The sequence below is a fragment of the Pteronotus mesoamericanus genome, unplaced genomic scaffold, assembly GCF_021234165.1.
Source record: "Pteronotus mesoamericanus isolate MK-2021 breed Mesoamerican mustached bat unplaced genomic scaffold, CSHL_Meso_final scaffold_1135, whole genome shotgun sequence".
Lineage (NCBI taxonomy): Eukaryota > Metazoa > Chordata > Mammalia > Chiroptera > Mormoopidae > Pteronotus > Pteronotus mesoamericanus.
The window spans coordinates 1,055,672-1,116,460 of record NW_026555300.1 but is presented as its reverse complement, the minus strand read 5'-3'; the positions used below and the strand labels follow the sequence as shown (position 1 = coordinate 1,116,460).

General features: G+C 40.8%; 2 protein-coding genes across 2 annotated transcripts; both read left to right on the top strand.

Moving 5' to 3' along the window:
* Positions 1-4,942: 4,942 nt before the first annotated feature.
* LOC129081615 (zinc finger protein 530-like) lies at positions 4,943-43,697 on the top strand. Its single transcript, XM_054587279.1, is given in 8 exon segments — positions 4,943-4,993; positions 5,394-5,543; positions 21,037-21,330; positions 21,968-22,093; positions 30,700-30,924; positions 31,832-31,958; positions 39,810-41,732; positions 41,795-43,697. Coding segments are annotated over 8 exon segments (3,171 nt in total). The 3' UTR covers positions 42,070-43,697.
* A 6,958-nt stretch (positions 43,698-50,655) lies between these two features.
* Positions 50,656-60,676, top strand: LOC129081546 (zinc finger protein 883-like). The gene is made up of 3 exons (XM_054587217.1): positions 50,656-50,948; positions 51,803-51,929; positions 57,406-60,676. Exons 1-3 carry the CDS (start codon positions 50,751-50,753, stop codon positions 59,043-59,045), a joined length of 1,965 nt encoding a protein of 654 aa, XP_054443192.1. The 5' UTR covers positions 50,656-50,750; the 3' UTR covers positions 59,046-60,676.
* The last annotated feature ends 113 nt before the right edge of the window (positions 60,677-60,789 follow it).

Genomic DNA, 60,789 nt, shown 5'->3' with positions numbered 1-60,789 from the left:
TCCCTGACCAGTATGTATTCTCTGCTTAGGGATGAGAGAGAGAAACCATTTGCTCTTGAGTGTCCTTGGTTAGAGGAGATGAAGTTATGTTATTCACCAGGTGGCTGTGAGTTGCTCAAACTCTGGCCTTGTTTAATTTTGTTGTCTCAGTTTTTCCAATCCACTTGCCCAGGAATTTTCTTAAATTCTTGCTTTCCTTCCACAAAGTAATCTTTTTCTCTTGTCTGGACTTTAGTTTTCTCTGTACAGTGGGTATAAGGTGTATTTTTTCCTCTCAGCTATTGGACAAGGCCAATGCTAAGGTACCCATTCTCAATGCAGCAGGTGTGCGTGGACCCTCCTGGACTTAGGCAACCCCCACCTGTACTTGCAGAGTCATTTCCAGGCCAGGCACCCATCACACCCACAGAGCCCACAAGCACGTTTGTTTTGGGATGCTCTGATTGGGCTTTTACGACCTTCCTGACCCACCTGCAGGGAGGCAGGTGCTGTGGGCACTGACCCCTCAGTGTGGGGTCCCAACCTATGAATCTCCAGGTGACTCCCTAGAGCTCCCTGAATCTCAGTTGGCTGACTGACATGTGGGTGATGCTGTCACTTACTGTGGCCTTTGAAGATCAATACAGTTAAACTGAGTACTTGTCAATAGCAGAATTCCAACGTTTGCTTTTTGAGAACTTTTCATTGTAATTCTCAAGACAATGTGAGAAATAGAATTGCTGGGAACACCCAGGATTAGAGAAATGAACTAGGTCCTCCAAGTTCACTCACCAGGCAAGTGTCAGGTTTAAGTGGCTGGATTTTAACCCAGGATTCTGGCTCCGGAGCAGAAACAACCTCAGCCATAGCTCTGAAGCCCTCACTGGGTTATGTACAGTATGAGAACCAGGGAGACTCAGCTGAAGCTGCTTTTTCTATTGGTACAATTACTATGATTCTCCCCTTATTTCTTTAAAATGTCAAAGCACTTGACCTCAACCACTCAGTCATCCAGGGAAACATCCTATTTTATTATTTTTAAAGATTTTATTCATTTTTTGAGAGAAGGGAAAGAAGGAAGAAGCATCAATGTGAGAGACACTCACACATCAATCAGGTGCTTCTGAACACTCAAGGATGTGGACCAAACCCAAACCCTCACCCCAGACGTGTCCTTACCAGGAATGCAACTGGGAAACTTTCACTTCACGTGATAACGCACAACCAAATGAGCCCAGCGCCCAGGGGAACCTCCTATTAAACTGAGCTACACTTTGTCTGCCTTTCCTTTGATTCCCAACATGCAGCCTGACCCCTAGGAGACCTTGGTAATTTTGGCCGGGAGCCTGCAACTTCACACACATTTTGGGTCTCAGGCTATGATCCCATTTATTCTGGTGAATTTGATGCCTTAATTTAACTTTCGGAGTGTTGATTGTATGTGGCACTGACATTCACCTTGAAGTGGATGGGCCAGCTGGATGTGAATGCTGCAAGTTAGCCTTCGGAAGTAATGTTGGAGACCTAAAGGATCCCAGTCTCATTGTGAAGTGACGCCTCTTTTCCAAGAAAGGGACCCACTGCCCAGGTGATTACGTCTTGTATATCCCTGCTGGCTGTATGAGACATAAAAACTCACCTTGTCTTCCCAGCAACCCATACTGTGTTCTGGACCCACGTCCTTTGTAGTCCTATGTTTCTGCACACTGAACCTTTAGTTTGGAACATAATCCTTCTGAACACAAACCGCTATCATGCTCAGCACCATGGGCCACAAACAGACCCTAATTCCATATTCCACTTAGCAGAGATACAAGCAAATTTTTTAGGATGCAATCTGTATAAGAAAAATTAAAGTAGGTCATTTTTAAGAAAATAATACCCGTGGTCACAGCCATGGTCTTCTAAGACCAGACCATGTAGTAGGAAAGTTGAAGGCACCATTTAAACTCCACACATTGAAGTCTAACATCAGTGTTATTCTTAATTTTGAGATTCTTTACATGCCTGATTATCTGTTTATATTTTACAGTATTTTATTGGCATGTTTTTGAAGAGTGTTGCTTTCATTAAAGCCAGCAGGAAGATTTAACCTCCACCTTTATCAAAGACATGTTAGTAAAATATTCCTGCAGATTCCATTTGTAATTCATGCCCTGAAATGGTGAAAAATGTATGTCCAAAGGTTGTTATGAAAGCATTAATTTTCACTAATGTACTGAGAAAACACACAGTCTTCATTTTCTTCACAGGTAGCAAGTCTTTTAGCAGGAACATGATAAGGTCCAGTGTTGCTCGCACAGTGATCAGAGAAAGATTCTTCCAGACAGGTATAGAGGGAACACGGAGGGGAGATATTCAGCAACCCCAAAGCAAGTGGATGTAGACACACCACACCGTTTAGTTACTCAGAATATATTCCACCTGGCTCTTTCTCAGTATTTGTTTTACAACCCAAGACACTATTTGCTTTCCTACATAACATTCCTTAATATATTTTGGGGATATGGTTTAGTTATTCTAACACTAGAACATGTGTCTGGGAATACTGTTCTATAGCAAATTTACATTTGCTAACAAAATGTCTACAATGTGCCCTCGCTGGTGTGGCTCAGCGGATTTAGCTGCAATCGGAAGGGTGGTGGGGTTGATTCCTCGTCAGTGCACATGCTTGAGTTATGCAGGACAGGCCTCCAGCAGGGGCGTGTGAGAGGCAAACATTCCATGTATCTCTCATGCGTTGATGTTTCTCTCCTTCCTTTTCTCTCTAAAAAATAAAAATAAAATCTTTTTTAAAAATTAAAAAAGATGTTTACAATGTTGTCATCCATGACGGTGTTGAAAGTGGGCATAAGACCCTGAGAAGAGTTTTGGATTCAAATCTCTCTTTTTCAGGAAGTAATGATCATTTCACCTGTATTTGAATAGAACAGTTCTTAGTGACCAGTTCTTAGTGACATGGTCTGTTCCGAACATTATGGCATGGACCTGGGAATGATGACTACGTGCCACATTTACACTCAGTGCCAGGATCGCTGCAATGTTGGCATCTGTGCAGGTTGGGAGAAGTGGGCATCTGAACCTGAGAGAAGAGGTTTTAGTTTCAGAAGTTTACTGTCCTGCCAGGAAATAATGATCATTGCACCTGTAAATGCAGTGATAGTCCTGGCTTGGGACTGCAGATTATTTCTAGCATAAAATTATGGGGTGCGCAAACTGCTGGAAGGTATGAGTGTTGATTAGTGGAGTTATAAAGTGAGCACTTTTCAAATGGCTAGAAAACCAAAGGCTCTGAGCCTGAGAATAGGCAAGTCTCAATGGATGGTAATTGAAGGACAGTGAGTTCTAAGACGTAGGAAGGTTTACTTGAACTATCGTTATGCTGGCAACTTGGCTACCATGAAATTCATGTTTCTACAAAGTGCGAGTCCTTTTTATCTATTACAATTTGAGGGGGAAAAGTGAGGTGAGAAAGATACCCATAATTACATGTTACTTATAATAGTTCATGTGATTTATAAAAGTTTCTGAGCTATACGTTGGTCAACTTTCAATATAAATATATATACTTCTTTATCCCAAGTATAATTTATAAATACATTTGTAATCTGAGCATATCGAGAATGCCTGAAATATCATTTCACATCATGTCTTTCTTTCCCAAATGTGATTTCTTGAATATGTGTGGAAAGGACAATTTTTTTCACTGTGATAAATACAGTAGCATTTACACAGTAACAAAAACACAAATAACTCTCAGAATCCAGTTCTCCCACTTTAAAAAATATTACCTTATTTTATTGTTCTATTACAGTCGTCCCAATTTTCCTTTATTGCTTTCCCTGCCCTGCCCACCTCCCTCCAAATTTATCTTAATTGATGTTCAAATTATAACTAAATAGAATTCTACTGAATGGTGTTAGGCATCTTAGCTCTTTTTTCTTTCAAAGGCTTGTCCTACAGTTTTGTGTTACATTTTTCACGTATATGATGGTGTAAGTAGGTCATTGGTGTGATAAAATTTTCCAGATTCTAATGCAGGCATACCTCTTTTATTATGACTCGCTGTGTTGGACTGCCAGGTAATTTCTTTTAATTAACATTGACTCAAGCCCCTTTATCAGGAAAGATGACAACCTTCTTTAGCGACATTTAAGAAGTGTCTTTCGAACTTAGAGTCATTTCCCTGGACACCGAGCAGCGGATATTAGTGTTTTCTGCTGAAGTGACGTGGAAAACCGCGGTTCACCGCCTTGGGCTCTGACCCACGTTACCCAAAAGGCCCTGCGTGGACTACTGCCACGCCTAGCCCGTCAAGAGTCAGAAAAGGCATTTCGGCTGGGATCTACGGGGTTTCCGGAGTCCTCTGCAATGGGCGTTTTGCTTCAGCCAGAATCCGCTCAAGTACGTGCTCGGAAGCTCCAGATCGCTGGGTGCTGGTGGAGATGCGGGGGCAGGTAAAGCACCGCAGTCGTGGTCCAACAAAGCACGCAGGAGAGGGAAGAAGCTGGGCGACGCTGCCCCGGTGACCCGCGCCTGGGCCGCCATGCCCGGGGGCGGCCTCTTCTGCGTCAGCTTCTTCCGCGCCTCCAGCACGGAGTCCGTTGGCAGCATCGCTGAGACGCCCAGCTGAGGTAAGTTCACGTCCCCTCACACCTCCACCCCTCTCAGCGCCTCACCATGCTGACCCTGCGTCCCGCAGCCCAAGCTTCGCGTATAGTGCCGGGACCAAGGCTCAGGGGGAGAAGAGTGTTGTGGTGCCTGAGGAGCCAGCAAGCACAGTGAGGAGTGGACAGGGCGTGGTGTCTATTGAAGCAAAGATGAAAGGCAGGCAGGGAGGACTTGCTGGACTGCGGAATCCATCAGAGAACTGGGATTGTGCTGGATCCTGCTGGAACCTGTCAAGCACTCTTTGGATACCATATCCCTAGTTCTTAGCTGAGCCCCGAGAGAGGCCTGAGCTATGGAGCAAGAAGGTGGCAGAATTGAAGGAATGAACCTGGGCTCAGAAGGTGTGAGGGAGGCAGACATTCTATACTGGTGTGCTCAACGAGAGGAAGTGTGAGCTGATGGTCTTGGGCCCAGGTGTGAGGACTTAAGGGTGAATCGTAAGCTCATGTTTGGCTGTGCATTGGAGGCATGATCTGCGAGACTCTGGCAGGAAGAATGGGACCCTTCAGTCACCGTCCAATGCTTCTATGACGTTTATCTGCAGTTCCCCGCCTTGCTGTTGCTGAATGTGATAACAGTAATTAATAGGACTGTGATGAGAGAGTAGCCAGCACTGGTATTAGGGCCTGGTGTCCACACTGAACTGAGGCTCCCTGGAGGAAATTGATCATGGGAAGGATTGGTAAGAAGCAGTATTCTGGTTCTATAGACAGCTCTTGATTGATTTGTCTAAATTTTGACAGGCTGCTGTGACCTTTGCGGACATTGCCCCGTACTTCTCCAGGGAAGAATGGCGCCTCCTTGATGAAGCTCACAGACACCTGTACCTGGATGTGATGTTGGAGGACTTTGAACTTACATCCTCTTTGGGTAATGCCGTCACTGTGCCAGTGGTGTGGACTAGGTTTTGCATTTCCTTATGCCCCCTGTTCCATAGGGGGTGCTCTCTCCTCATATGTGGACCATAAGCAGTGCTTGATTTTCCAGGTTTCTGAGTAGTTGCTTTCCTCGGTAGCGCTGGTTGGGTTGCACCACTCTTTTCTCCCGCTGCAGTACCAACACCTGTTGTACTGAACTCCTAGGGAAGGGTTTGTGGTTTGTAATGTTGCGGGGAGACTAATAAATACCACCTTGATTAGTGAGAAAAAGCATTTTTTTTCTTTTCCTGTTGGTCATTTGGGTGTGTTTGTATTTTTTTATTTTTGGAAAACTGTCTCCACGTTTTTGACTAATGAGTCTTTTGAATCCCTTGTACATTTTATATATTAATTCTTTTTCACCTATGGTACATGGCTTTTTTCATTTGTTTAATTTTGCTTTGTAGATACTGCTTTTTTTTTTTACAATTTCAATTTGTGGCAACCCTGCATTCTGCCAATTTGTCAGCAGGCTCAAATGCTGGTTACCAGTGTTTAGGGATAAATTATGTTTAAGTTATATAGAGGTTTTTATTTTAGAGTAAGGTGTTGCTTTGTTAAAGCCTACATAAATTTACGTGACTTTTTCTGAACTGAACCCACAGCGTCTCCAAGCCATATTTTAATACGGTTTGCAAGTATTTTCTCCCATTCTGAGATTGCCTAATTTTTCTTTATTGTTATTATTTTTAAGTTTGTATTGATTTCTATTTTTAGATAGAGGGAAAGGGAGGGAGAAAAACAGTGATGTGAGAGAGAAACATTGATCCTTCACCTCTGTCTCCTGCCCCACCTGGAAACTGAGCTGCCAACCCAGTAATGTGTCCTGACAGGGAATCCAACAGGCCACCTTTAGCTTTGAGGGATGGTGCCCAACCTACTGAGCCACGCTGGTCAGGGCTGCCTTTTCATTTCATTATGTTAATTGCTGTTCTGTGAAGAATCTTTATCATTTGTTTTAGTCCAGATTGTTGTTTATATATGCTTTTTTGCTTGGTGTTTGTTGTCACATATAGAAGACAGCCCTGACTACTGTGGCTGAGTGGGTTGAGTGTCATCCTGCAAACCGAAAGGTCATCTGTTGGAATACAGGTCAGGGCACATTTCTGGGTTGCAGTCCAGGGCCCCAGTTCACATGTGAGAGGCAGCAGATCGATGTTGCTTTCTCGCATTGATGTTTCTCTCCCTCTCCTTTCTCTGTTCCCTTCTTTTGAGACAAATAAATAAATAAATAAATAAAATCTTATAAAAAAATAATTACATAGATTTTTTAGAAAAGCAAATTTCTAAAACTTCTGTAGGTTTTCTGAGGGAGTGTTAAGTTTTAGGACTGACATTTAATTTTTTCATGTTGTTTGACCTAATTTTTATCAGTGGTTTCCTGTGTTGTTGTTTTACATGTGAGTGTCCATTTTTCCCAGCACCATTTACTAAACAAACTACTTTTTCTTTCTTATGTGTCCTGCATTTTTTGTCAAGGGTTAGTTGGACACCAGTGCCTGTGTTTGTTTTTGTTTTCTATTCTGTTGATCTGTGTTCATTTTTAATAACATAAGGTGTGATTGCTGTGGCTTTGTCATAGATTGCAGTCAGGAAATGTGATGTCACCAAAATTTGCTTTTCAAAGTCTTTTGATGTTGTATATACTTCAAGGTTCTTTCTTTATATCTGTATAAAATACCATTGGAATTACCTCCAAAATTGCATTTAATCTGTACATTGATTTGGGTCGTATAGACATTTTAACGATATTAAATTTAAAATCCAAGAACACTGATTGTCTTTGCACTCATTTGTCTTTTCTTCCCTTCCTTTTATCACTGTCTTAGCACATCCAATGTATACACATTTCCTCTTTTTGGTTGAATTTATTCCTGTGTGTTTTGTTTTCGATGCTGTTGTGAATTTGACAGCCTTCTTTATTTCTTTATTTACTTTCTAATCTGGACCTGAGGATATGTATATTGATTTTAGAGAGAAAGGGAGAAAGGGGGAGAGAGTTTCCAGTGTTACAGTACCAACTTTAATAGTGAGAATTATGCTTACCTATGTATTTGAATTTCTATTTAGTTTTCTTTTATTTCATATTCAAGAACTTTTTTTGGCATTTCTAATAAGTCAGGTTGAATGACAATGAACTTCCTTAGCTTTTGTTTGTCTAGGAAAGTGTTTTTTGCTGAAGAAGGGTTTTCTGGATAAAATGTTAATGGTTTCCATTTAGTGTTTTGAAAATGTGATTTTATTTCCTCCTAGTCCTCAACTTTTTGAAAGGCATCTACCAATACTCTTATTCAGGAGTTCTTATTCAGGAGTTCCGCTGTGTGTGAGGAGTTTCTACTTTGGGCTTTCACAGCTCTCTTGCCTTTGATCTTCAAAACTTTCGTTTTACTGTGTTGGTGAAGTCCACTTTGCAGTGAATCTCTACAGGGACGTGTGAGAATGCCTGCCCTTGATTATTCACAGCTCTTTTTCAGATGTGGGGAGTCAGTCTTCAGCTTATTATTGTAAAATAAATGTTCTACCTGTCTTGCTCCTTTCCTCCCTTTTCTGTTCTCTGTCTCCACCTACCACCACCACCCTCAGTGTTTCCTGCTATTCCCATAATGCAAATATCAGATCGTTTGATGGTGTTACTTAATTTACCTAGGTATACTTTATTGTATTTTTTAAAGATTTTATTTATTTGTTTTTAAATTTATTTATTTATTTATTTTTAGAGAAGGGAAGGGAGGGAGAAAGAGAAGGAGAGAAACATCAATGTGTGGTTGCCTCTCATGTGCCCACCACTGGGGACCTGGCCTGCAACCCAGGCATGTGCCCTACCTGGGAATTGAACCAGCGACCATTTGGTTCATAGGCTGGCACTCAATCCACTGAGCCACACCAGCCAGGGCTAAGCTTGGTATATTTAAAAAAATTTATTTTCCTTTTTTTTCTCTCCATTTCGATGCCTTCCAATGACATGTCTTTGCTATGATATATTCTTTTCTGGCTTCTTTTAATACTGCTTATTGCATTTTTCAATTTCTTCAATGTAATTTGACAACTCCAGCATTTCCGTCTTAATATTTTTATATTTTGGGGGGGCAGACAAAGGTTTTATCTCTCTGGTATAAGACAAGTTCTGACACGTGAGGTTCTCTCTGGGTGGGAGGTGTGGACCGGGGAACCGTGACACAGAGCTCCTCAAGGGGGCTGCCCCTGCTCCACTTGGCCAGGCAGTGGGGTCCAGGCCCAATGAGTCCCTTCCCTGACGGGCGCTAGTCTTGAGGGTTCTTGTGCAAAACTGCTCACATTCTGAGGTGCTTGGGAGTCTCAGACTCTGCAGGCATCAATTCTGAAAGATTCCTGAATGTTCTCCAGTCTGAGAGACACTAAGACTCTACAGGCTCTGAGAGTGATGAACTGTATCAGGTCCCATTGTCCTTGTCCAGAATATGTGTAAATGCCGGGCCACTCTAGACACTTTTGTTTCTTCCACTTTGTTTGCTTTGTGGGTCCCCACCCCTGACTCGCTTGTCTGATGGCCTTGCTTCTGCTACAGATGGCCTTCAGGTCCCTGTGGACAGTGTTTTTCTGGTGACAGCAGCACACAGCTAATACAGTGTTGGAACCTGGCTCCAGCTTCCTTCTTTTTCCTGCGGCCGTGTGACACGAAGTAGTCAAACACTTCTCCAGCACTTGCATATTCCATCAACTAGGTACAGTGTCTTCTTTGTCTTGATCACTTTGAAGAGCTTCATGATGTTGGACTGGTTTAGACCCTTCATGGTACAAACTTCTCAGAACAGCTTCTGCAGGCGGCTGAGGTTCCGCTGAGTTTTGTCGATGATCTTGATGGCATTCTGCTGGCTGGTGAGGATGTGCCAGGCCAGCTTGACTTAGGCAAAATTGCCCTTTCTTTTGGTCCTCAGTGGGCAATATTTGCTCTCATGGGGCTGCTCCTCAGGACACAAGGCGGTGGAGTTCTGGCAGCAGGCACCCAGGGAGTGGCTGGACCAAGGATGATCCCTTGTCCGAGGACTGGCCACTACCCAAGGTGCCATGTGTGTCCGAGTTGAGATCGTTGTCCCGGACCAGTGGCCGCAAAGATATTTTCACCAGGCCCCGGGGTACTGGGTGGCCAGGTGGGGGGCACAGGGATGCCAGGGTCCCCTCTTCTTTTGCCCCCACGCCGGCCTGGGAATGCAAGCTCAAAAGCTGGGTGCTGGGAACACCTGGGTTCACACCGTGGGAGGTTGGGCAGTGAGGGGGAGGGAAGGGGACACTGAGGGTGCTAGTGGCCTTGCATGGTGGGGGCCCAGGGTGCCATAGGGGCGGAGGGCTGGGACTGGGGAATGGATATGGATCCAGCCCCTGTTTTATTGCTTTTAAATTTTTCTGTATATCTGATATTCTGTTGTTCCCATGTCAGTTTTTTCTTTAAGTTAGTTCCCTTTGTCTTCTCTGGTGGCTCGTGGATGTTTCTGAAAGTAAATAGTTTGACTATTTTATCAGGCTGTACATTGATATCCATTTGTTTGGTATTGATTATTGGAAAATTATTATGTTCTCTTGGTAGTGTCCTTGTTTTTAGTATTTCTTTTAATACTGTATTCATGTCTGTGTATTTGATGAAGCAGTAACTACTTTCAGTTTTATGGACCAATTCTGACTGGAGAGATAGATTCATCTACATGTGGATTTAAAGGTGGGCTGAGTCTGTGTGGTTTGTCAGTCTTGAGACAAGTCCCAGCAGCCTAGTCTCCTTGATGCTACATGAGCTGATGTCAGAATAACAAAAAAAGGTACAGGTCCATAGTTGCTTTTGCAGCATTTCTTTTCAATGACAGTTGAGGGTTTTGGAGTCTTTGGTGGCAAAAACTTCTGGGGACATACTGATTTTTTGGTTCTTCCTGGACTAGGTTGTAGACAAAGGATTTGTTTTGGATTTCATGCCGAGAAACTCTGTAGGGTCCTCTGATTTGTAGACTGTGGTGAGTTCACATGTGTTCCAGGGGCTTCTGTGTTTCTTAAAAACAATTTCCAGTGTTTTACACAGAACGGTCCACTAAGGTCAACCTGAGTGCAATCACAGGAGTTGATTGAGGTAACTCTGACCCTTGTTTTTGACCCTAGCCATCTTCAAACTTGTGTGGTAACCCATCTTCCCAGTCATCTTTTCTATGCTCTTTTATGTTTTTTTGCACTTTGCTGCTTATCTTTTTTGTTTATTTCTTTGTTTATTAATTGATTTTAGAGAGGCAAGCGAAAGGGAGAAAGAAAAACCATCACTCTGGTTTTCCACATGTTTATGCAGTCATCGTTTGCTTCTTGTGTGTGCATTGACTTGGGATCGAATCCACAACCTTGGCATATAGGGATAATGCTCTAACCCAGCAGCCCCCAAGCTCTTTTGCACCAGGGACTGGTTTCCTGGAAGACCTGGGGTGGGGGTGAGGACAGGGAGGATCAGAAGGCAGAGCTCAGGTGAACTTCCCTCCTGGCCCATTTCCTAACAGGACACAGACAGGTACCAGGTTTTGGAGACCCCTGCCTAACCACCTGGTTAAGGCTAGTTTTCTATTTTTCTCAATTAGATTTATATTCCCCTCCTCCATGGTGGATTTTGTTTGTGGATAGCTGTCTACTTGTTCTGGAAGAAGGGAGAATTCTATTTTTTTAAAGATTTTATTTATTTATTTTAGAGAGAGGGGAAGGGAAGGAGAAAGAGAAGAAGAGAAATATCAGTATGTGGTCGCCTCTCAAGCACCCCTCACTGGGGACCTGGCTTGCAACTCAGGCTTGTGTCCTGACTGGGAATCGAACCAGCAACCCTTTGGTTTGCAGGCCAGCACTCAGTCCACTGAGCCACACTAGCCATGGTGAGAATTCTATTTCTTATTCGTCCATCTTGCCGAAGTTGCTCATATAGACCTTTTTCCTGTGGTCCCTTGTACGTTGTTGTTCTACCATAGTGTTGGCCATCCATCTCTTCAGTTTTTCTCTTAGAATTTATATCGTCTTTATTCCATGTAATGGTTCCACTGGGATTTAAGGAGAAGTTTCATTTTGCATCCCAGCAGAAATACAACTCTATCCATGCCAGAGTGGAGGCAGAGGTGGTCTTGTTTTGGTAAAGGGCTGTTGGAGAAGGTTTGATGCATAGAATTGTTAAGGTCATAACTAAGAACCCATTTTGTTCCTCAGTATTTTGTTACCATTGCTAGTTCCTCAACTCAATTTTCTTATTTTTGTTTATTGTTGACAAAATGTCAGCTATTCAGTTCTGAGTTATCATCCCTACTCAGATTCCAAGCCTGCAGATAATTTTCACTTATGTAAACTTTGTGCCTCTACCATTTCTATTTCAGGTTTGGGCTTTGTTTTGTTTTGTTTTTTTACTACACTCTAAGTTTGGCCCATACTTGCAGACCCTTGGAGTACACATGTATCATTATATTGATTTTGAACAACATAAGCTCTAATGCATTCTATGTTGATGAGTTTGAGCTGGTTCCAATTATTCTACACAGCCTCCTCATGTCACCAGCGGGAAAGATCCTACAGGAAGCCATTTGTGGAAAGATAGTGGTAGACCCTGAATATCTACTTTGTATTTCATCCTATGCTTCTGTCTCTTTCTTGGTGAGGTCACCACCCACGTGGGAAAGGCCTTACGAGTGCACTGAATGTAGGAAGTCTTTAATTGAAAAGTGTGAACTTCATTTTTTATCTGAGAATTCATACTGGAGAAAGGCCTTATAAGTACAGTGAATGTACGAAATATTTTACAAGAATTAGCCATCTTCATTATTATCAGAGAATTCACATAGGAGGAAGGCCTTGTGAATGTAGTGAATATGTGAAGTTTTTCATTGAAAAGCATGACCTACATTTGATCTGAGAATTCATACTGGAGGAGGACCCTGTGAGTGCAGTGAATGTGAGAAATCTCTTTTGAGAATCAGTCATCTTCATCACCATCAGAGAATTCACACAGGAAAAAGGCCTTGTGAGTGCAGTGAGTGTGGGAAATCTTTCACTGAAAAGTGTGAATTTCATTTTATCTGAGAATTCATACTGGAGAAAGGCCCTATGAGTGCTGTGAGTGTGAGAAATCTTTTACCAGAATCAGTCATCTTCATTATCATCAGAGAATTCACACAGGAGAAATGCCTCATGAGTGCAGGGAATGTGGGAAATAATTTCACAGTAAACCTGGCCTTTGTTATCATCAGAGATTTCACACAGGAGAACAGCTTTGTAAGTATAGTTAATGTGGGAAATCTCTTAGCCAATATTCTGATCTTCCTCCACACATGAGAATTCTCATGGAGGGAAGGTCTTAGATGTTAGGAATTGTACAGGTTTATTTCTTTCATGTTAACAATAACATAGGGACTTCTTTGAACCCTTCTCTAAATCAAATTTCATACAGCCCAACATCAACACTAGAAAAGCTCCCCATAATATTTTTTCATATGTGAAACATGTGTGTCCATGCTGCACTTTATTTACCCAAGTTTCTCTCCAGATCCATGTCACTGCATGTTTCTGTTGCGAAGCTGTTTCCTCTATACCACCTATAAGGCTGCAAGAGATTCCATGAGTCATAAAGCTTCAGTGCTCAGAAAAAGCAACTGTTCTCTGATTTTTTTGGAGAAAAATAGGAGTAACCTAACTTTTTAGGTCTTTTTTCCTTGCACTCTCACTACTTGGCGCATTGACATGACTCAATTTCCACCCAGAAAATATCATGTGAGTTGAGATGTCAGCTTGCAAGAGAGCTGCCTTTTTCAGGGATGTGCTTTTTTATATCCCAGTGATAATTTTTGAGTGTCCAAGTCACCAGTGCAGGAACTGCCAAGTTAATCTCCCTTTTGTTTGTAAAATAATGGAGAACTTTTTCCTTAGTCTTCTTTAATCTTGGGTGCTCTATTATTGTGTGGGATAGTTTATGAACAGTTGTGGGCCCTACAAGCATAAAGACATGAACAACTTTCATGTATGTCTCAAAATCTCTCTGCCTCCATGGGGCAGTTTGGTGGAGAAATTAACTCAGCATTTTTTCCCCCAGACTTGCATTCCTGCTCATATCCACCCGTCGGCTCTCTAGTTCTCATGAGAAGCCTCAATGCTGTGAGTTTCAGGAGACACAGAGATCACTACAAAGAGAGGGTAGCTATGACAACCTCAGTACATCTGGGAGCAGTATGAATTTCTTTCTTGTAAAGGATACCAATATTTTGCAGGGAATCTATGGCCTAGGTCTTGCAAAGGGCTGTGTGCCATAATGTCCGCAATTCCATCAGGGATGGTTAAGTTTTAGCTCTGTAGAGGTTAGGGGAATCTATGTTTGCAAAGAAATGCTGGTCTCATGGTGCTAGGGGAGACTGTAGCCATCTAGATGGAGTGTGCATTTTCTCAGCATGCATCCAGAAACATTTCTGTGAAAAGAGACTGCAGGATTGGTATGTACACAAATCATAGGTACTGCAGGAATATTTATCTCTGTTGATTTAGGCATTGTCATTGAATATGATAAAAAGGTTAGACATGCCAAGATTTTGATTTCAGTTCTTGGTCAGGGCACATATAAGAAGCAACAAATGCATGCACACATAGGTGGAAGAAATCCAAATTTCTCTTTCTCTGTCCCTCCCTCTCGGTCCCCCCCGCTTTCTAAAAATCAATAAAATTTTTAAAAATGTTTGTGGATTTCTGTTTGCTCTCAGATGTTCATGTTAGAATAACTGGTGTCATGGTAGAAGTAAAAATAAAGAAAACATGACTCTGTAGTTGAAGGATGTCTATTTTGATCCAGCCAGCAATCCTGTTGCTTTCAGTGAGGTGTGTTTTTTTTAAAGATTTTATGTATTTATTTTTTGAGAGAAGAGAAGGGAAGGAGAAAGAGAGAGAGAAACATCAATGTGTAAGAGATACATTGACCGGTTGCCTCTCTCATGCCCCAAGCCAGGGACGTAGCCTGCAACCCAAGCATGTGCCCTGACTGGGAATTGAACTGATGACCCTTTGGTTCACAGGTCAGCACTCAATTCACTGAGCCACACCAGCCAAGGTGGAGTTTTTCATTTTTCACTTTATTTGTTGTTACTGAGGCAAAGCCTCACCCAGAGTGCATGAGAACGTGGATTAAATATAGAGTTGCTGAACCTAATTTTAAAATGAAGTGGACATACAAATTTTTAAAATTTTAAACCATTTTAAAAAGCTCTAATTAGTAAACCTCATATTTCAAGTATAATATTTGATCAGTCTTCACTTATACATGATACTGAAATCATCACCATTTTCATAATGCTATCTGTTACTGTCACTGCAGTGTACTTCATGGCCGTTTTAATCTCTCTCATCCCTTCACAGCTCTGTAAGTAAATATTGACTTATATTCCATTGTACTAAATAACTGAGAGTAACAGTATTTTTTCTGCTTTCATTTATGTTGCATATATATTTGGAGATTTATTAATGACATATTAGCAGCTCACCTGTTTTTGCTGAGAAATATTGTTTTCTTTGAAGTTAGCACTATGAATTTATTCAAAATGATTAATTCTTATGTTTTACTTTTAGGTTGGTATAAATATTTGTTTATAATTTTCATTTACCTTTGCCAATAACTCAGTGCACAGTGTGAGTTGTAGACTAGGTGAATGTTGAATTTACAGAGATTAGCAATTTGTGATCTAAACTGATTGTAGCTTTTTGCTTGCATTCTTCCAGCAGTGAGTGAAAGATTGAGTTCCTCCAAATCTTTTTAACATTTTTTAAAAACGTTGTAGTGCTACCTCACTGTTGTTTTATTCTATGTTTCTAAGAATTTATGGTGAGCCTCTTCTCAGATGTGTATTTGCTATGTCTGTATCTTTGCTAAATGTCTAATCCTATGTTCTGGATAATATGATATGTGTTTTGGCAGTTTTCTATAACAAGAAGAGAAACAACAATAATGCACCTTGGAATTTCACTCGTTTTTGGCCTTTCCTGCTTTATTAAATAAATTTTTTTTTGTTATTGGAGTGATATTTTAGTATTTTTGTACTCCTTTCATACGTTGCACAATGCAATGGACATTTTTTATTTTAAACTCTGGTAGTAATATTCTTCATCATTTCATAATATAATAAGCACTTGTTTGTATTTTCTTTCATTTTTCTGGTCTCCTCTCATGGGGTTCTTGGGTTGGAACAGATTTCTAAAGGAGACCAGGTGGCGTCAGGATGCGGAGGGTGGTTTCCACTCTGAGAGCTCAGTGTAGAGGGAAATAGGAGGGCAGTGATCAGACTTCCCATGCCCTGGGTCAGGCACCATGGGTCTGAATACCGGATTATAAAATATCATTGGGACTCATAATCAAATTGTTACAGAACAGAAACCAGCCTGGGGTGTGTTTATTAAGGGAGAGGACAGTGAAACAAAGGAAGGACTTAGGGTAGGGAAAGTAACAGGAGAGCCTAGGCGGTGCTCTCCTATGGCTCCCTAGAAATGTTATGGGAAAAGAGTGAGGCACGGCAGGACTGCTGTTAGCTCCCTGGGAAGTGGAGGTCAGAGGTAGAAAAGAAACAAAGCCAGGCTCCTTTTAGCTCACTGGGAGGTCAGAGAAAAAGGGGCCTTGAAGACGCGATCGGGGGTGATCCGGGTGGTACGTCTGCTGCCCACTGCTCCACTGGTTGCAAGTCTCCTGGGATCCCTTAAGAGTTTAGGAGGAAGTTAAACATTCATTCTGGGGAAAAGTGACATGGAAATATAGAGCACACCTGACCTGAGCCTTTGTCCTAAGGGGCTTATCTTTCTCCTGCAGTTGAGAATCTCAGCAGAGGGTTTCAGCAGAATATTTGTTAGCTTTCAGGTGCATTTTAAAAATGAGCAGATGGGTGTTTGGGAATAGTTTTGGTCTACCATACTGTTTTACTTTTATCTTGGGTCTCTCTGGCTCTTAACGGCATTTTTAAAATTTGTTCCCTTGACTTTAACTGTCCTTGGCTTTAGTGGCACAAATGATGTGAATTGAATCTCTGGTGTCCATTTCCCAGAACAGGATGTAGCCTCTGTTTAAGGAATGAGAGATATGAACCATTTGCTCTCAAGTGTCCTTGGTTAGGGGAGGTAAGGTCTTAAGATTCTCTGGAAGGCTGTAGAATCTCCAAATTTACTCAGCAGAGAAGTGCCAGATTTAAGTGGCTGGATTTTAACCCAGGATTCTGGCTCCAGAGAAGAAACAACCTATACCATGGCTGCAAAGCCCTCACTGGGGCAGGCGCAGAGTGAGAGCCAGGGAGGCTCAGCTGAAGCTGCTGTTTCCATTGGCACAATTAATGACTCTCCCTCTGATTTCCTAAAATGTCAAAGCACGTACCCCCTGGCACTCAGTTCTCCAGGGTAACCTCCTTTATTATTCTAAAAAGATTTCAATCATTTTCTGAGGCAAGGGAGGGGATGGAGAAAGGAGCGAAATGTAGATGTGAGAGAGACATATCGATCGGTTGCTATTTCATGTTCCATGAATGTGGACCAAATTCACAAACCAGGCATGTTCCCTGACCAGGAATGGATCTTGGGACCTTCACCTTTGCGTGATGACGTCCGGCCAACTGACCGCAGCTGTCAGCACCCGGGGGAAACTTTTTTTATACTGAGTTACTGTTCTTCTGCCTTTCCTTTGATCCCAGCACAGATTTTGACCATGAGGAGACCTTGTTAATTTGGGCTGGGTCTCTGCTCTTTCACCCCCATTTTTGTCAGGCTGTGATCCCATTTACTCTGGTAAATTTGATGCCTTATTTTGACTTTTCAAGGGTCATTCATATGTGGCACTGACATTCTCCTTCCAGCAGTGAGAACAACTGGATGTGAATACTGAAATCTAATACTTAGAAGTCACGCTGGAGACTTAAAAGATCCTGGTGTGCTAAGTAAATGCTCACCTCTTTTCCATGTAAGGGACCCACTGCTCAGGTGATTCTGTCTTCTATATCCCTACTGGGTGTATGAGACAGTAAAACTCACCATGTCTTTCCTGCAGCCAGGACCATGTTCTGTACCCACGTCTTCCTTTGTAGTCTCTGGTGTCTGCACCCTGAACCTTTGGGTTGGAACATCGTTCTTCTGAACACAAACGCTCACTGCAGGGCTCAGAATCCTGGGCCACAACTGAGACCCTTGCTCCAGATTCCAGATAGCGGAGAGATTCAAGATCACTTTTTAAGACACCATCTGTGTAAGAAAAATTATCCCTGGCTGGTGTGGCTCAGTGGATTGAGTGCCTGCCTGAGACTCAGCAAAGTGTCACTGATTCGATTCCCAGGCAGGGCACATGCCTGGGTTGTATCCCAACCCCAGTAGGGGGCACGCATGAAGCAACCACACATTTATGTTTCTCTCCCTCAGTTTCTTCCTCCCTTCCCCTCTGTCTAAAAATAAATAGGTACATTTTAAAAAAAAATAAATGTAGGTCATCTGAAGGAGATTAATAACCATGTTCACAGTCAAGGTCCTCTATGTACAGACAGGATACTAGAAAAGTTGCACCATTCAAACTCCGCACATTGAGTTCTAACATCAACATTATTCTATAGCTTTGAGATTCATTACATGCCTGATTATCTTGCTAGCTGTACTTCACAGTATTTTATAAGCATGCTCTTAAAGTGTTTGTTGCTTTTGCCCGGCTGGTGGGGCTCAGTGGATTGAGCGATGGCCTGGAAACCGAAGGGTCGTTGGTTCAATTCAGTCAGGGCAGAGGCCTAGGTTGCCAGCCAGGTCCCCAGTAGGGGGCATGTGTAACAGGCAACCACATGTTGATGTTTCTCTCCCTCTCTTTTTCCCTCCCATCCCCTATGTCTAAAAATAAATAAAATCTTAAAAAAAAAGAGTTTGTTGCTTTCACTAAAGCCAGCAGGAAGATTTAACCTCCATCTTTATCAGACATACTAGTAAAATGTTGCTGCAGATTCCATTTGAAATTCATGCTCTGAAATGGGGAAAATGCGTATCGAATAATTGCTATCAAAATATTAAGGTTCACTAAAATACTAAATAAAACACTCAGTGTTCATTCTCTTTACTTCATCGGTAGCAAAGATTTTAGAATGAATAGCAGAAGGTCCTTGCACAGTGATCAGAGGAAGAATACTCCAGACAGGTGGTGAGGGAACATGGAGGGGAGATACTCAACGCCCCAAAGCAAGCGGATGTGGTTGCATCATACCACTTACTTCCTCAGAATATAGTCCATCTGGCTCTTTCTTGGTATTTGATTTGCAACCCCAGAAAATATTTGTTTTCCTCTGTAACATTTCTTAATGCATTTTGTGGATAAGGGTTATTTTTTCCTAACAAGAGAATGAATATCTGGGAGTGTGGTACATAGCAAATTTACATTTGCTACCAAGATGTCCACAATGTTGTCATCCATGTAGGTGTTGAAAGTAGGTACTGGACCCTGAGAAAAATGTTCTGCATTCAAAGTTTTCATCTCTCTGGAAGGAAATAATAATCATTTCATCTGTATTTGCACATGACAGTCCTTAGTGAATTTTCTGAGACATGGTCTGTTCTGAAAATTAAAAGTATGACATGGACCTGGGAATAATGACTACATACCAAATTTACATTGAGGGCCAGGATGGCTGCAATGTTGGCATCCGTGTAGGTTGGGAAAGTAGGCATCTGAACCTGAGAGAAAAGTTTTTCATTTCAGGTTTTAACCCACCTGAAGGGACATGATGATCATTAACACCTGTAAATGTAGTGACAGTGTCTTCCTGGGAGTGCAGATTATTTCTGGCATAAAATTAAGGGGTGAGCAAACTGCAGAAAGGTATGAACGATGATTAGTAGAGTTATAAAAACTGGAAGACAAAAGGCTCTGAAGCCTGAGAATAGGTAAGTCTCAATGGGTGATAATTAAGGAATATTGGATTTTAAGACGTGAGAGAATTTACGTGAACTATAGCTATGCTGGGAACCTGACTGTCATAAAGTTTTTGTTTCTACAAAGTGTGAGTCCTTTTTATTCATTAGAATTTGAGGAAGGGAAAAGGAAGTCAAGAAAGATATTGTACAGTGTGAGCAGAAAAATTTAGTATTGTGGAAAAATAGCCATGACATTATGTTTCATTCCTTTAAGAATCCATTACTAATTATCTCACTGCTTCAGAGGCCTATCTAGGTCTGTGATATACAGCGGTGAATAAAGAAATGTGATTGCATCCAGACTTGTTCAATGGCTTTATTGAAGGAGCAGCCAAGAATTGAAAGAGAAAAAATTTTGTTATACAAAATATTGGGTGATACACGATATGAAAACATAAACTGAGCAACACTGAGGAGCACCAAGCATGTGGACCCTTAGGGTTTTAAGATCACACATTTAAGGGAGCAGGGAAAGAGTTTTGATTTAAGGGGGAAGGTGGTTCATGTACAAGGAAATGCTGTATAGTCTTCCCATGCCAGGGGTTCACCAACGGTGTCAGGCCAATCCTATGATCATTGTGCCAGTCTCAGGGTGCTGGAGATTATGTTTATTTCCAAGTGATTTCTGTAAGTTCTGGTAAATATTAAGATTTTCTTCAACTCCTCTGCTACATTGCTTAATGTTTTCCAAATTTTGGATTATATTTCAGTGTCCTTAGTCTCTGAATATTTAAATAGGAAAAGTTCTTACAGATTTTTATTGATTTTTAATATTCACTGCACATATGCATACCCATAATTACTTATTTACACTTCGTGTTATTGTTTAAAAGTTTCTGAGCTATACATAGGACAGTTTCATTATGCATTTGTACTTCATTGACTCTAAATATAACTTATAAATATGTTTGTAATCACACTGAGAATGCCTGAAACACCATCTTATCTGATGTGTTAAATATGTCGGTGAAAGGCAAATTTTCTTTCACTATGGTAATTACCATTTTCATATTAACAAATACACCAATAACCATCAGGATTCAATGGTCTAACTTTGAAAAAAAAATTACATTTAATAGACGTTCAAATTATATCTGAACAGCAGACCTCTAATGTTTATATTATGCATCATACTTTTTTTGTTTCAAAGGTGTGTCCTACTGTCTTGTATTTGTCACATACATATATGATGGTGTAAGTACGTCATTTGTGCAATAAAATTTTCCGGATTCTGTAAGTGCAATGATGCTTCTTTTATTATGCCTCACTGGGTTTAAGATAATGTGTTTCTATTAATATGAACTAAAGCGGCTTGTCCAGGAAAACATGAAAACTTCCTTTAACCATTTTCCAGATGTGTCTTTTGTAAGGACGAGTCATTTCCCATCCGCCTTAGCAGCGGATCATGTCGTTTTTGGCAGAATTGTGGGAAAACCCAGCAACACATTTTGAACATTGTGACCCATATTACCCAGAATACCGTTGGAGGAATGCCGCAACGCCTAGCCAATGAAGGGTCAGAAAAGGCGTTTTCCTTGGCGCACACCACTAGGGCGGGACTTCCGGCGTGCCAATGGGCATTCTGGTCTTACTCAGAGTCCGATCGTCCGCATTGCTCAAAAGCTCCAGATTTTGGGTGCCGGTGGAGATGCGGGGGTGGAAACGGCGCCTGAGCCGTGGTCCACACAGCCCACAGGAGAGTAAGGGGCTGGGCGACCGTGCCCGAGTGAGCAGGGCCAAGCCCTGGACAGGCGCCGCCGGGCCCCTGGCGCCCTTGTCTCCCGCCGTTACTTCCCGGCCTCACCCGCAGCGTCCATTGGCGGCCTCGCCGAGAGGCCCGGCTGAGGTTAGTGCACGGCCTTCTCCTTCCCTCCTTCATCGTCTCACACAGGAAGCTCCCAGGCCTCGCGGCAAGGACGGTGAGGAAGGCTCACTGGAGAGAGGAGTGTTGTGGTGTCTGAGGGCGCGGCAAGTACCGTGTAGAGTGGACGGGGGTTATTCGTATCTGAAAGTCCCGCTCTGATCGGGGTGGTGACTTCCGAAGCCAAGATCAGAAGGCAGGCAGGGAGGGCTTTAGAGCTCCCTTGGGGACTTTATCCGGCCGTGGGATCGAGGAGAAAGCTGGGCTTGTTACGCGGGACTTCAGTGTAAAGTTCGTGCCCGTGTCTGGCTGTGTCATGGAGGCCTGATCTGGGAGACTCAGTGGGCTTGCTTGTCGGGGAGAATGGGACCCGACAGTCACGGCCCAGGGCTTAGATGGCATTGACCTGCTCTCCCCCGCGTGGCGCAACCTTGCTGCTGTTGCCGAACGTGGTAACACTGATGGGACCGTGAGGAGAGAGCAGCCAGCACTCGCTTAGGGCCTGGTGTCCACAGTGAAGTGGGGATCCCTGGAGGAAATGGAGCGTGGGCAGGATTTGTAAGAAGCAGTATTGTGGTTCTGAGATAGACGGCTCTGGCTTCATTTGTCTCAATTCTGGCAGGTTGGTGTGTCCTTTGCGGACATTGCCCTGTACTTCTCCAGGGAAGAATGGTGCCTCCTCGATGACAGTCAGAGACGCCTGTACCTGGATGTGATGCTGGAGAACTTTGAACTATATCCTCGCTGGGTAAGACTCACTCTCACCAGTTACTTGGACTTTGCATTGCATTTCCCATGCCTCCTGTTCTCTAGGGGTTGCCCTCTCCTCACACGTGGACTGTAAGCACTGCTTGATTTTCCAGTTTTCTGAGTAGTTGCTTTCCGTGGTAGGGCCGCCTTGTTTGCACTGCCCTTTTCTCTCCCTGAAGTACCAATACCTGTTATATTGAACTCACAGGGAAGCATTTGTGGTTTGTAATATTTCAGGGAGCCTAATGAATACCACCTTGAATTAGGGAGAAAGTACCTTTTTTCTATTCCTGTTGGTCATTTTTACATATATATTTGGAAAGTTGTTTTTACATTTTTTCTTGGCTCATGACTTTTGAATCCCTTGTATATTATGTATATGCCGTCTCACCTACTGGTACATAGTTTTTCAATTGGATTAAATTTACTTCACAGATACTGTTTTTCCTCTTTACTTTTTATACTGTTTGAATGTTTCTGGCAACCCTGCATTAAGCATGTCTAGTGTTCCCAGTTTTTCAGCAGGCTCAGAGGCTGGTTACCGGTATATAGTGATAAAGCAATTTTAACTAAGTTATAAATAAGTCAGGTGTTTCTCTGTTAATAGCCTACAGTATAGTGTTGACATAACTTTATTATTTACCTGGAAATCAAAATAATTATGTGACATTTTCTGACCCAAACCCATAACACCTCAAAGCGATAGTATTATATTTATTGCAAGTATTTTCTCTCATCCTGAGATTGCCTTTTCTTTTTTAATAGACTTTATTGATTTCTATATTTCGATCCAAAGGAAGGAAGGGAGAAGTAGAGGTAGAGAACTGTTGTTGTGAGGAAGAAACATTGATCCATTGCCTCTCTGCCACGGCAACTGTGTACTGAACCCCAACCCAGTCATGGGCCCTGATCTTGAACCCATCAAGCCACCTGTAGGTTTGCAGGATGACTTTCTATGAACTGAGCCTCACTGTTAGGGCTCTCTTTTCATTTCATTTCTTTAATTGCTTTTCTGTGAGGAATCTTTTCATTTGTTGTAGTTTGGACTGTTAATGTATGCTCTTTTGCATTGTGGTGGTTGTCACATTCAGAAGATTGTTTCAAAAACAAATCTTCAGCCCCAACTTGTGTGGCTCAGTGTGTTGAGTTTGACCTGCAAACCGAAAGGTCACTGATTGGATTCCAAGTCAGGGTAGAAGCCTGGGTGGCTGGCCGGATCCCCACCTGGGGGTGTGTGAGAGGCAACAGATTGAGGCTTGTCTTGCACATTGAAGTTTCTCTTCCTCTCTGTCTCCTTCTCTTCCTCTGTATTGAAAAGAAAAAGTAATTCAAATCTTTTAAAAAATGATTATATAAATGGGGAAAAAAAAACCCCAAAGTCTCTAAATCATCTTCCTTAAGTTGTCTTGATGGAGTTTGAAGTTTTAGGACTGATACTTAATTTTTTTCATGCAGTTTGAACTCATTTTAATCAGTGCTTTCTAGTTTTGTTCTTTTACATGTGAATGTCCATTTTTCCTAGCACCATTAATTAAGGAATTGTTCTTTTTTTTCCCTTATATGTCTTGAGGCTTTTGTCAAAGATTAGTTGAATGTCAGTGCCTGTGTTTATTTCTGTGTTCTTTGTTCTTTTCTGTTGGTGTGTGTTTCTGTGTTCATTTTAATAACACACTGTATTGCTTTTGTTTATAATAGATTGAAGTCAGGAAGTGTCACCAACATTTGTTCTTGCTCAGGATTGCTTTTGCTATTCGAAATCTTTTGAGGCTCTATAGGATTCAGGATTCTTTATTTCTGTGTAAAATACCATTGGAATTATCAAAAGTGCATGTAATCTGTAGATTTATTTGCATAATATATAAATATATAAATTTTAATGACATTAAATTTTAAATCCAAGAACACCCACAGTCTTCCATTCATTTGGCTTTTCCTTTTTTTTATTTTATCACTGTCTTACCGTGTTCAATATAGATTTTCACCTTTTTTGGTTGAATTTATTTCTGGTATATAATTGTTTTGATCCTATTATAATAATGACTACATCCTCATTTCTTTATTTACTTTTTAATCCTGACCTCGGGATATGTATGTTGGTTTTAGAGACAGAGAAAGGGCAAGAGGCAGAGAATCATGTATGTGAGAGAAACATCAATAGGTTGCCTCCTATATGTGCCCCAAACTGCAACCCACTTGTGTACCTTGACCTAGAATCAAACCCATAACCTTTTGGTTACATCACAGTGCTCCAACTAACTGATCCACATGAACATCAGTCTTCCTTTTCTTATCAAAGAATTTATTATTAGTGTATAGAAACAGAATTTGTGTGTTGGTTTTATATCCTGTAATTTTTGTCAATTAATTAATTTATTTTTTAAATGTCTTGCTTACTGATTTTAGACAAAGGAAGGGAACATGAGAGAGAATGGAGAAAAACATTGATCTGCTGCTGTTCCACACACATATGCATTCATTAGCTGCCCCCTGCACGTTTTCTGATGGGGAATTGAACCCACTGTCTTATCACACGGGGACAATGCTCCCACCAACTCAGCTACCTGGCCAGGAGTCTGAGGTTGTTTATTAATTTCAGAAGTTTATAGTGGGCATTTGACAGTTTTTTCCATGTAGGATCGTGGCATCTGCCAACATCTCTTATGAGGCATCATGGTTCATAGTGTCAGGTGCAATGTCATATCTTAAATTTTCCTTTAATCTATTTGAGATCTGAATCTTTTGTTTTAGTCTAGGTAAAGGTTTGCCAGTTTTGTGTACCTTTCAAAAAAAAATAGCCCATAGATACTCTTTTTTTTTCTTGTCTCTATTTTATTTATGTTTGTTGTAATATTTATCGGATTTTTTTTTTCCTTTTCTAACTTTGGTTTTACTTTCTTGTTGTGTTTATTGTTTTCTGAGGTTCAAGGGCGTTCTCTTTTGTTTTTTGTTTTTGTTTTTTTCTCGACCCGCTGATTATTCAGGAGTGTGTTGTTTAATTTCATCATATTTGTGAATTTTCAAGCTTTCTTCAAAGTAAAATTGATTTTAAGATTCATACAATGTGATGAAACAAGATGCTTGAATTTATTTTTTTTCTTGAAGTTTGAGACTTGATTTTTCACCTAATATATGATGTACCTAGAAAATGTTTCACATGAGAAGAATGCATCATCATCTTCTGCAGCTTTTGGATGGAATGTTCTGTGTATTCTTATTAGTTCTGATTGCGCTAAAGTCAGTCAATCTTCAATAATTCCTTATTGCTTTTGAATGAGATGATCTACTATTGTTGAAGGGGCAATATTGAAGTTCTTTACTAATACTGAGTTTCTTTTTCTGCCTTCACATCTGATAGTATATGCTTAGTATAGTTAGTTGCTCTGTTGTTTAGTGCATAAATACTTAAAGTTGTTATCCGGTTGATGAATTGACTTATTTCTCATTCTGTGATGAACTTACAGTCTTGTGACAGGTTTTGAGGTGGTCTCTTTCATCTGAAAAATTTAAAGCTACTCCTGCCCTTTCTTGGTTTGCATGTAATTTTTTTTTGTATCTCTTTATTTTCAGCCTGTTTGTGTACATAATAAGATTCAGTGTCTCTTGTAGGCAGCATTTATTGTGCCAGTTCTTTTTTGTCTTACCTCTTCAGCCCCTATGTCATTTGTTTGGGGAATTTTTTTTAAGGAGCTATAATTGCTACCTCAGTGGTTTCTGGTTCTTTTGCAGTATACTTTTTGTCTTCCTGTCTTGTGGTCTTCCTTTGTGGTCTGACAATTTCACATAGTGCTTTGACTCTTTTCTCTTTTGTATGTCTATTACGTATGTTTTTGCTTGTGATTCCAAAAGACTTGCATAAAACCACTCATACGCTTTACAATCTATTTTATCCTCATAACACTTTTAAAAAAATATTTTATTTATTAATTTTTAGAGAGGAGAAAGGGAGTGAGAAGGAGATGGAGACAAACATCTATTGATTGCCTCTCACATATCCCCAACTGGGGACCTGGCCCACAACCCAGGCATGTGCCCTGACCAGGAATTGAACCTGTGATCTTCCAGTCTGCAGGCTGGTGCTCAATCCACTGAGCCATACCAGCCAGGACCTGATAACACTTTCAACTGTATCCAAAAATTCTACCTTAGAATCACCACTACATACCCCGTAGGTGCCTTTCATGTTACAGTTCATGTCTTTTTATTATGTATGTGTTAAGGTACACAATGTTAGCTTTGTTATTTTTACTAGATTTACTAGATTTAATTTTTAACCTTTATAGTAGTTACGTAATATACATTGTACCAATCCAATGTTACAGTATTGTGAATTTGATTTCATTTTCGACTTCACCCATGTTGTTTACACTTCATATGTATTCAAGTTTCTATTTAGTATTCTTTTATTTCATTCATGATCTTTTTTTGGCATTCCTAAAAAATCAAGTTGACTGGCAGTAAAATTCCTTAGCTTTTGTTTCTATGGGAAAGTATTTTATTCTGAACAATAGGGTTTTCTGGACAAAATATTGATGGTTTCCATTTAGTGTTTGAATATATCATTTTATTTTCTCCTAGTCTGCAAGTGCTTTTCAGAGGAACTTACTGATACCCTTACTCAGGAATTTCCCCTGTGTGAGATCAGTTTCTGTTTCTTTCCATTTTCACAGCTTTCTGCCTTTTTTTTTTTTTAAAGATTTTATTTATTTATTTTTAGAGCGAGGGAAGGTGATGGGGACAAAGAGAGGGAGAGAAACATCCATGTGTGAGAGAAACATCATCTAATTGCCTCTTGCATGCCCCCAACGGAGAACCTGGCCTGCAATCCAGGCATGTGACCTGACTGAGAATTGAACCAGGAAACTTTCAGTTTGTAGGCCAACCCTCAATCCCATGAACCGCACCAGCTAGGGTACTTTGTATTTTCTTGCTGCTTTCACAGTTCTTTTTTACCTTTGGTTTAAAACACTTTCATTATAATGTCTCTTGGAAAAGTCCAGTTTGCTGTGAATTTGTATAGGGATCTGTGAGACTGTGTCCACTTCATTATTCACAGCTTTTTTTCCGATTTGGGATCTCAGTCTTCAGCTTGTTTTCTTTAAATAAATGCTCTCCCTATCTTTCTCCTTTCCTCCCTTCGCTTCTCTCTGTCTCAGCCCACCACCAGCATGCCCAGTGTTTCCGGGGATTTCCGTAATGCATATATCTGTTATCTTGACAGTGTTACTTAATTCACCTTGCTAAATTTAAAAATTTTATTTCCCTCTTTATTTCCTTCTACGTTGATGCTTTCAGATGTCCTCTTAGAGATGACATTCTTCAGGTATGCTCTTGATACTCTTTATTTCATTTTTTATTTTGGTCATTTCATTTTATCAACTCCAGTGTTTCTGTTTTATTATTTTTTCATTTTTCTCTCTGATATTGTCCATATGTTTCTATGTTGGTTTCTTCCTTAAGTTGGTTTTGTTTATATTCTGATGTAGCTCATAGACATTTTTTAAACTAAATAGTTTTGATTTCTTATCAAGCTGTACATAGATGTCCATTTGTACATAGATGCCTCATTCTCTTTCCCTCTAAAATTGATAAAATGAAAAAACAAATGTGGATTTCTGTTACCTCTTTTATGTTCATGTCAGAGCACTGGTGCCCTGGTAAAGGAAAATAAAGAAAATGTTAATCTATAATTAGGGATGTTGCTATTTTGACTGCGCCAGCAGCTCTTCTGTTTTCAGTGAGTTTTTATTGTTGACTCTCTTTGCTCTTACTGAGGCAAAATCTCTCCCAGGGCTCATGAGAACTAGAATATAGAGTGGCTAAACCTATTTTCAAAAAGAGTTGGATATACAAATTTAATAAATCCTGAAGCATTTTAAAAAGCTTTAATTAGTAAACATCATAATTCAACTGTAATGTTGGATCAGTCTTCACTTATACATGGCACTGACTCCATCATCATAGTCATAATACTGTCCCATAGTGTCACTGGGAATTTACTTCGTGACCATTTTAACCTCTCGCATCCTTCACAGTTCCATAAGTAAACATGGATTTACATTGCATTCTCATAAATAAATTTGCAGTTTAATTTTATATGATGAGAATAATGGTATTTTTTATGGTTTCATTTACATTGTCTATATAATTGGAGATTTAGTAATGGTATATTAGTAGCTCATCTCTTTCTGCTGGGAAACATTCTTATCTTTAAAGAAAGCACTATGGGTGTATCCATTGAATTCAGTTATTTCTAATTTTTGACTTTAATGCTGGCATAAATATTTGTATATAATTGTTTATATGGACATTTCATTTGCCTTTGTCAATAACTCATCGTACAGTCTGAGTTGTAGGGGAGGTGAAAGTTTAACTTACAGAGATTAGCAATTTGTGGCCAACATCGACTGTACCTTTTTGCAGTCCTCCAGCAGTGTGTGAGGGTGTGAGGGATTCACTTCCTCCACATTCTAGAAAGTATTTGGCTTGGTCACTCATTTTCTTATATAAACTTTTATTTTTGTTTAACATTGTAGTTCGACCTTACTCTTGGATCGTATTTTTCTAAGGTTTCATGGTGAACTTTTTGTCATATGTGTATTTGCTGTGTCTCTATGTTTGCTAAATTGTCTGAGACTATGTTCTGTCCAATCTGGTATGAGTTTGGGAATTTTTTTATAATTAAAGAAAAAACAAAGATCCATGTTGAAATTCCACTCATTTGTTGCCTTTAAAAAAAATTATTTATTGGGTTTTAGAGTGAGAGTAAGGGAGGGAGAAAGAGAGAGAGAAACATCGATGTGTGTGAGACATATCAGTCATGTTTGCCACTCCTGCGCCCCTAACTGGGATCCCGGCCCTCAACCCAGGCATGTACCCTGATGGGGAATTGAACCAGAGACCTTTTGATTCACAGGCAGGCACTCAATCCACTGAGCCATGCCAGGCAAGGCCATTTGTTGCCTTTTTTACTGTATTAAGTAAATTTTTTGTGTGTTTAGATGATATGTTCAATTCTTTTTAACTTTTTTCAAAAGATTGATTGATTATTTTATTTAGTTAGAGAATGAGAAAGAGAAGGAGAGAAACATCAGTGTGGTTGCCTGTTGTGCACACCATACTGGTGACCTGGACTTGGACCCAGGCCTGTGCGCTGACTGGGGATCAAACCTGTGATGTTGTGATTTGCCATCTCCCACTCAATCAGCTGAGCCACACCAGCTGAGGAGATATAATCCGAATATTAAATAGGAAAAGATTTTTTTTTTAGATTTTATTTATTTATAGAGAGGGAGGAAGAGAAGGAGAAGGAGAGGTAGAGATACATCAATCAGTTGCCTAACCCTTTCACAGGACCCCAGCAGAGGACTTCCTGCTGGGAATCAGATCAGCAAACTATCAGTTCACAGGCTGCCACTCAATCCACTGAGCCACACCAGAGAAGGCAGTGTACTCTGAATTTTAAATAGGAAAATTTCTTACAAATTATTATTGACTTATAATATTTATTGCATATATGCATACACAAATTTACTTATTTTTAATATATTTCATGAGCTATACATAGGTCAGTGTCTGAGCTATACATAGGAGAGTTTCATTATGAATAGGTATTTTATTCTAAATATAATCCATATGTTTGTAATCTCATCACATTGAGAATGGTTGAAACATCATCTCACCTGATGTCTTAAATATGTCTGTGAAAGGCAAATTTTCTTTCAGTATAATTACAATACAGTTTTCACATTAACAAAAATACCAGTAACCATCAGAATTCAATTGTACAACATTTTAAAAAAATATTTCTAATTGACGTTCAAATTATATCTAAACAGAAGACCTCTATTTAATGTTTATATTATGCATCATAGTTCTTTCCCCCCCAAAGGTGAATCCCACAGTCTTGTGTTGTATTTGCCACATACATATATGATGGTATAAGTCCCTCATTTGTGTGATAAAATTTTGCAGACTCTAATGAAAGCCTACCTCCTTTTTATTTTTTTAAAATTTTTATTTATTTACTTTTAAGGAGAGGAGAAGGCATGGATAAAGAGAGGGGCAGAAGCATCAATGTGTGAGTGATACACGGACTGATTGCCTCGCACACGCTCCCCCGCCTTGAGACCTATTCTACAACCCAGGCATGTCTCCTGTCTGGGAATTGAACCTGGACCTCTTGGGTCACTGGCCGGCACTAAATCCACTGAGCCACACCAGCTACCTCTTTTATTATGACTCACTGGGTTCACAGATAATTTGGTTTTATTAACATGAACTCAAGCCGCTTGGCCAGGGAAAGGTGAAAACTTCCTTTAGCCATTTTCAAGGTGTGTCTTTTGTCAGGACGTGTCATTTCCTATTCGCCATAGCGGCGTATCACAGTCTTTTTGACACCTGTGGGAATATCTTGCATCACCGCTGTGGACTCTAAACCATATTACCCAGAATACCGTAGGAGTAATACCGCCACGCCTAGCCAATGAAGGGTCAGAAAATGTGGTTGGGGTGTGTTTTTGTGTGTGCACACCGTGTAGGGCGGGACTTCCGGTGTCACAACGGACTTTTTGTCGTCTTCCGTAATCCCTTGACCCACGTGCTCAGAAGCTCCCGGTCTCGGCGCCGGTGGAGATGCGGGGCTTGGGAAGGCACCTGAGCCGTGGTCCACACAGCCCACAGGAGAGTAAGGGGCTGGGCGACCGTGCCCGGGTGAGCAGGGCCAAGCCCTGGACAGGCGCCGCCGGGCCCCTGGCGCCCTTGTCTCCCGCCGTTACTTCCCGGCCTCACCCGCAGCGTCCATTGGCGGCCTCGCCGAGAGGCCCGGCTGAGGTTAGTGCACGGCCTTCTCCTTCCCTCCTTCATCGTCTCACACAGGAAGCTCCCAGGCCTCGCGGCAAGGACGGTGAGGAAGGCTCACTGGAGAGAGGAGTGTTGTGGTGTCTGAGGGCGCGGCAAGTACCGTGTAGAGTGGACGGGGGTTATTCGTATCTGAAAGTCCCGCTCTGATCGGGGTGGTGACTTCCGAAGCCAAGATCAGAAGGCAGGCAGGGAGGGCTTTAGAGCTCCCTTGGGGACTTTATCCGGCCGTGGGATCGAGGAGAAAGCTGGGCTTGTTACGGGTCCGGCTGGAACCTGTCAGGCACTCCCTGGAAGCCGTGCGCCTGGTTTCGGGTGAGGAGAGAGAGAGAGAGAGAGAGAGAGAGAGAGAGAGAGAGAGAGAGAGAGAGAGAGAGAGCGAGCGAGAGAGAGAGCGCGCGAGAGCGAGAGAGCTGTGCTATGGAGCAGGAAGGTGGCCGAGCTGAGGGAGGGAACCTGGGGCCTGAAGATGGAGAGGAGGCCGGCGTTCTACAGTTGTGTGCATAACCAGAGTTAAGTGCGAACCTGTTGCGGGGACTTCAGTGTAAAGTTCGTGCCCGTGTCTGGCTGTGTCATGGAGGCCTGATCTGGGAGACTCAGTGGGCTTGCTTGTCGGGGAGAATGGGACCCGACAGTCACGGCCCAGGGCTTAGATGGCATTGACCTGCTCTCCCCCGCGTGGCGCATCCTTGCTGCTGTTGCCGAACGTGGTAACACTGATGGGACCGTGAGGAGAGAGCAGCCAGCACTCGCTTAGGGCCTGGTGTCCACAGTGAAGTGGGGATCCCTGGAGGAAATGGAGCGTGGGCAGGATTTGTAAGAAGCAGTATTGTGGTTCTGAGATAGACGGCTCTGGCTTCATTTGTCTCAATTCTGGCAGGTTGGTGTGTCCTTTGCGGACATTGCCCTGTACTTCTCCAGGGAAGAATGGTGCCTCCTCGATGACAGTCAGAGACGCCTGTACCTGGATGTGATGCTGGAGAACTTTGAACTTATATCCTCGCTGGGTAAGACTCACTCTCACCAGTTACTTGGACTTTGCATTGCATTTCCCATGCCTCCTGTTCTCTAGGGGTTGCCCTCTCCTCACACGTGGACTGTAAGCACTGCTTGATTTTCCAGTTTTCTGAGTAGTTGCTTTCCGTGGTAGGGCCGGCTTGTTTGCACTGCCCTTTTCTCCCCCTGAAGTACCAAAACTGATACTGTAAGTGGTTTGTAATATTTCAGGGAGCCTAATGAATACCACCTTGATTAGGGAGAAAGCTTTTTCTCTATTCCTGCTGGTCATCTGTACATACTTTGTTTTTGTACATTTAAAAAAAAAGACTTTATTGATTTATTTTTAGAGAGGGGAAAGGAGAGAGAAAGGGTGAGAAACATCAATGTGCTTTTGCCTCTCACACGTCCCCCAGTGGGGACCTGGCCCACAACACAGGCATGTGCCTTAGTCTGGGAATTGGACCGGTGACCCTTTGTTTCACAGATGGCACTCAGTCTGCTGAGCCATACCAGCCAGGGACATTTGTACTTTTTTATTTGGAAAATTGTTGTGCAATTTTCTTGGCTTATGAGTTTTGAGTCCCTTGGTATTTTATATATGCCTTCTCCGGTAGTACGTGGCTTTTTCAATTGGCTTCACAGATAATGCTTTTCCTCTTTCCTTTTTTTCCCCCCATTTCACTTTTTTGGGGAACACTGGATTAAGCATGTCTAGTGTTACTAGTTTTTCAGCAGGCTCAGATGCTGTTTACCCGTGTATAGTGATAAAGTAATTTTAAATAAGTTTTGTAGAGAATTTTTTTTTTAGATTATGTATTGCTTTGTCAATATCCTACAGTATTGTATAGACATAACTTTATTATTTATTCAGAAATCAAAATGATTAATGTAACATTTTCTGAACAAAACTCAAATATTTCTAAGCCTTTTTTTATGTGTTTTTCAAGTAATTTCTCCCATCCTGAGGTTTCCTTTTCTTTCTCTTTTTTAATAGATTTTAATAGATTTTTTAAATAGATTTATTGATTTCTATTTTTGGAAAGAAGGGAGAAATAGAGGGAGCTGACCATCAGTGTGAGAGAGTAACATTGAACTTTGCCTTTCTCTTCAACCACTACTGGGGACTGAACTCCCAACCCAGTCATATGCCCTGATCTTGAACCCAACAGGCCAAATGTAGGTTTGCAGGATGAGTCCCTATCAACTCACCCACACTGTCAGGGCTGCCTTTTCATTTTATTTTGTTAAATGCTCTTCTGTGAAGAAGCTTTTTCATTTGTTGTAATTTGGGCTGTTAATATATGCTGTTTTGCATTGTGTTGTTGTCACATTTGGAAGATTATTTCAAAAACCCGTCTTCAGTCCTGACTGTTGTGCCTCAGTGGGTTGAGTGTCATCCTACAAACTGAAATGTGGGCACTTGGATTCCTGGTTGGGGAACACGTCTGGGTTGCTGGCAGGGTCCCCACATTGGGGTGTGCGAGAGACATTAAGATCGAAGTTTGTGTTGCACATTAATGTTTTTCTCCCTCTTTGTTTCCTTGTCTTTCTCTTTCTCAGAAAGAAAAAATAAATAAACTCTTTTTAAAAATAATTATATAGATGATAAAACAACCAAATCGCTGAAGTAGGGGTGTGCAACCTTTGGTGTCCCTGGGCCACACTGGAAGAAGAGTATACGTATGTTTATTTTATGTGACTTCACGACACCTAATTACAAAAAAATCTCAATGTTTTAAGTAAATTTATTATTTTTATGTTGGCTCACCTTCATAGCCATCCTGGGCCGCATGGGGCTGCAGGCCGCAGGTTGAACACCCCTGCTCTAAAGGTTCTTCTCTGTGTTACCTTGAAGTTGTTCAAAGTTTTAGGGCTGATACTTAATTTTTTCATGCAGTTTGAGCTACTTTTAATCACTGCTTTCCAGTTTTGTTTTACATGTGAATGTCAGTTGTTCCCAGCACCATTAGTTAAGGAAACATTGTTTGTTTTCTTGCATGACTTCAGGTATTTGTCAAAGATTGGTTGACTATTGGTGCCTGTGTTTACTTCTGTGTTCTCTGTTATGTTCTATTGATGTGTGTTTCTTTGTTCATTTTAATAACACACTGTTGCTTTGGCTTTGTTATAAAGTGAAGTCAGGGAGTGTAATGACAACAAAATTTGTCCTTGCTGCTCAGGATTGCTTTTGCTGTTTGAAGTCTTTAAGGCTTTATACATTTCAGGATTCTTTTTTATTTCTGTGTAAAATACCATTGGAATTATCAAAATTGCATTTAATTTGTAGATTGGTTTGTGTAATATGGTGATTTTAATGATATTAATGATATTAAATTTTATATCTAAGAACACCGACTGTCTTCCAGTCCTTTACTTCATTTATCACTGTCCTGCCAGGTTCAGTGTATAGATTTTTACCTTTTTTGGTTGAATTATCCCTGGTATTTTATTGTTTTTGATGCTCTTGTAATATGGACTACCATCTTCTTTTTTTTTATTTACTTTTAAATTCTGACCTGAGGATATGTATGTTGATTTTAGAGACAGAGGGAGAAAAGGGGAGAGATGGAGAGTCATGGATATGAGAGAGAAACATAGATCAGTTCCCTCATATATGTGCCCAGACTGCAACATACTTGTGTACCCTGAACTAGATTCAGACCCATAACCTTTTGGTGTAAGGCACACTCTTCCAACTGACTGGGCCACCTGAACGTGACTCTTCCTTTTTTTATCAAAGAATTTATTATTACTGTATAAAAATGGAACTGAGGTTTGTATGTTGGTATTTGTACCCTGTAACTTTTCTCATAATTAATTAAGTTTTTTACATAATGATTCTAGAGAGAGGAAGGGAATGTGAATGAGAATGCAGAGAAACATTAATCTGCAGTTCCACCCACGTACACATTTATTCGCTGCCCCCTACATGTTCCCTGATGGGGACTTGAACCCACCATCTTGTCACATTGGGACTGTGCTCTTTCCAACTCAGTTACTTGGAGAGCTCTGAAGTTCTTTACTAATTTCTGAAGCTCATAGTGGGATTTTGACAGTTTTTTCTATGTAGGAACATGGTGTCTGCCAATGTCTCTTCTGAGACCTCGTGGTTCATAATGTCAGGTATAATGTCTATCTTAATTGTCCTTTAATTTATTTGAGACTTTTGATTCTTTTGTTTTAGTCTAGGTAAAGGTTTGCCAACTTCTGTATCTTACAAAAAAGTAGCCCTTAGATCCTTCTTTTTCTGTCTTGTCTCTTTCATTGTATTTTTTCTAATATATATTATTTCTACTACTTATGAATATTTACTAGCTTTCTTGTGTTTATCATTTTCTGAGGTGCAAGGCAATTCTCTTGTTTTGGGGGGATTTTCTTTACCCACTGATTGTTCAGGATTGTGGTGTTTAATTTCAGCATATGTGCGAATTTTCAAGCTTTCTAGAAACTAAAATGGATTTTAAGTTTCATACATTGTGATGAAATGAGATACTTGACGTGACTTTTTTGTCAAAGTTTGAAACTTGATTTTTCACCTAATAATATGATCTACCTAGAAAATACTTCATGTGCACATGATAAGAATGCATCACCTGCAACTTTTGGATGGAATGTTCTGTATACATTTATTATCTTACTGCTCTAAAATGTAGTTGATCTTCAGTAATTCCTTATTGCTTTTGGATGGGATGATCTACTCTTCTGGAGGGGCAGTATTAAAGTTCCTTACAAATATTGGGGGTTTTTTCTGCCTTCATATCGGATAGCATTTGCTTAATATAGTTAGTTGCTCTGTTTAGTGCATAATACTTAAAGTTGTTATCCCATTGATGAATTGACTAATTTATCATTCATGAACTTATAGTCTCTTGACAGTTTTTACGGTGGTCTGTTTCATCTGATAAAATTTAAGCTACTCCTGCCCTCTTTGGGTTTCCTATAATTTTTTTTGCATCTCTTTATTTTCAGCCTGTTTGTGTACATATGAGGTTCAATGTATCTTGTAGGCAGCATGTATTGTGCCTGTTCTTTTTTGTCTTATCTTTTCAGGCCCTCTATGTCATTTGATTGGAGAATTTTTTTTAAGGAATTATAATTGTCACTTCTTCATTTGGTTTCTGGGTTTTTTTGTTTTGTTTTGTTTTTTAAGATTTTATTTATTTTTATAGAGGGAAAGAAGGGGAGAAAAACATCAACATGTGGTTGCATTTTGCAAACCCCCTGCTGGGGACCTAGCATGCAACCCAGGCATGTGTCCTACAATGGGAATTGAACCAGAACCCTTTGGTTCACAGGCCAATGCTCAATCCACTGAGCCACACCAGCAAGGGTGGTTTCTGGTTTCCTTGCCTTGTACTTTCTGCCTTCCAGTCTTGCAGTCTTCATGTGTGATGTGATGGTTTCACATTGCTGTTTGAATGTATTTCTCTTTTGTATGTGTGTTACATGCATTTTTGCCTGTGATTTCCAAAAGACTTACATAAAAACCACTCATACTCTTTACAATCTATTTTATCCTGATAATACTTTCAGTTGCATCCAAATATTCTACCCTTTGACGACACCACACACCCCTGAACATGTTTTTCACATCACAATTCACATCTTTTATTATTGTGTATGTATTAAGGTACGCAATGTTAGCTTCGTTATTTTTACTAGATTTAATATTTAACCTTTATAATAGTTATGGACGATACTTTGCACCAACCCGATATTACAGTATTGTGAATGTGATTTCATGCTTGACTCTACTTGTGATATTTACGCTTCATATGTACTTGAGTTTCTATTTCGTATTCTTTTATTTCATCTTCAAGAACTACTTGGGGCATTTCTAAAAAGTCAGGTTGAGTGGCATTGAACTCCCTTAGCTTTTTTTTTTGGTCTGGGAAGATATTTAATTCCCAAAAAAGATTTTCTGGATAAAATATTGATAGTTTCCGTTTAGTGTTTTGAATATATCATTTTATTTTCTCCTAGTCTGCAAGTGTTTTTCAGAGGAACTTACTGATACCTTTACTCACGCATTTCCTCTGTGGGAGATCAGTTTCTATTTTCTTTCAATTTTCACAGCTGTCTTTGCCTTTGACTTAAGATGCTTTCTCCCTGGCTGGAGTGGCTCAGTGGATTGAGTGTGGACCTGCAAACCAAAGGGTTGCTGGTTCAGTTCCGGTTAGGGAACATGCCTCAATTGCCAGCCAAGTTCCCAGTAGGGGGCACAAGAGAGGCAACCACACATTGATGTTTCACTCCCTCTCTTTCTCCCTCCCTTCCCTAATCTCTTAAAATAAACAAACAAACAAACAAAATAAATAACCTTGATCTAAAGAAAAAGAAAGACTTAAGACATTTTCATTGTAATGTCTCTTGCTGAAATCCAGTTTGCATTGAGTCTGTAGAGGGACCGGTGAAAATGTGTGCACTTGATTATTCACAGCTTTTTTTCTGATTTGGGAAGTCAGTCTTCTGCTATTTTCTTTAAATAAATGTTCTCCCTATCTTTCTCCTTTCCTCCCTTCGCTTTTCTCTGTCTCAGCCCACCGCCACGATACCCAGTGTTTCCAGGGATTTCTATAATGCATATATCTGTTATCTTGACAGTGTTACTTAATTCACCCTGCTAAATTTAAAAATTTTATTTCCCTCTTTATTTCTTTCTACATTGATGCTTTCAGATGTCCTCTTAGAGATGACATTCTTCAGGTATGCTCTTGATACTCTTCATTTTTTATTTTGGTTATTGCAATTTACTAACTCCAGTGTTTCTGTTTTATTATTTTTTCATTTTTCTCTCTGATATCGTCTGTGTGTTTCTGTGTTGGTTTCTTCCTTAAGTTGGTTTTGTTTATGTTCTGATGTAGCTCATAGACATTTTTAAAACTAAATAATTTGGATTTCTTATCAGGCTGTTTATAGATGTCCATTTGTTTTGTATCGGTTATTGAAAAATTATCTTCTCATGGTGGTGTCCTTGTGTTTAGTATGTTTTTTTCATCCTGTATTGATGTCTGTTCATTTGATGAAGCAGTTACTCCTTTTAACCTATGGACCAATTCTGGCTAGAGAAATAGATTTATCTACATGTGGATTCAGGAATGCTGTTTGTGTGGGGTGTTGTGTTTCAAGCTTGAGACAAGGCCCACAAGCCTATTCTCCTTGATACTGCATGAACCAAGGTCAGAAAAGCAAAAAATAAAAGGTGCACAGTGGCTCAGCGTGTCCTTACACAGACAGTCGAGTGTTTAGGAGACTTTGGTGGCAGATACTGCTGAAGACATACTGATTTTTGTTTTTCTTCTGCACTAGGTTGTGGACAAAGGAAATTCTTTTGGCTTTCATGCTGAGAAACACATCGGGTCCTTGGACATGTAAATGTGGGAAATTTACAGATGTTTTAAGGGCCTCTGTGGTTCTTGGAAAGAAAAATTTCCAGTGTTTTTCACATAACAGCCCACTAAGGTCAACTTGAGTGCAATCACAGTGGTTGATAGAGTCACTCTGACCCTTGTTCTTGAGCATTGGAGTTTTCAAATATGTTTGGTACCCTCATCTTCCCAGTAATCATTTCTAGGCTGTTATCTGTTTTTCCCTCTTTTGCTTTGCTGCTTTTCTTTTTCTTTTTTCTTTTTCTTTTTTTGCAGTTGGTTTTAGAGAGAGGGGGGGTGGATAGAGAGGGAAACACTGATTTGTTGTTCCAGTTATTTATGCATTCGTTTGCGGCTTCTTGTGTATGCCATGACTGTGGATTGAACCCGCAACCTTGGTGTATCGGGATGAAGCTCTAACCAACTGAGCTACCTGGTCAGGGCTAATTAGTTGTTTGTCATAATTGGATTCTTATGCCCCTTCCCCGTGGTTGATTCTGTTTGTGGACAGCTGTCTCATTGTTCTGAAAGAAGGAGGAAATCTGATATTTCTTATTACTTGGACATCTTCCTGACCTCACTCATATAGATCTTTGTTCCCTGATCTCTCTTGTGCTTTATTCCTGTACATTGCTGGCCATATATGTATTCTGTTTTTCTCTTAACGTTTATATCATCTGTCTTCCATGTAGGGCCTCAACTGGGATTTAAGAATCACTTGTGCATCCCAGGAAAAGCATGATGCTATCCATGGCAGGGTGAACCCAGGGGCTTTCTTAACTTGCTGAAGGGCTGTTGGAAAGTGTTTGACGCCAGTGTGTTCTTCAAGCTATAACTAGGAACCCATTTTGTTCAGCACTATTTTGATACCATTGCCAGTTCCTTACCGAATTGAACCTATGCTTGTTTATTGCTGACACGTTGTCAACTACTCAGTTCTAGGTTATCACATTCTACTCAGATTCCCAGCCCATGGATCATCTTGCTCTTTCTAAATTTTGCACCTTGACCATTACTCTTGCAGGGTTGTTTTTTTGTTTTTGTTTTTGTTTTTTACTTCACTTCAACCCTGTTCCATGCCTGCAGGGCCTTGCAGTGCGCAAGTATCATTATACTGACCTTGAATATCATATGCTGTTCTACATTTGGTGTCAATGAGTCTGAGTTCATTCAAATTATTCTACACAGCCTCACATCACTAGCAGGAAAGTTTGTACAGGAAGCCATCTGTGGAGGAACAACTAGTAGACCTTGTCTCTCTTGTTGGTGTCCCATCTTATGCTCGTGTCTCTACTTTGGTGAGGTCTCCATCACTGAGTGACCTTTGAGCCCAAGTAACATGTAACAGCCATTTCTTCAGAGTCTAATTCACTTGTCTTGAAAATCATTTCATAGAATCATGTAGCTGTTGCAGATGGCCATTTCTGATTAGTAATATATTCCTTCCCTGTGAAGTCAACATATTCTTCACCAATGTTTCCTTTTGTTCAGGTTGCTGTTGTGGAGCAGAGGATGAGGAAGCACCAATTGAACAGAATTTTTCTGCAAAAATGTCACAAACGAAGAATCCCAGGTTAGCTTTATGTTCCAGGAAGCGGCACCCTTGTGAGAGTTGTGGGCCTGTCTTGAGAGACATTTTTCACTTTATTCAGGAGCATGAAACACAACATAGCCTTAAACTGCTGAGGTGTGGGGCCTGTGCAAAACGATTTTATTTCAGTACAAAGTCTCACCAGTACCAGGAGCACTGTGTGGGAGAGAAGCCTTTCATAAGAGTTGTGGACAGGATGTCAGTTGCAAAGGACAGCAATTTTGATGTGTCACAGAAGATTTTAACCTGTGTAGAGGTTGGGCAGGACATCAATGCAAGGTCAGGACATCTCCAACAACAGGCCACACACACCAGGGACAGGCCAATTGTAATCTCAACATCTGGGGTGAGTACTGGAAAAAGAAAACGTTATTCTGCCCTCAGCCATTATCAGAGAGGTCACCCTGGAGAGAGATGTTATGAGTGCAGTGAATGTAAGAAATCTTTTACCAGTAGCACCGGCCTTCGTTATCATCTCAGAATTCACACTGGGGAGAGGCCTTACTCATGCAGTGAATGTGGGAAAACGTTTACCAGTAGCACTGGACTTTGTTATCATCAGAGTGTTCACAGACGTGAAAGGTCTCATGAATGCAACGAATGTGGGAAATCTTTTACCAGAATCAGCGTTCTTCGTTGTCATCAGAGAGTGCACACAGGAGAAAGGCCTTATGAGTGCAGTGAATGTGGGAAATCTTTTTCCAGTAGCACTAAGCTCCTTTATCATCAGAGAGTTCACACTGGAGAAAGGCCTTATGAGTGCAGCGAATGTTGGAAATCTTTTACCAGTACTACTGGCCTCCGTTATCATCAGAGATCTCATGCTGGAGAAAGGCCTTATGAATGCAGTGAATGTGGGAAATCTTTTTACAGTAGCAGTAATCTCCATTATCATCAGAGAATTCACACTGGAGAAAGGCCTTACGAGTGCAGTGAATGTGGGAAATCTTTTATCAGTACGACTGGCCTCCGTATTCATCAGAGAGTTCACACTGGAGAAAGGCCTTATGAGTGCAGTGAATGTGGGAAATCTTTCTCCAATAGCACTAGCCTCCATTATCATCAGAGAGTTCACACTGGAGAAAGGCCTTATGAGTGCAGTGAATGTGGGAAATCTTTTACCAGTAATACTGGCCTCCGGTATCATCAGAGAGTCCATGCTGGAGAAAGGCTTTATGAGTGCAGTGAATGTGGGAAATCTTTTTACAGTAGCAGTAATCTCCATTATCATCAGAGAGTTCACAGTGGAGAAAAACCTTACGAGTGCAGTGAATGTGGAAAATTATTTTCCAGCAGCGTTGGCTTTCGTCATCATCAGAGAGTTCACACAGGAGAAAGGCCTTATGAGTGCAGTAAATGTGGGAAATCTTTTACCAGAATTGATTACCTTCGTTACCATCAGAAACGTCACACTGGAGAGGGGCCTTATTAATGTAGTGAATGTGGGAAATCTTTTGCCCGTAATACTGGCTTCCGTTATCATCAGAGAGTCTATGCTGGAGAAAGGCCTTATGAATGCAGTGAATGTGGGAAATCTTTTGCCCGTAATACTGGCTTCCGTTATCATCAGAGAGTTCACACTGGAGCAAGGCCTTATGAATGCAGTGAATGTGGGAAATCTTTTGCCCGTAATACTGGCTTCCGTTATCATCAGAGAGTTCACACAGGAGAAAGGCCTCATAAGTGCAGTGAATGTGGGAAATCTTTTTCCAGGAGCACTAAGCTCCTTTATCATCAGAGAGGTCACACTGGAGAAAAGCCTTATGAATGCAGCGAATGTTGGAAATATTTTACCAGTACTACTGGCCTCCATTATCATCAGAGTCCATGCTGGAGAAAGGCCTTATGAGTGCAGTGATGGTGGGAAACCTTTTTACAGTAGCAGTAATCTCCATTACCGTCAAGAGGATTCACACTGGAGAAAGGCCCTACTAGTGCAGTGAATGTGGAAAATCTTTTATCGGTACAACTAGCCTCCGTTATCATCAGAGAGTTCACACTGGAGAAAGGCCTTATGAGTGCATTAAATGTGGAAAATCTTTTTCCAGTAGCATTGGCTTTCATCACCATCAGAGAGTTCACACAGGAGAGAGGCCTTATGTGTGCTGTGAATATGGGAAGTCTTTTTGCAGCAGCAGTGTCCTCCGTTACTCTCTCTGAAATCAGTATGATTAAAGACAAATGTGGATTTCTGTCACCTCTGAGATGTTCATGTAGGGCCACTGATGCCCTGGTAAAGAAAGTAAAATAAAAATTGTATAATTGAGGGATGTTGCTATTTGGACCAATCCATCAGTGATGCTGGTGTCAGTGAGGGGAGGTGGTTTTGTTTTTTTATCTTTTAAGATTTTATTTATTTGTTTGTAGAGAGATGGGAAGAGGGGGAGAGAAACATCATCTAATTGCCCTTCATATGTGCCCCACCAGGGACCTGGCCCACAACCCAGGCATGTACCCTGACTGGGAATCAAACCGGCAACCCTTCGGTTCACAGGCTGGCACTCAGTCGACTGAGTCACCATAGCCAGGGGGTTTCACTGAGTTTTAATTGACTGTATTTACTGTCACTGAGGCAAAGTCTCTCTCAGAGCACATACAAACATGAGTTGAATATAAAGTTTCTAAATCTATTTTCCAAAAAGTTGACTATACAAATCTATAAAATCTTGAATCATTTTTATGTTTAAGTATATTTTATTATGTCATTAAAATTGTCCCATTTTTTTTTCTCTCCTTCATCCCCCTCTACCTTGCACCCCTCCTGCCTCCAGCATTCCCCTCAGCCCCATCATTCATGTCCCTGGGTTGTACATATAAATTCTTTGGTTTCTCCATTTCCTATATTATTAATCTCCCCCCGTCTAGTTTGTACCTAACCATTATGCATTTTATCCCCTGTACCTTTTTCAGACTCCATTCTCTCCCTCCTCCCTGCTGATAACTCTCCATGTCAACTCTATTGTCCATCTATAATTCTGTACCTGTTGTAGTTGTTTGCTTAGTTTTTTAAAAGATGATACTTATTTTTAGAGAGAGGGAAAGGGGAAGAAACAGAGAGGGAGAGAAACACCCTTGTGTGGGAGACAAGCAGTTGCCTCTCACATGCCCGAAACCAAGGACTTGGCCTGCAACCCAAGCATGTACCCTGACTGGGAAGGGAACTGACAACCATTCGGTTCCCAGGCCAGCACTCAATCCACTGAGCCACACCAGTCCAGGGCTGTGTGCCTGGCTCTTAGCTTAGTTTTTGTTTCAAAGATTTTATTTATTTTTAGACAGAGGAGAAGGGACGGATAAAGAGAAGGAGAGAAAACTTGTGCCCCCTGCTGGGGGCCTGGTGCAAACCCAGACGTGTGCCCTGACTGGGAATCAAACCAGCGAACCTTTGGTTTGCAGGCCAGTGCTCAGTCCACTCATTTAGCCACACCAACCATGGCTGAGTTTGTTGTCATTTTACTGTTCATAGTTCTGATCTTTTCCTTAAATAAGTCCCTTTAACATTTCATATAATAAGGACTTGGTGATGATGAATGCCTTTAGCTTTACCTTATCTCAGAACCACTTTATTTGCCTTTACATTCTAAATGCTACCTTTGCTGGATAGAGTAATCTTGGATGTAGGCCCTTCCTTTTCATGACTTTGAATACTTCTTTCCAGCCCTTTCTTGCTTGTAAGATTTCTTTTGAGAAATCAGCTGATAGTCTTATGGGAACTCCTTTGTAGTAGGTAACTCTCCCCTTTTCTCTTTCTGCTTTGAAGATTCTCTCCTTATCTTTAATTTTGGATGATGTGCTTATGACGTGCCCTGGTGTGTGCTTCCTTGGGTCCAACTTCTTTGGGACTCTCTGAGCTTCCTGAACTTCCTGGAAGTCTATTTCCTTTGCCAGATTGGGGAAATTCTCCCATTATTTTTTCAAATAAGTTCTCAATTTCTTGCTATTTTCTCCTGGTACCCCTATGATTCGGATGTTGGAATGTTTAAAGTTGTCCTGGAGGTTCCTAAGCCTCTCCTCATTTTTTTGAATTCTTTTTTCTTTGTGCTGTTCTTGTTGAATATTTCTTCCTTCTGCTCGCAGTCATTGATTTGAGTCCTGGTTTCCTTCCCTCCACTGTTGGTTCTCTGTGTATTTTTCTTTATTTCGCATTCCATGGCCTTCACTTTTTCCTCTATTTTGCTACCATACCAAACCATCTCTGTGAGCATCCTGATTATCAGTGTTTTGAACTGTGCATCTGATAGGTTGGCTATCTGTTTGTCACTTAGTTCTGTTTTTGAGTTTTGATCTGTTCTTTCATTGGGGCCATATTTCTTTGTCTTTGCGTACCTGATAACACTGTAAGGGGTAGAGCAACTCATTTTTCTGCATTGTGACACTGTATGTGGGGGAGGGGTCAGAGAGGGAACAATGCCACTCGCTCAGCTCTGCTGGCTTTCAGTGACTTCCCTTGCTACCCAGAAGCAAATTGGTTTCTTCTGGTGCTGATCCCAGGTGGGTGTGTTTGTGTATGTTGTAGGTCCCTTTGGGTCTCTTTAGCGGACACTCCTGTGAGGCTGGGAGTTACTCCTACCACCACAACCTCCACAGATTTTTACAGCCAGAAGTTTTGAGGTTTTCTTTTCCTGCTCTGGAACCCTGGGCTCTTCGGTCTGTCTTGCTCCCCTGCTGTCTCTCCTGTTTTATCCGCATGCAAATGTGAGACTGCCAGGTGCTATCTTGCCCACCCAGTCCTCCAGCCACCACCTTGCCATGTTTCCTCTCCACCCTAGCTGTCCATCTGTACCCCTACCTGTCTGGATGAATGTTTTTTTAACGCCTTGGTTGTTGGACTTCCATACAGTTTGATTTTCTGGCAGTTCTGGTTGTTTTTTGTTCTTAAATTTGTTGTTCTTTTGGTTGTGTGAGGAAGCAAAGTGTGTCTACCTATGCCTTCGTCTTAGCTGGAATTCCTGGAGTTTTAATCTGTTCTTTCATTTGGGCCATATTTCTTTGTCTGGGCACACCTGTTAAGATTTAAGGGGTGGAGCCTTAGGTATTCACCAGTGCAGGGCAACCTGCTTCACTGGGTTGTGGCACTGTATGTTGTGGAGGGGTCAGAGAGGGAACAGTGCCGCTTGCCAGCTTGCTTAGCTCTTGCCTCACTGTTCTTCACTTCCCACAAGTGGATTGTGCCCTTTAGGTGCTGATTCCCAGGTGGGTGAGCTTCTATACGTTCTAGGACCCCCGTGGGCCTCTCCAGTGGACTTTCCTGTGAGACTGAGAGTTTCTACACGTGCTGCAACCCTCACAGGTTTTTACTGCCAGAGGTTTTGAGGCTTTAGTTTCTTGGGCTGGAACCCTGGATTCTGCTGTTTATCTCACTCTCCAGTTGTTCCTCCCAGTTTATCCACACTCGAAAACGGGATATCCCAGTTGACCAGACTGTACTTCAACCACCCCAGTCCACCAGCCGCATCCTTGTCTTGGGATCTCCTCCTCCCTGGCTTCCCATGTCCGCTCCTCCTACCAGTCTGGATGAATGGTTTTTTTTTAATTCCATTGTTTTGGGATTTCAATACAGTTTGATTTTCTGGCAGTTCTGGTTGTGTTTTGTTTTTAAATTGGTTCATTATCCTTTTGGTTGTGCATATCTCCCTACACGTCCATCGTGGCTGGAGCCCCTAAAATCTTGAACCATTTTTAAAAGCTTTTATTAGTAAACATCGTAATTCAAGTGTAATATTGGATCAATCTTATATATGACATTGACACCATCACCATAATTATACTATCCCTTACTGTCACTGGGAATTTACTTCATGGCCATTTTAATCTCTCCCGCCTATCACAGCTCTGTAAGTAAACATGGATTTACATTCCATTCTCATAGATGAATTTGCAGTTAACTTAATTTTTTGTGATGAAAATAATAGTATTTTTTATGCTTTCACTTACATGTATAATTGGAGGTTTTTTAAATGATAATAATGCATCTATTTTTGCTGAGAAACATCTTTGAAGAAAGTACTATGAACATATCCACTGAATTTGGTTATTTCTAATTTATGATTTTAATGGTAGCGTAAGTATTTGTGTATAATTATTTTTATGGAGATGTTTCTTTTGCCATAGTAACTCATTGCACTGAGTTGCAGGGCAGGTAAATGTTTAACTTGTAGGTATTAGCATTTGAGGTCAACATCAGTTGTATTTTTTTCATTCTTCTAGCAATGTGTTAGGCGTTCACTTCCTCCACATGTTAGAAAGTATTTGGTTTGGTCACTTTTTTATTTAAACTTTTTTTAAAAGATTTTATTTATTTATGTTTAGACAGGGGAAGGGAGGGAGAAAGGTAGAGAAACATAATGTGTGGTTGTCTTTTGTGCGCCCCTTACTAGGGACCTGCAACCCAGGTATGTGCCCTAAGAATGGGACAAGTGATCTTTTGTTTCTCAGGCCAGCACTCAATAAACTGAGCCACACCAGCTAGGGTTAAACCATTTTTTTAACATTGTAGTTCTACCTCACTGTTGTTGGATTGTATGTTTCTAAAGATTGATGGTGAGTTTTTTTCTCAGATGTGTATTTACTGTCTCTATGTTTGCTAAATTGTCTGAGCCTATGTTCTAATGTAATACGAGCTTGGGGAGTTTTCTGTAATTAAAGGAGAGAAAAGTAACATCCATGTTGAAATTTCACTCATTTGTTATCTTTTGTACTATAATAAGTAATTTTTTTGTTACACTCATATGTTCAATTCTTTTTCACTTTTTTTATGCTGTGCACAATAAAATTAACAGTATTCATTCTAACTTTGACTATTAATGTTTTTTATTACTTTCAAAAGTACAGTCATTTGATAATAAGTAAACTTGTGCTTTCTAATGTTACCCCATTTTTCTGGCCTTCTGTCATAGTTGGGTTTTTTTTTTTCAGTTGGAACAAGACCAACGGAGACCAGATGGCATTAGGATAGGCAGGGCAATTTAGACTCTGAAAGTGCAGTGCAGAGAGAAATAGGAAGCTATTGATGAGACTCGTGATGCTCTGGGTAAGGGACCCAGTATTTGAATCCCAGAATCCCAAATATCTTTGGGATTGAAACAGTATGTCCCTCTTGTGGACTTGAATTCAGTTTGCTCCTCTGTAAAATGGGTGTATGGAATCTCTGCATCCCCAAGCTGTTGGAGGAGGTGAAGTGCTAAGGGGTCCTTTTGCAGTATTGCAGCTGTGTCTCCAGCCTCCTGGGCTAGAGCACCTCCCGCTTCTTCCTGAAGAGAGAGATTCCCAAACCAGGTACTCCTCACTCCCCCAGTGCCCACAAGCACCTTATTTCCAGGTGTGCATTTACTGCTGATCCACCTGCAGGAAGGCAGGTAGTGTGGACATTGACTCCTCAGTGTGTTGTCCCAACTAGGGAATCCCCTTGGTGACCTACTAGAGCTCCCTGAATCTAAGTTGGCTACATGTGACATGCAGATGGAGACGGCTTTACCTTGGCCTTTGAAGATCAATGAGGATAACAAAGTAAGTATTTTGTCATTGCAAGGATTTTAGGGTCTGCATTTCCACATTTGCTCTTTTAATTGTCCCAACAACCTTGGGAGTGGAAACTGATATCAAATGGCTGGAATCATCCCACTGTTTAAGAAATGAGCTAGGTTCTCCGAGTTTACTTAGCAGACGAATGTGAGATTCAAGAGGCTGAATTTCAACTCAGTGTTTTAGCTCCAGAGACAGACATTCTCCACCACAAATGCGAGGCCCTCCCTGGCCTCACAGTGAATGGTCCCCACCAGGGATGCCCTGCTGAAGCTGCTCTTTCCATTGGTGTGGGTACCTTGATCCTCTATTTTCCTCAAATTTCAGAATGCACCGCCTGCCCTTCTGTCTCCACTGGAATGGTATCTCTCAGTTCCTGTGGTTTTCTTCAGAGGAACATTCTTTGAGACTGAACTGGTTTCTCTGCCTTTCCTTTGATCTCAGCATGGAGTTTGACACCCAGGAGAGCTGGGTAATTTGGGTCTCTGTACCCACCTATTCTGAACTCATGTTTTCCTTTACAGTGTACTTTTGTCTGCAGAAGTGATGTTGGAGTTGAAATACAGTTTTTAGTTTTTTACTTTGTTTCTAACAGAAACACCCCAGCGCCCAGCACACATGCCACAACTAAGATAGAAATACACATTTTAGGATATACTCTATATAACAAAAAATAAATGTAGGTCGTTTTTAAGAGAATAGTAAGAATGGTCATAGCTTAGTTTCCTAAGCATAGACCTGGTGTCAGGTCAGTTTCAGGCACCATTCAACTTCTCTCATTGAACTCAAACATTTTTTTAAGTTTTGGGACTTTTGCATGACTGATTATGTTGTTATATGTACTTTACAATATTTTATTGGCCTGTGTAATAAGATTTTTCCTTTATCAACATTGAGTACCAAGTTTTAATGTCCACCTTCATCATAAACATGGAAGTAAAATACTCTGATAGAATTCATTCGTAACTCATGCTTTGAGGTCAGAAATGCCTATCCATTAATTATGATAAATACGCTAAGGTTCACTTAAACATTTAATAAAACACACAGTCCTCATACTTGACTTCATGGAGAGTAAAGCTCTTAGAATGAGTATCAGGAGGCCCAGTGTGTTTGCTCAGCGAAGAGAGCAAGAATACTCCAGACATGTTTAGAGGTCATGTGGAAGCGATACATTAGGCAGCCCCAAAGCAAATGGATGGTGTGACACCATGCCTTTTCCTTCAAAATATATCCTGTCTGGCTTTTTGTGTTTGTGTTCCACGCCTCACCCCAAATAATTTATAATACAGTCTTACTCTGTTTTCTGGCATATTGTCCATTTTCCCTAAAAACATGACATCTATGTCTGAATATGGTTATGTAGCTACTTTATATTTATTGCCAGGATGGCTACAACTTAGAAATGTTCAAAGGTGTTGAAAGTGAGCATCTGAATCTGAGATAAAGATTTTTGGATTCCAGGATCTTGCCACCATGCTGGGAAATAGTCATTATTTCACCTGTCAATGTAGTGACCATGCCTGCCTGGAGACTGATCAATATTTCTAAAGAAAATTATGGTTGGGCCAACTACAGAAAGGGATGAGGGAGTTATACAATATGCATTCCTGAAACAGCAAGGAGACAAAGGCCATAGAAGGCTGAGAACACGTAAGTCTGTGTGAGTGGTAATGAAAGGACACTGAGTTCCACAAGGTGAGAGAATTTACTTCAGCTATGGCTATGCTGGAAACAATGACCACCAAGGATCTGTTGTTTCTCAAATGTACGAGTTATTTTCCTTCGTGCAAACTTGGAGGGGAGAAAATTAGAAAAATATAGTAAGGTGTGAGCAAACCAGTTTAGAATTGTGGAACAACAGATGTGGCCTCACGTTTCATTGCTTGAGGAATCATTTACTAATTTTCTCACTGCTTCATAGGTTGAAGTAGGTGTGTGTTACACAGCTGTGAATGAAGAAATGTGACCACAACCAAGCTTGTTCAAAAACTTAATTGAATAGTAGCTAAGAATTCAAAAAGAAAATACTCATAGTAAATTATTAGGTGATAGGTGATACAGAAACATACATCGAGCAGCACTCATGACTGACAGGCATGTAGATCCAGAAGATTTAGCACAATTTTAATAGCACAATTTAAAGGAGGGGAGAAAAGAGGTTGGATTTAATGGGGAAGATGTATCATGGTCAGAAAACTCTACAGTGTTCTATGCCAGGAGTTAGCTGACAGTGTCAGGCCACTCCCTATGATCGTTGTGCCAGTTTCAGGGTGTTGAGGTTATGCTCATTTAGAAGTGATTTCTATAAATTCCGGTAAAATTAAAGTTTTTGCAACTCCTCTGTTACAACACTTTGTTGTAATGTTTTTCAAATTTTGGTATATACTTCAGTCATTTGCTCTGAATTTTTAAATAGGGGAAGTGTTTTACGGAATTACTGATTCTACTATTGATTGCATGTACGCATACCCCTAACTAGTTGTTTATAATATTTCATGTGATTTTTTAAAATTTCTGGAGCTATAGATAGGTCAACTTCTTTAATGAATATATTTCACTTACTCTACATATAACTTACTAATATGTTCATAATTTTATGACACCTGAAACATCATCTCGCCTGATAAGTATGTCTATAAAAGTCAAGTTTTCTTTCACTATAATTTCAATAACATTTTCACATTAAAAACATCAGTAACTGTCACTTAAATTTTCAAATATTTAAAAATACTTATTTCGAATTGATGTACAAATTAGAACTATAAGAATAGGCTTTCATTTAATGTTTTATGCGTGTTAATTTTTGTTTTAAAGGTATGTCCTTTTTTTATTTGTCATGTACTTATGGTGTAAGAAGATCATTTGTGTGATAAAATTCTCCAGACTCTGTATTGAGGAATGCCTCTTTTATTATGACTCGCTGTACTGGACTCCAGATTAAGTGTTTTTATGAACATGAACTCAAGAACCTTCACCAGGAAAAGATGACAAATTTCTTTAGCCATTTTCAGAATGTGTCTTTCATGAGGACTTGTCATTTCCCATTCTCCCTACCGGCGGATCTTGGTCTTTTCTGCCGAAGTGCCGTAGAAACTCCTTATCCCTGCCTTGGACTCTCAGACCCACGTTACTCGGAACACGGAGTGTTGATTACCGGCAAAAGCCTAGCCAATGAAGGCTCAGAAAAGGCGTTTCCGTTGTCGCACACGGGGGAGGGCGGGACTTCCGGCGTCGTCCTCACCAGCGGCATTTTGCGTCAGCCTTAATCCAGTTAAATTAAGGCCTCGGATGCTCCAGATCGCTGGAGTCTAGTAGAGATGCCGGGGCGGGGAAGGAGCCAGAGTGGTGGTCCACATAGGACACCTGAAAGTAAGAAGCTGGGTGCCGCTGCCTGGGAGACTCGCCCCGGGGCCGGAACGGGGGCCGCCATGTCGGGGGCGGTCTCCTTTCCCGCTGCCACCGCTGCGTCTCGCCGACAGCGTCCGTTGGTGACCTCGCTGAGGTGCCCGGCTGAGGTAAGCGCACATTCCCTCACACGTCCACCCCCATCATCGCCTTACCACACCGAATACCAAAGCCCCGTGTGTGGGCTATAGTGACGTCCCAGGACCGTCATCGAGGACCGTGAAGTCTCACTCGAGATGGAAGCGTTATGGTTTCTTAGGACCCAGCAAGTACAGTTCAGAGTGGTAAAGAATCATTTCTACTTGAAATGCCCATGCAGATCTGGGTGGTGAATTTTGAAGCAAAGATCAGAGGCAGGCAGGGAGAACTGAGACATTCCAGGCTTTCCTGGGCTGTGGGATCCATCAGAAAACGGGTTGCGCTGGATCCTGCTGGAACCTGTGAAGCACTCTCCGTGTGCCTATTTCATGTGTGAGTCCTGGGAGACTACTGTGGTGTTGAGCAGGAAGGTTGCAGAGCTTAGGGAGTGAACCTGGAGTGTGATGTGAAGGAACCAGACATTCCACAACGATGTGCTGCTCAACTAGAGGAACCTTGAACTGATGATGGTCCTGGGTACCTGGTGTGGGGACTTCAGGGTGAAGCATAAGCCCATGTTTGGCTATGTCTTGTAAGCATGATCTGGGACTCAGTGGTATTTCTTGTCAGGGAGGATGGGACCCTGCACTCAAGGCCAAAGGCTTAGAGGACATTTATCTGTGGTCGACCGCATCCCCCAGCTCAGCTTCCGTTGGTGAAGGTGGTAAGCGTGACTAATGGGACTGTAATGAGAGCAGCCTAGCACAGGTATTAGGGCATGGTGTGCACACTGAACTGGGAAATTGAGCATGGGAAAGATTTGTAAAAAATAGGATTGTGGTTCTTGGAAAGACAGATCTGGCTTCATTTGTCTCAATTTTGCCAGGTTGGTGTAACTTTTGAAGACATTGCCCTGTACTTCTCTAAGAAAGAATGGTACCTCCTTGATGAGGGTCAGAGACGCCTGTACCTGGATGTGATGCTGGAGAACTTTGAACTTATATCCTCGCTGGGTAAGACCCTCATTCTTGCCAGTGATGTAGATTTGGCTTTGCACTTCCCATGCCTCCTCTTCTCTAGGGGGTACTCTCTACTAATATGTGGACTGCAACTGCTGCTTGATTTTCCAGTTTTCTGAGTAGCTTTACTTGGTAGGGCTGGTTTTTCACTGTCTTTTTGTCTCCCAGTAGTGCTAATCAATCTGTGTTCTACTGAAGTCCTAGGGAAGGATTTGTTGCTTGTAGTGTTGCAGGGGGCCTAATGGATATCACCTTGATTAACTGAGGAAAAACATTTTTTCTATTCCTGTTGCTCATTTGTACATTTTTGGGGGAAGTTTTTCTCGACATTTTTTTGGCTAATGAATCCCTTGTATGTTTTATATGTTAATTCCTTTTCACATACTTGTATTTGCATTTGCTTCATTGTGCTTTGTACATATTGTGGCCTGCCTTTCTTTCTGTTTTTGTTTTTGTTTTTACAAATTCAGTGTTTTTGACAGTGGTGCATTTAGCAAGTCTAGTGTCGCCATTTTTTCAGCAGGCTTAGATCCTTGTAACCAGTGATAAACTTTTTAATTATGTATAGTTTCTTTCAATTTTTTTAAGTATATTTATTGATTATGCTGATGCAGTTGTCCCAATTTTTCCTCCTTTGCCCCTCTCCATCTGGAACGCCCATCCCCTTGGTAATTCCCCTCCCTTAGTTTATGTCCATGGATCATGCATATAAGTTCTTTGGCTACTCCATTTACTATACTGTTCTTAGCATTCTCCTGTCTATTTCGTACCTGCCAATTTATACTTCTTAATCCCTGCACCTTTTCCTCTATTTTGCCACTCCCCCTTCCCTGCTAACTCTCCAGATGATTTCCATGCTCTTTGATTCTGTTGCTCTTCTGCTTGTTTGCTTGGTTTGTTTTTTAGATTCAATTGTGGATAGTTATGCATTTGTTGCCATTTTAATGATCATAGTTTTGATCTTTTTCTTAACATTAGTTCCCTTTAACATTTCATACAATAATGGCTTGGTGATGATGAACTCCTTTAGTTTTACTGTATCTAGGAAGCACTTTATCTGCCCTTCAGCTCTAAATGATAGCTTTGCATTTCATCACTTTGAATACTCTTGCCAGTCCTTTCTAGCCTGCAAAGTATCGTTTGAGAATTCAGGTTACAGTCCTAAGGGAACTCTTTTGTAGGTAACTCTCTGCTTTTCTCTTGCTGCTTTGAAGATTTTCTCTTATCTTTAACCTTTGGAATTTTAATTATTATGTGTCCTGATGTGGTCCTGTTTTGGTCCGGCTTGTGTGGTACTCTCTGTGCTTCCTGGCCATGTTTGTCTGTTTCCTTCACCGAATAAGGGAAGCTTCCTTTCTTGTTTTTTCAAATCAGTCTTCAATTTCTTGATCTTGCTCTTCTCCTTCTGGCACCCGTATGGTTCGGATGTTTGTACATTTGGAGATATCCCAGAGATTCCTTATTCTATTCTCATGTTTTTTGTTTGTTTCTATTCTTCTTCTTGCTGTTCTGATTGAATGCTGCCTCTACTGTTGGTTCCCTTTGGATTTTTCTTTATTTCATTTAATGCCATCCTCTTTTCTGCCTGGGCCTTTTTTTTTTTTTTTTTTTTTAATTGCAGTACCCTGTGATTTATCTAAGCATAGTAATAACCAGTGTTTTGAACTCTGCATCTGATAGGTTGCTTTTCTCCATTTTATTTACTTCTTTTCCTGGAGTTTCATTCTTTTGTTTCATTTGGACCACATTTCACTGTCTCCTCAATTTGGCAGCCTCCCTGTGTTTGTTTCTGTGTATTAGGTAGAGCTGCTTTGACACCCTGTCTTAGTAGTCTGGGCTCTTTTAGAAAAGGCACCTGTAAATTGTGTCAGGTGGAGCCTTATATCTAAGGGGAAACCCATTTCACTGTTTTGTGACTCTGCATCTCCTCCCCTCCTCCCAATCTGTATGAATGTGGCTTCTTTAAATCCTTGGTTGTCCGACTTCCATACACCTTGATTCTCTGTCAAATCTGTGTGATACTTGTTTTGTAATCTAATTGTGATTTTTGCTATAGTTGTACACAGAGGCAAAGCCTCAATCCTGACTGGAAGTTTTAGGAGTTTTTTTAGACAAAGGTATTGTGTTACTAATAGCCTTCAATACAACCCTGACCTTTGTGGCTAACTTCTTCGGGCGCCATCCAGCAAAACAAAAAATCACCACTTTAATACCCAGTCAGGTTACATACCTGGATTGCTGGTTTGATCCCAGGTTGGGGTGTGTTCGCTAGGCACCCCATCAATGTTTTTCTCTCACATCGATGTTGTTCTTTCTCCCTCCCTTCCCTTTTCTCTAGAAATAAATGAATAAAATCATTTTAAAAAATAGCATGCAGTGTAGTGTTAACCTAACTTTATTATTCATGGGAAAATAAAAAAATTGTGAATTTTTATATTGCAATATTCACTTTGTTTTTGTTTTCTGAACCAAGCCCACAGTACCTCCAAGCAATACCTTTAAATGATGTTGCAAGTATTTGCTCCAATCCTGTAGATTGCCTTTTTATTTCATTACATTAATTGCTCCTGTGCTATAATGAAGCTCTTTCATCTGTTGTAGTCTGGACTGTTTGTTTTTGTGCTTTTTGTCTGATGGATCTTGTCACATGCCAGAAAACCATATCCACAACCAATCTCCAGAGCTGCTTCTCTAATTTTTCTTGAAGGAGTATTAAGTTTTAGGACTAACATTTAATTCTTTGTGTAACTTGAATTCATTTTCATCAGTGGTGTCCAGTTTTGTTGTTTTACTTGTGAATATCCTTTTTTCCCAGCACCATTTATCAAGGATACTATTTTTTTTTTATAAATAAGTCTTGAGATTTAACTGTCAAATGTTAGTTGAAAGTCTGTGCCTGTGTTTATTTCTATGTTCTCTGTTCTGTTGATCTATATACAGTTTTGTTGCTTTGGCTTTGTAATAGATTGAAGTCGGGAAGTGAGGGGTCACCGAGATTGTTCTTGCTCAGGATTGCTTTTGCTCTTTGAAGATATTCCATACATTTCAGCATTTTTTATTTGTTTATAATATACCATTGAAATTATCTTAGAAATTGTATTTAATCTGTAGATTGATTTGGGCAGTATAGACATTTTGGCAATACTATATTTTCAATTCCAAAAACACCAAATGTCTTTGTACTTATTTATGTTTTCTTCCTTGTCTTTTATCACAGTCTAATAGTGTTCCATGTATAGACATTTCACCTTTTTGGTTGAATGTATTCCTGAATATTACATTGTTTTTGATGCTCTTGTATATTTGACTACTTCCTTCATTTATTTTTTTTTCAGTCCTGACTCTAGGGTATGTATATTTACTTTAAAGTCTGAGGCAGGAGAGGGATGGAGAGAGAGAAAGAGACAGAGACATTGAACAGTTGTCTGTTGTATATGACAAACCTGGGACCCAACACCCAACCTAGGTATGTGTCCTGACTGGACATTTAGCCAGCAACCTTTTGGTGTATGGGACGATGCTCCAACCAACTGAGCCATCTGGCTGTGGCTGTTTGTTTCTTTTTTTCCTTGTTTCTTTTTTTTTTAATTTGAAGGTTTTATTTTTCTATTTTTAGAGAGAGAGGAAAGGAGGTAGAAAGAGAGGGAGAAAGATATCAATGTTCAAGAGAAACATTGATCGATTGCCTCTTGCCTGCCCCCAATCGGGGACCTGGCCCACAACCCAGGCGTGCGACCTGACCCCAAATTGAACCAGTAACCTTTGGGTCTGCAAGCCATTGCTCAGCCCACTGAGCCACACTAGCCCGGGCTCTTTGTTTCTTTATCAAAGAATTTATTTTCACTGTGTAGAAATGGAACACACACACACACACACACACACACAGAGATATACATATATTAAGTATAAATATATGTTATATAAAATATATATAGATATATAAAACATATCTATATATATTATATCTATATATATTATATAGAGAGAGATTTTTGGGTTTTTTTGTTTTTGTTTTTGTTTTTTAGAGAGAGAGAGGGAAGGGAGCGAGAAGGAGATTAGAGAAAGATTAATTGGTTGCCCTCTCTAGTTGCCCCAACTAGGGACTAAACCTACAACCCAGGCATATTCCCTGACCTGGAATCTAACCAGTGACCTTTTGGTTTGTAGAATGATGCCCGACCAACTGAGCCATACCAGCCAGGTTGGAACTGATATTTGTATGTTGATTTTCTATCCTGTAACTTTTCTGAGTTACCTATTTTAAAAATATATTTATTTATTTATTTATTTATTTATTTATTGAGAGAGGACAAGGAAGGGAGAAAGACAGGGAGTGGAACACTGATGTGGGAGAGAAACATCAATTGGTTGCCTCTTGTACAGGCCAGACCAGGACCTAACCCACAGCTCAGGTGTGTCCCTGGACTGGGAATTGAACTGGCAGCCTTTTGCTTTGCAGAATGGCACCTGACACACTGAGCCACACTGGGATTGATTTTGTTGTGAATAGCTGTCTCCTTGTTCTTGGAGAATGAAGAAGTATCATGTTTATTATTAGGCCATCTTGCTGAAGTCACTCATATAGGCCTTTTTTCCTTGGTCTCTTGTGCTTTTTTGTTCTACCATAGTGCTGGACATCCATCTCTTCAGTTTTGCTCTTAGATTTTATATCATGTGTGTTGCATGGAATGGCTAAACTGAGATTTAAGGGGGAGAATTGCTTGTGCATCCCAAGATAAACATGACTTTATCCATGGCAGCATGGACACAGAGGTATCCTTGCCTTGGTGTACAGCTGCTGAACAAGGTTTGATGACAGGGCTTCGTTAAGGTCAAAAGTAGGCATCCATTTTGTTCAACAGTATTTTGTTACCATTGCCACTTCCTTACCCCATTATACTAATTCTTGTTTATTGTTGAAGTTTTGTCAATCCCTCAGTTCTAAGTTATCGTTTCTAATCTGATTCCCAGCCCATGGATAATCTTCTCCTCTAAACTTTACACCCCAACCATTTCTTTTACAGGTTCCATTTACCACAGTTCAAACTTTCTCCATTCCTGCAGATCATCAGAATGTACATGTATCATTATATGACCTTGAACATCATATGCTCTGGTACAACTGATGTTTATGGGTTTGAGCTCATTCAAATTATTCTACACAGACTCACATAACCAACAGGAAGGGTCTTGTAGGAAACCATTTGTGTAGGAACAATGAGTAGACCCTGCCTGTCTTCTCTATGTCCCATTCTATGCTCCTGTCTCTCCCTTCATGAAGCCTCCACCACAGACTGACCATTGGAGCAAAGTAATGCATAATAGCCATTTCTTCAGACTCTCACTCCATTTCCTTGAAAGTCTTTTCTTAGAACCATGCCTAACTGTGACAGATGGCCATTTATGATGTGGATATTTCTTTCTTATAAGGTCAACACATACTTTACCACCTTTTTTATTTTCTGTTCAGGTTGCTGCTGTGGAGCCGAGGATATGAAAGCATCAAGTGAACAAAACGATTCTATAGGAGTGTCAAAGGCAAAGAATCCCAGTATACTTTTGTCTCCCAGGCAACGCCATCCCTGTGAGAGTTGTAGGCCAGTCTTGAAAGACATTTTTCACTGCATTGAGCAGCAGGAAACACAACACAGCCAGAAACTGCTGAGATGTGGAGCATGTGGACAACAATTTTATTTCAGTGCAAAGTGTCAGCAGCATCAGGAGCACCACATGAGAGAGGAGTCTTTCATAAGAGGAGTGGATAGGATGTCACTTGCGAAAACCTGCAGTTTTAATGTGTTCCAGAAGCTTTTTACCTATGGCAATGTTGGGCAGGACATCCTTACCAGGTCAGGACATCTCCAGCAACAGGCTACTCAAACCAGGGACAAGCCAAATGATTTCTCAATGTCTGGGGTGACTCCTCAAAACAGCAAAAATCATTACATCCTGAATGAGTATAAAAAAGCAATTGGTTGCAACCACAAGATTCTTGAGAACAAAGGTGTTCATACTGGACCCCAGTGTTTTCTGTGTCATCAAAGTGGACAATATTTTACCAGTATTTCTAGTTTTCATTATTGTCGAAGAGTTCACACTGGAAAGAGACCCTATGAGTGCAGCGAATGTCTGAAATCTTTTAACAGGCTCTATTACCTTCATTTACATCATGGAATTCACACTGGGGAAAGGACTTTTGAATGCAGTCAATGTGGGAAATTTTTTACCAGTAGCACTAGCCTCCAAGATCATCAGAGATTTCACACTGCGGAAAGGCTTTATGAGTGCAATGAGTGTGGGAAATCTTTTACCAGAATTAATCACCTTCATTGTCATCAGAGAGTCCACACTGGAGAAAGGCCTTATGAGTGCAGTGAATGTGGGAAATCTTTTACTACAATTGGTGATTTTCATCGTCATCAGAGAGTTCACACTGGAGAAAGGCCTTATGAATGCAGTGAATGTGGGAAATCTTTTACCACTAGCACTAACCTCCGTTATCATCAGATCTTTCACACAGGAGAAAGGCCTTATGAGTGCTTTGAATGCGGGAAATCTTTTACCACTAGCACTAGCCTCCGTTATCATCAGAGAAATCACACTGGAGAAAGGCCCTTTAATTGCAGTGAATGTGGGAAATCTTTTACAAGAATGTATCACCTTTGTTGTCATCAGAGAGTTCACACTGGAGAAAGGCCTTATGAGTGCAATGAATGTGGCAAATCATTCACAACTAGCACTAGCCTCAGATATCATCAGAGATTTCACACAGGAGAAAGGCCTTATCATTGCAGTGAATGTGGAAAGTCTTTTACCAGAATTAATCACCTTCATTGTCATCAGAGAGTTCACACTGGAGAAAGACCTTATGAATGCAGTGAATGTGGGAAGTCTTTTACCACTAGCACTAGGCTCCGTGTTCATCTGAGAGTTCACACAGGAGAAAGACCGTATCAGTGCAGTGAATGTGAAAAATGTTTTAGCACTAGCACTAACCTCCGTGTTCATCAGAGGGTTCACACAGGAGAAAGGCCTTATCATTGCAGTGAATGTGGAAAATCTTTTACCAGAATTGATATCCTTCGTTATCATCAGAGGGTTCACACATGAGAAAGGCCTTATAAATGCAGTGAATGTGGGTAGTCTTATAGTCACTCTAGTTGTTGTTATAATCAGAGATGTTGGAAATATTTCAGCCAAAATTGTTCTCCTCACGTGACTTCACATGGAAGATTGTTTTAGAAGTGTAGGAAGTGTGCAGTTTTTCGTTCATGTTAATACTACAGAAAGAAATTCTTCGAAGCCTTGTTCATCTGAATCAAATCTCATACAGCCAATCATCTATAATAGACTCCCCATAATTTTTTTTAATGTGGGAAGCCTGTGTGTCCATGTTGCACTTTCTGATTTACCCAGGTGTCTTGCCAGATATCTCCATATCACTGCATATTTCTGTTGCTGAAGATACTTCACCTGCACCACCTATTTGGTGCCAAAAGATTGCATCTGTTAACCATTTTAATGTTAAAAAAGCACATAAGAGAAGGTAACATTTCGCTGATTTGTTGGAGAAAGTAATAGATTAACTTTTTTAAATTTTATTTTATTTATTTTTAGAGTTGGGAGAGGGACATCAGTGTAAGGGAGATAGAGCGATTGGTTGTCTCTCACATGCCCTCTCTGGAGACCTGTCCTGCAACCCAGAGCTGGGATTGAACTGGTGACCTTTAGGTTCACAGGCCAGCACTCAATCCACTGACACCAGCCAGGACAAAATTAGGGATAATGGAACTTATTTTTTAGATTCTTATTCCTTTTTCATACACTAGTCGACACACTATAAGCCCAGAGAACATCATCTGAGTTCAGCTATCAGCTTGTAGAAGGACGGTTTTTCCCTTTTTCAGGGATGTGCTCTTGCTAGATATCAGTAATAAAATTCTGAATGGCCACATCACCCCTGCAAGAACTGCCAGGCTTCCTTCTTTTTGGATTGTAAAGTAATGAAGGCCTTTTTCCCCAAATTTGTTAATCTTGGGCGTTCTGTGTATTGTGTGGGGTAGTTTATAAGCAGATTTCTGCCCTACGAGCATGAACCAGTGAACAATTTTACATGTGTCTCAAACTTTCTCTGACTCCATGGGTACAGTTTGTTGTAGAAATTAACTCAGTTTTTCCCAAACTTGCATTACTTCTCATTCCGTCTACCTAGGCAACACTGGGTTCTCTATAGTTTTCACGAGAAGCCTAGATGCTGTGAGTTTCAGGAGAGACAGAGGTCACTCCAAGAGGGGGTAGCTAAGACAACCTTAAGTACGTATGGGTGCAGCATGATGTTTTCCTTTGCAAAGGATGCCAATATTTTGGAGAGAATCTCTGGCCCAGGTTTTACAAAGGGCCATGTGTCACAATGTCTGCAATTCCATAGGTGATGGTCACTAGTAGCCCCACAGGGGTATGGGGAAGCTGTGATTGCCACAGGAACACTGGCCTAAATAGGGTTGAGGAGACTGTAACTAGATGGAATGTGCCTCTTCTGAGTAATCAGTAAGTAAAATTATTTCAAAAATTTGAGGATTTCAGTCACCTATTAGATGTTAATGTCAAAGCCATTGCACTGGAAGAAAAAAATAAAGGGTATCTTCAGTTGAGGGATGTCACTTTTATGACCCACCCAGCATTCTTTTATGGCAGCTTTATTGGCTATATTTGCTGTCACTGAGGCAAAGTCCCAGGCGTCTTGAGAACGTGGATTGAACATACACTTTCCAAACCTATTTTCAAAAGGCATTGGACATACAAAGTTTCACATCTTGAACCATTTTTAAAATCTTTAATTAATATATTTGAAGTA

Bases quoted from the DNA above. Each gene is read 5' to 3' on its own strand.
- LOC129081546 (XM_054587217.1), top strand. From the start codon at position 50,751: ATGCCGGGGCGGGGAAGGAGCCAGAGTGGTGGTCCACATAGGACACCT. The intron at 50,949-51,802 runs GTAAGCGCACAT...CAATTTTGCCAG, and splicing joins CGCTGAGGTGCCCGGCTGAG to GTTGGTGTAACTTTTGAAGA. The intron at 51,930-57,405 runs GTAAGACCCTCA...TTTTCTGTTCAG, and splicing joins TGAACTTATATCCTCGCTGG to GTTGCTGCTGTGGAGCCGAG.